A 59,912-nucleotide genomic window follows, 5' to 3' on the forward strand; every position below is an offset into this window, starting at 1 on the left:
TTCTTGTATGTTTACAAGAGTCTCACTCAATACTTGAAACTAATAAAGAAAATTATTGTGAATTATTAACGATTAAAACTACTTAAAGTTAAAAACAAGAATGAGATAAAAATTATTAATCTCTTTCTCAAATTTTTTTTCTTATGTGTGAATTTTAGTGAAATTTTTGACTGTTAATTTTTCCCCCCTCCCTATCAAAAAATTATGCGTCTGTGACACTCAAGGCTTTATCGTTTTTATTGTTCGTATATAATTAATGGTTGAAAATTATGTTCATTAGAATATTATTCTTGTATTTATTATCTAACATTTATATATTGAGATCTAATTCATTATGGATCGAAATCTAATTTAATGTTTTTTAAAATAAATGCTGAAGCAAAACATCATATAAAACACTTTAACAAAAGATTACAAGCTATATAATAAATAAAGAGTGAACTAATTGCACCATTGTGCTGTACCACTATTTCCTAATAAATTCGAGAACAGATATTCATAATCATTGTTAAAATAATGATACGACTCAATGCAACAGCTTCTGTAGTTTATTAAAATATCTAAGTTTATAATGTAAAAAATAATCTTCTACAAATAATAATCTTCTAAAAATTTTTATCTTATGTTAGATTGCTCAGGATAAATAATAATCTTTTAAAAAATTTTTATCTTATGTTAGATAGTTCAGGATAATTTTATGTCGGAAGTTTTTGAGAGAAACTTTAACGAAAGTCCACAATTTATTTTTATTTGACGTTTTTTGTTTTGTTTTTTTGCTCTTGATTTAAGAAGACATTAAATGGAATTATTTTATCAAAATAAAACAATTTTTGATAAAATAATTAAAAGAAATTATTATGAAAAAGAAATTATTCCAAATGCAACGGAACCGATCTAATAGTTTCCGGATAATCGAATTAAAATAATGGAATTTCAAAACTTTTCTTCTGGATTAATTCGACTAATTCTGCTAAACTTTTAAATTTCGTCTTTTAAAATTATAGTTTGAAATGATGTAAAAGGTAATCTACCTCATAATTCAAACTTTTAACACTTCTTATATTAAAATAAATAATGCCTTTGGATCAAAATTTTATAGCTGTATGATTTTTTTTTATTTTTATAAATAGTTCCATATGTATGATGAAATACCCAAAAGTAAGATTAAATATTAAAATATGAAAAAGAAATTATTCCAAATGCAACGGAACCGATCTAATAGTTTCCGGATAATCGAATTAAAATAATGGAATTTCAAAACTTTTCTTCTGGATTAATTCGACTAATTCTGCTAAACTTTTAAATTTCGTCTTTTAAAATTATAGTTTGAAATGATGTAAAAGGTAATCTACCTCATAATTCAAACTTTTAACACTTCTTATATTAAAATAAATAATGCCTTTGGATCAGAATTTTATAGCTGTATGATTTTTTTTTATTTTTATAAATAGTTCCATATGTATGATGAAATACCCAAAAGTAAGATTAAATATTAAGTGAACCAAAATTTTGACCAGTCTTCTGGCCAGAAACTGCCGTTCCCTATATTTTGATGGTCTAAAATCCAATGCCGTAATAGAAAAAGTGCTTCGATTCAGCTAAAGTAAGTTTTACGACTGCTTTATTAACTTAAAATCTTGTCTGCATAAGCCAAATAGTATATCTTAAGTTATGTCCTCTTGATCATTGCGTTTACGTCTTTGCACATTAAAATCCGGTCATAATATTCCTATCATATAAAAGTTATTAACACGTTGAACGCCACGCTAATTTTACATGGCTTGCCCGTCTGGCCGAACTGAAATTAACTACAAACTAAAATTGCAAATATTAGACAGGTTTTGCTAGTTTTAAAAGGTTGAGCATAGCATTTATAAAAAGCGGTGAATTATATAAGACAACGAATTGTTTAAAAATAGTGGTGGTTAAAATCTACTAAATTGAATTTATTAAGCTAAGAATCACAATAATTAAGTAAATTTTGAATAAATTTTCTGCAATTCCAAAAAAGAGTGTAAATTTTATAGTTCTATATCATGTTATACGCTGTCAGTGAGCTGTTTTTTGCGGCCTATGTGAAAGGTCAGTATCAGCAAGCGATGGCAGACGCAGCCTCAATGTAATTTCAGTGTCAGCCACCGGTGGTTGACGCGGCCTTAATGTAATTTCAGTGTCAGCCACCGGTGGTTGACGCGGCCTGAATGGAAAGCCCAGTGTCAGCCACCGATGGTTGACGCGGCACTCAACGTGTTAAGGGGTTCCTTTTTTATTTTGTGAAGTCCTAGTCCTAGTGTTTTGATTTTATTGGGCACCTGGGCCGCGAAGCGGCCCCTATCCCATTCATCTGGAATTTTATAACAGTTTTGGTTGAGCAATGAGGTGAGCAGGCAATGGAGTTGCTTTTATGAATGTTTCAAGCTCTTTGCTTGAATAACTAAAAAGGAATCAAAAATAAATTGAGCAGCTTGCTCTAAACTGTGTTTGTTTGATTTTGGAGTTGTTCAGAATTGTATCAGCATGAGTAAACGTTATTTTCAGAAAAGTTGATGAAATTATTTGTTTTGATAGTTATGATATGAGGCGTCGGAGGTGAAATGTGCAGCTATTGGCCTGTAGTTTTTATCTTTGATATAATTTTCAAATTTAAAGATTTCATTAAAATTTGCTGTTTTACATTCTATGGCTTTATCGAAAAAATCTGCATTTAGCTTGTATATATGCTGTGATAGAGTTGGTATTTTGAGATCTGCATGTATATTGGTATTCCGGATGAACCATCTTGCACAGGTTATTTTTCTAAGGATCTTGTTTTGGCATTGGTTTAATTTCTTCAGTAGATGTTGAGGTATCGTTGTCCAGGCAGGTGAGGCATAGGTAAGTATTGGGCGGATCATTGCTGTATATAGTAGCTTCTTTAGTTTAAGTGACATATTCTGATTATATATTAATGGTTGTATGGCTATTATTGCTGCATTTGCTTTATCTATTGTGCTTTTGATGTGATCATTCCAGGTGAGTTTGCTATTGATTATAAGGCCAAGATAATTTGCTTTTTTAACTATTGGTATTGGTATGTTGAACATTTTTGGTTGCAGTTGTGGAAGTATTTTAATTCTTCTTTTTTGTATAATTAATATTTGTGATTTTCCAGCATTTACTGCAGTTTTCCATTTTAAGCACCAGTCTTCTATTTCGTCTATATGGTCTTGTAGTTTTTGAAGAGCATGATTTGGGTTTCTGGATTTAATAATAATACCGGTATCGTCTGCGTAATAGGCTGTTATGCTGTTATAATCGGCTTTGTTTATAGGAAAATCATAAGTGTATAATATGTATAATATCGGTCCCAGAATGCTGCCCTGTGGTACTCCGGCTGTGATGTTTCTCTTTGTGGATTTTTTGAAATGTTCTATTAGAAAGATAGCAGGATAGGAGTTTGATTATGCCGGGTGGAAAATTCAGCTGTATGAGTTTATATATTGTACCAGTGTGCCATACTTTATCAAATGCTTTGGATATGTCAATCATCAGGAAGGCTATTGTTTCTTTATTTATGATTGCTCTGCCAGTATAGTCTATTATTCGGAGTAACTGTTTGGTGGTATCTAGTTTTTGTCGGAATCCATACTGTTCGTCGGGGAGGGCTGTAAAAAGTGGTTTTATTCTATTGTAGATGGTTTTTTCGTATATTTTTCCAAGTATGTTAAGTAGACTGATTGGGCGATAACTCTCAGGGCAGCTTGGGTTCTTATTTTTCTTGAGAAATAGAATGACTGATGCGTTTTTCCAGATTTGTGGGTAGTAATTATGAGCAAGACAGACATTAAAAATATGCGTGATTTTGCAGATGTAGTTGTTTGGTAATAGTTTTATCATCTTATTCTTTATCCCGTCCTCACCTGGAGCTTTATTGTTTTTCAGTTTTTGTATGATGCAGCTAACTTCTTGATTATTGGTTGAATTTATTGTTTCTGGGATGAGGTGTTCAGTTTGAAAATTATTAACTTCTTCTGTGATGATATTGTGATGATTTTGGTCAGAGTTGATATTTGGTGAAAATTGATTTTGAAGTGAATCTGCGAATATTTCGATTTTTTCTGATATTGTGTAAGCTGCGCCTGTTGGTTCATTTATTGGTCTGTCTATTTGAGGAGTTGTTTTCAGTTTCTTGGCCATTTTCCATATAGAGTTGTTGGTAGTGCAGAGGGAGGCGATTTTTGCCTGCCACAGTTATTTTTTATATTTTTTACTGTGTTTTTTAATCTGGTTATTGAGTTGTTTTATTGCGTCCCGGTGTGCTGGGTCGTAAGTTCTTTGGTACCATTTCCTGTGCGAGTTTCTTAATCTTATTATATTCTTTATTTCAGGTGGTAATCTGTAATGATGAGCAATATACTTGGTTTCTGTGGAAGCGTTTTTAAAAGCATCTGTTATTTCATTCTGGATTTGCTGTATATAGTTTTCTATTGCAGTTTCGTTTTCCAAGGATGGTAGGTCTGTTCCATTAATTGTAAGAGTATTTTGAAAATGGTTCCAGTCAGTTTTATAATTTGGTTTCTCAGATTGTTCTATGGTTTCCCCAACGAGCAGTTGAACTGGCAGATGATCTGATGACAAATGGTTATGAGCGCAGGCGAGCATTGGAACATGCATGTTTGTTATTGCGAAGTCTAGTATGTCCGGACTATGGTTAATCCGATTTGGAATGTAAGTTGGAGTTGTTGGTGCTACTTCTGTTAATTGATATTTGCTAATAAGATCTTTCAATTTTGAACCACTGTGATTGAAGTTGTTGCAGCCCCATACTGGATGTTTGGAATTAAAGTCACCTGTAACTATTGTATCTAGGGTGGCTGGAAATAGGAGGTTCATATCATTATCTGTTAATTTATTTTTTGGAGAATTATAAATTCCTGTGATTTTGATGTTCTTGTTTCTGTAGCTTAATAAAATAGAAATTTGCTCATATCCATTATCATTTTTTGAGTTATATTCTGTTGTTAATAAGTTGGTTTTTGCTAGAAGTGCTACGCCGCCCCCTCTGTACCTTCTATCACATCTGTAGACTGTATAGTTGGCTATTTTAAGATTTTGGGTTGCATTTAGATGAGTTTCTGTTATTATGAATATATCAGGATTGTGTTCTATTATAAAGTTTTTTAGTTCATGCTGTTTTTCGATTATACCATTAGCGTTCCAAAAATAAATATTGATGGTTGGTTTCAGTGTTGATCTTAGTATTCTGAATCTATTGCTTCTTGTTCCTCTGAGTAAACTGCTTTTTGGATTTTCTTGAACATGTTAAAGCTTTCGTTGCTTTGTAAAAAGTTCACAAAGAGCTTGAGCTCTGATAGTAGTGATTTTGCTTCCTTGATGATGGTTATGTCTGTTTGTAGATTATTGCTGGTATTTGGTTGATATGCTGATTTTACGATTTTTGCATAGCTGTTTGTGCTGCCAGGAGTAATTCTGTTGTTTTGATTGTTGAAGCTGTTGATCTTGAGAGTCGGATATTTTGGGCACTGTTTGTAGTTGGCCGGGTGTGGTCCACCACAGTTGGCACATGTTGCTGGAGTATCTTTGGTTTTCTGACAGAGATGAGTTAGGTGCTCCTGACCGCACTTCAAACATTTAGGTGTATGTCTGCAGCTGGCCTGGACGTGGTTATATTGTTGACATCTATGACACTGTGTGAGTCCTCGGCGCCCTTTGTAACTCGTTACTGAGACAACAAGATCCATGAATCGGGTTAGGTAGAAGATATCTTTATTTTGTTCCGTTTTGTCTAATGTGATAATATGTAGAGGTAATTTTGTCCTGCCTTGCTCAGTAAATTTTGTCATCTGCGTAACTTTTTTCGGAGTGAATCCATATAATATGAGGTTTTGTTTCACTTGTTCTTCTGTAATTTCTACCGGAATACTTTTAATGACAACTCTGATTGGCTTTTCTTCATTTAATTGGAAAGTATGGTATTTTATCTGTAAGTCATCTAGTATATCTATGGCACGACGTCTCATATCAATTTCGAAAAAATGTAATTTTAAATATTCTCCTGTGTGTTTACCTTCAAAACTGGTTATTTGCTGGTCTTGAAGCTTCTTCTTTAGGTTTAGCCATTGTACGCTGTTATCTTTTATTATTATCGGTGGAATCCTGGGTTTGCTTGCTCTCTGGTATTGAAAATCTGTTGTTTCTTCCATTGCTTCTTCAATGACGTCATTAGGCTGGTTCAGTTGGTTTCTCCTAGGTTCGGATGTAGCGGGCGGTTCCCCATGCTGGCATTCCTTAGAGGTGGTCGCTATTGATGTCTGCCGTATGGTGGCTCCATCTTGAGCTGCTGTGGTGTTGGCTTGTTGTTTTTGAATTGGAATAAAATTTTTTGCATTGGGAAATTTTTTGTTGGTGGGTTCATCTTCCTCCGAACTGGTTGATCTGGTTCTTTTTGTAACTGCTTGTTGTTTTCCTTCGTCACTGATTGTTTTTTGTTGGTTGTCATTCGTATTGGCTTTTGTTGATGATTTCTTTCGATTTTTGTTTTTCTTTACTGGAGTGGCTATGGATATCATGGGATTGCTTAGGATTATTATTTCTGACTCTGCATTCAGTTTGTTGATTTTTTGTAGATGTCTATTTTCTTTTTTTAATTCATCATTTTCAGCTTGGATCTTATCCATACTTTCCTGCAGTGTGGTCATCTTAGTTTCAAAAACTGTTTTGATGTCATTTATTTGCTGAGATAGAGTTTTGTTGAGTTCGGTTTGTTGTTGAAGTTGTTGCTTTAGTATATCCATAGTGTCCATTACCCAGCTGGGAACAGCACTTTCACTGATTTGAATTGTATTAGACATTATAGTGTTATTGTAAGTACAGAAATAATTATAAAGTTTATAAAATAAATTTATCTGCACTTACTTGGAATAAATGCAGCTACCGCTGCACGAAAATTATAACCTGTAAATAAAATTGTAGTTCGGCATACACTTTATGCTGACAAGAAAACAAAATTGTCTTAGTGCAACTCGCACTATGAAGCTCTGTTTGGTGCCGTGACCATAAAAGTTTCAGAATGCACAAATGTTTGCAAATAAACACAAATAATCAGCTTTTGTAGTCATAATTCACACTATTAATTTATTTCAAGTTTTCGTGAGACGCCCACTATAATTGATGACGTAAGCACTATTGAAACTGAAATTTGCAATCCAAATCGTAAACACAAATTGTAGAAGTTAGCGTGATACGCCCCAATGGTAGTAGTAAACAAATAAGTCTGTTTTCAAATAGGCATCACATTTTGTGGCACAAAACTTTGTCACTGCAATATCTGGACACAACAGTCGTTGTTGTAGATCAAATATAACTTTACCAATTCCCTAAGAAAGAAATCATCGGCTTTCCAGAATCTCGCATCAATACATCAAGACGATTATCTCGACTTCCTGATAGTCATATAGCACCCTATCTCGGATGAGCATGTAATGATCAGTCGGCCAAAAAACGTCCTCTCGAGCCTAACCGCTTTATTTTGTGAAGTGTACATTAATTATTATTTAATGCATATTATTCAATAAAAAAAACAGTATTAAAAAGTAGTTTATTATTTAACTGTTTTCCTTTTTAAGTTTACTTATTGAAAATTTGAGGGCATTGAAATTATTGATTTTAAAACCCACCAGAAAAAATTATGGTTGTTCCTTGGATTTGGTTTGGTGAACTTTGTTTAAAAAAAAAGTTTAAAAAGGAACGCATTTCGTTCTGTACTCATTTTCTAAAGAGGCATTTCAAGTTATGCTCACTTTCTTAAACATGCTGCTTGAGCTCTGTCAATTTTTTAATTACTGATTTTAAGCTTGAGCATTTTATTACTGTGTCTAGTTTCTAAAACACTCATTTGAGCAAAAGCCACATAAAAAACAAAGGTGAAAAAAATAAATAAAACAAATTTAAAAAAAAAACTTTCCCACAAGTTTCTACAAAAGATTTTTCTCATGTTCACAAGATTTTTTAAAAAATTCATTGTAGACATGCAATGAAGATAAAAATGTTCAAACTAATTTTTTTATGACACACATGCTATTCAGCACCATCTCCTCTGGTCTTTCAATATTGTTTTCCAATCTTAATTTTGATTCATTAACGGCTGTCCGGAGCAAGTTGGCATCTCTGTGTATATGTTCTCTCTGTGTATAAAGTTCAGTGAATTTAACTTGAGAGTCTTGAAAATAAGAATAGAACTCACTGGGTTTGAGATGACTCCCCGATGATCTCCCTTAGAAGACGTAGCACTTCTTCATTTTTGAGCAATTCCTGTAATTTTTCGATTAATGACACTAATCGGTGAGCAAGTTTAGGCGTCGAATTTGATGTTGCTCGAGGGCTCCTTCTGCTGGGGCGGGTCTCGCACCCAGTATAGTTGGCTGTGTGGTTTTGGCTGTGTGGTATAGTTAGCATTTTACACACCTTGCAGGTGCATTGCAGTGGCTTTGCGTATGTCCATAATTTTGACAGTTGTAACATTGTGTAGGTCTTCGACCTCCTCGAAATCGTTCGATTTTGATCGGGATCTGCTGTATTTGACAACCATGATAGTAACGCATATTAATATATCTGCTTAATTTTTGTAAGAATAGTGGTGATTAAAATCATTAAAAATTAAGTTTATAAAAGAAAAAATAGTATATATTTACTACCACTTTAAATATGAAAATAAAATCTTCCGGAAAATCCGGAAGAGTTGGCAGGTATGAATTATGTCCTAAATAATAAAGATTAATACCACAAAATTATAGAAATAACAAAAAAAGAAAAAAAAACATTTTATTACACACCCATAGCAGATAAAAATTTTACTTTAATTTCAAAGCTTTGCAGAATACGGGAATGCAGTGGGTGACAAAAAAATGTAAAAAGTGGTAGTAACTCAATTTATTTTTATTCGTAATTTCTTTTATCATTTAATTGTAACTACCACTATAACTTACAATTCAAATTAGTGATATTTCAAAAAAGAATGAGAGGAAAAAAGTAGAAAGAAAATAATAAAACGAAGTCTATGTTCAATTATTAATTATTTCATCAATAGTAAAGTAAGAAAAAAAACTGTAGAAGTTGCTAATCATAGACTCTCACAATAAAATTTTGAATCTTCAGTCGCCCGTAGGAATATCTTGCTTAACCTGTGGTAATGCTTGCTTACAATGAAATGTAAGTGTCAACAACTATCTTATAGTTTTTTTAATGAAAAGGCATGTTCCAAATACATACCTGCCAACTTTTACGCATTTGGCGTAAAATTTTATTTTGATATTTAAAGTGGTAGTAAATATATACTATATTTTCTTCTTTAAACTTAATTTTTAAATGATTTTGATCACCACTATTCTTAAAAAAATTAAGCATATATAGTAATATGCATTACTATCATGGTTGTCAGCTGATGTTTTTTCAAATACAACGTATTTTTTTGCTTGCAATTGAAATTTTTATTCTATTTTACTACCACTGGGAAAAATTATAATGGAAGGGATTAAAAGTTGGCAGGTATGCAAATAGGAAAATTTTCGTTTAAACATTTAACCTGGTAGCACTCTAGTGTTTAAAAAAATTGAAATTTTTTAATCATTTAGCGTTTATTTTGGTTTATTATTATAACAACGCGGATAGTTATAAATCAAATATTGATTTTAGCATTATTAAAATATTCTGGTAGATTCATAAGTTTTCTTATTCAAAAATTAATGCTAACAATCAAATTATCAATCTTTATCATATTGAAAAAGGATTATTTTCCGAACTTGGAACACTGGCGAGTAATCGGTTCAGTTAAATGACACAATGTAGTCATAGAATTAAATAACTTATAAATAAGCAGGATAGAAAATGTTGAACTCATTATTGACCGTTCATTTGGCATTTTGCTTTCTTTCAAAAATGCATTCTGAAGTCACTGCTCGAAGAACATGAGTAAAAAAAAGATTTAATAAAAATATCAATGGCGAGTTGTTCGAGAGTCACCCACGCCGCAAATGGCCTTCAGTTTCAGCTCGCCAAGGATAAATGAAAACACAATTTATCCTTTTTAGTCATATACAAATAGGCTATCCGCTTTGGAAGTCAGAGAGGTTTCATACACGTTTTAGTGTTCATCATCTGAAGAGGTAGGTTTTTAGAAATGCTTTGCTGTTATAACTTTAAGAAATAAAAAAGAACTTAATTGCAGCTTTCTATTTATTATAATTATTATATTACTTTAAAGATATGGTATGATTTTGCTTGTTTCAATTTCATGGATGCCACGGGCGACTAAAAATGTTAAAAGTGGCGAATTCTATCAAAAGAGATTAAAATTAGCAACTTTTTTTTTAGCATATATTTTTTAATTTATCATTGAAAGTAGATCGATGGAAACTACCAAACAAATGTCTTCACGAAGTGTGGCTTGCATCGCTTCAAGCTCATCATATGTACTTTTGACATTAATTATATTTGCTTAATATAAGGAGTATATTTAACACGTTCACGCCGGGTGTTGCGTATGAAAGCAGGACGGAAAAGAGAAAATACTGGTAGAAGAACTATTTCAATATTAGATAATATTCGGGAGGAGTTAATCTATTCTCAACAATAACAGTTTACTGTAAGGAGATTTATCACGGCGAAGAAGCAATTCAATATAAAAATTGCATCCGTTAAAAACAATTGGTAGTTATGGATTTTTATTATACCCGGAAAAAAAACTAAAAAATGAAATTTATTTGTTACCAGTTTTTACTCCGTTGCGCCGCCCGATGAGACAATCTAGCGTGACCCACCGGTGGGTCACCCCGGCGTGAACGTGTTAATAAGCTCATTGAATTATTAAAAAATATATTTATGGTAGCTGTGGTTATAATTAAATTATGAAGTATTGCAAAGTTTTGCCGGATATAGATCAGGATCATCTCTAAAAAAGAAGAGTTCCCGTCTATAACAAATTATAATAGTGCAAAGATTTGCAAGAGTTCTCAATCTTTAACTGAAAAATGAAAAGCTTTTAAAAAAAAGATTTCGCTTATAGATACGTTCATTTAAGTAACCAAAATGTTATGATGATTATAAACTTACTAAAAGAATTTTTTTACTGCTTTTGCTACTAGTATTTATTTATTATTTTTTAAAAATTTAATTTAAATATTAACTTATGCAATAAAAATAAACTGAAGTCTAAGCAGGGTATTATGAAGTGTGGTGTGAATGATATCTAGTTCTATTTGCAAATAAAGTAATTTTTTCATTAACTATACCCTGGATATAGGTTTTTCATTAGGTTTATTAACATTATGGAATTAGATTTGTAGTTGCATATTAAATCTCTACTCTCATAGAAAGTATTAGGAATTTTATTTCGGTGGGGGAAAATTGAAGTAATAAATTATTCATTTTCAAAAGATTTTTTTCCTTCCTTTTTTTTTAATCGAGTAGAAGTTGGTGGAATTATAACTTAAAAACATAATTGCATTAAAATAACCCTTTGACGCAGATGGGACACCGGTGACCCTCTTATATACTTTTTTTTCTGATGCTCTAATTACAATAATAATATTATGTAATACAATAATAATATTATATAATACAATAATAATATTATATAATACAATAATAATATTAAATATTAATAGTAAAAATGTATTTTGATATTTTTTAATCATAAAAAAAGTCTAATTGTTTTTAAAAAAAAAATCTGTTAGATTGTAGATTGTCGGTATTATATTTGTACGAAAATAGAAAAAAAAGTAGTTTGAAAATTTATATCAATAATTTATTTTGCAAATTAAAAGAAATTTCAATAATAAATAAGTGCAAGTTTGAAAAAAATTATTGTTTGGAAGATTTTACCTTTAACACGGAAAAAGGCACCGATTTTTCATGTTGTATTTCAGAACCATAAATTATTAAAATGCTGAATGTAATATTTTTCACTTATTTTGATCTAAATGAATACAAAATAAAGAAATAAAGTACGAAAAATATGTTTAACAGAAATTCTTCGTCGAAAGGATTAAGAGTTTAAAATCGATGATTAAAAAGTAAAATTTAAGATTTTTATTATTTAATTATTATAGGATTAGTGTTGTTGGTATTTAAATTCGTAGTAGATCGATGATTAAAAAATAAAATTAAGATTTTAATTATATAATTACTATACGATTAATGTTGTTGGTATTTAAATTCGTAGTTCGTGATACTGAAGAGGTTTTCTTGGGCTTTAGCTATTTATGGAGTAAAAACAAATGCTAGCTGCGTTCTTCTTTTTTTTAGGATATGAGTCATGCCTCTCGAGGTCATATGACCGAGTAAAACAACTTAGCGGATCATAAAGAAAATGTTCCACGTGTGTTACGACTAAACGTCTTTCTCGATTGCTTCACATTTAATAATTTTATCGTATAATGAATGCATAATGGTGCATACATCATAATACATGTTTCCAGTTTCCTCTTTCACTTAAATTTTCTCATAAAACAGCCATGTTTTATTTTTTCGTGAGATACGGGTTGACTGAGAAATTGATTTTTGAATCTTGTAATGTATATGTTTTCCTTATAGCAACAATAAATAATATTCGTTCAAACTATTAAGAAATACTATATCTATTAAAGCAGCAATTCCCAATTCAGCTACGCAATCCTAAACGACCAAACTTCTTTTGGCGGTGCGTTGACTTCAAAAAAAAAAAAGTTCATTAACAAGTGTTAATAAACTAACCGGAAATAAAACTATAAATTTAATAGGGAAAAAATTGTTATTGGGAAAAATGCCACTTGCCAATAACAGCAAGGTGAATTCTTGTTTTTCAGTTGCGCCATATATTGCCAAAAATACGTCTATAGCCAAACAGACGTCACAGTCCGTTTTCAGGGAGGACCCAACTTTTTTTTTCTTTGAATGGCAGGCACTGAACTTTATTCGTTTCGCCTTAGAAGATGCCAGAGTTGTTACTCATTTCGCGTTACCCAGTGCGAACCAAAGTCACGGAGGCGAGTAACATTGCCCACGCCACACTGCCACAAACCCGTTCATAGGGAGGGCCACATTCAGTCATCACACACAACGGAGGACAACACAAGAGAGAGACATCCATGCCCAGAGCGGGACTCGAACTCGCGGTCATTGGCTTCGCAGTCAGGAGCGCTAACCGCTCACCCACCTGGCTGGCCATACATCTATTCATTCATCAATAGAAACTTTCTATTAGAAAGTAATTTTGACCTGAACCGGAGAACAATCAATCCCCTACTCAGTACCCCCAGAGGTTTAATTTGTTATGGAAACACGGAGGGAGGATTTTGTGACTCCGTCAGATTTAACGTGTACCACTCACGACGGGCATTCTTCAGTTGGCGGGATTCGAACTCACGAACGCTAGCCCAATATTCAACCAACCAGATTATCCCGGCCCATAGAAGTATTTACAACATAAAAGTCATCAAACTTCTATCACCTTGGTATCAGCAACAAATGAAGAAATATTTCTTTTTTAATTTAAGCAGGGGTGATTTTAGAAGAAATAGATTTGATAACAGACACTGATTTGTTACAGAAGCATTGAAGACTTTGTGACCTGGCAGATTTAACGTGCACCAGTAACGATTTACTACACTTCTAGTCTTCGGGCAGCGGGCATCGAAGTCACGACTTCTTTCACATGGGCAGGGGTGAAAGCGAGACGGAAAAGAGGAAAGGCTGGTAGTAAAACCATTTCAGTTATAGCTAGTTTTGGGGAGGAGTTTACTTATTCTTTTTTTAAATTTTTCAACAATATCTACTTTATCTTGGAAAAGAAGCAGTTTTATATATATGCCAGAATTATAAAAGAAATCTTGATAGTTACAGATATTTCATTTTTTTCGAAAAAAATGCTGGAATGAAATGTTTTACGTACCAGGTTTTTCTCTTTTCCGTCTTGCTATATAAGGGCTTTCACCCATGCACATGGGCCCAACGATGAAATTTTTCTATTGTGTCATTTATAACAGTATTAAAATTTATATAGGACAGTTGAATTTTCAAATCTGCTTCGAATTTTAGTCTAGTAATTTTTGGTGTATGCATAAATCAAACAGAATTAAATAAGCTAAATGGCATAGTTTGAAAATGTTAAAAACGGTGAGAATGGTTATCAGTGATAAATAATATTTTATCCCCGAATTTGGTAACTTATTTTTGAATATTAAAGATAGATGAGAAATACTGTTACAATGGTTTGTAAATAAATATCCTTTTTTAAATTTATTCAATATAATGTTATCGGAAAAAAGTATTTTTTAAATATTTGCTATTTTTTTATTGACATTTTATTTAAATAATTTCAGGAAAAAAATGATAACCTAAATTGTAAATAAATAATCGCTTATTGGATCGATGCAAACCTAATAAAGGTTTCAAAAATCATTTTTGGTTTAAAGAAGAAAAGAAGAAGTCCGAATTCTCGGAACCTCTTTGGCCTTTCCACGGAACACTTTTTGGGAGCCTCTGTACTCTAGGTATTACGGACTTTTAAAATTTTATAAATAAATTATTCTACTTTTAACATTTGTTGAATGCATAGATGATAAAAAACCTTATTTTCCTGCTTACTTTACCGAAGGAGGAAAACATTTATTTCATTAATATTCAATTTCTAAATTAAATCATTGATCTTATATTACCGCTAACGGGAAATATAGCTCTTGTCAACTTGAAGAATAAAATTAGAGAACATCACAAAGATGCATTCAGGGTTACAGCAAGGGTGAAAGAACGAAACGGAAAAGAGATTGTTTAACCCATAGGTTCCCAAAGTGGTCCAAGTGGACCCCGAGGGGTCCATAGGAGACCACACGGGGGTCCACATAGACGTGAAAAGAAAACAGGGGTTCACAAGTTGTAAGTGGGGGTCCACGAAAAAGTTTCTGGTTTTCATAATAAAGAACAAAAATTTTGGCTTGGATTTACCTATCAACGTAGGCAGGTAGCATCATTCACTAGGTAGGTACTCAAAAATATTCGAGACTCAGTTCAAACACATAATTGAATATAACAATAGATAATAGTGCAAGTGTACACCACATGTCGAGACTTGCAAAGTGCTGCCCGTGCTCCCGCTTGCATTTAAATACCATACATGATGACTTCAGAAATAGATTTGAATATATTCTGACGATGGAAATACCACCATGGATCATAACCCCATTTGATGAAACGGAAGAGGCGAATGTGGTATTACAAGAGGAGCTACTTGAGCTCAGCACCAACTGAAGGTGAAATTTAAAAAAGGCTATCAAACATTTTGGCTGCAGGTAGAAATCCCCGAAAAATATCCTGGGCTGTGGGAAATTGCGAGACAATTTTTGATAGCGTTTCCCTCGTCATATCTTGTCGAAAGAAGTTTTAGTGCCGTTACCAACCTGTTAACAAAAAAAAAGGATCAGATTGTACATCACAGAACGGGGAGATTTGAGATTACTTCTTATAAAACTGAAGCCAAATATTGATAATTTGCTGTCAATTCATCAAGTACATCCGTCTCATTAAAAGTATGACTATTTTTTATTGCTGATTTACATTTCAGAGTTCATTGTTGATTTTTTGTCAATTGTTGATTGTTTGTAATAATAAATGTTTATAATTTTGTATAACCACAAGTATTATTTTAATAATTAGGACACAAGAAAATGTGCTACTTTTTTTTTCTTCGTAACTCCCCCAATTTAGGGTGATATTTTTTAGGAGTTTTGGGAATACAGTAGAAATGTAGCAGCAGGGGGTCTACCGAAAATAGTAAAACTTTGAAAGTGGTCCACGAGAAAAAAAAGTTTGGGAACCTCTGGTTTAACCATTTCAACAATGTTCCCGAGGGTCTTATAAATTTTAAAACGTGGTAGCGAAAATAAAACAAATGTCGATATTTAGTTTCTGTGTAACCACCACTAAAAATTGTTTTCCAAAGTATATGAAAATTCAAGTTTCAAAGCCACTTAACGATAAAATGGTATATTAAAATAAAAATATATCTTCTAGAACCTTCATTTACTACCATTACTAAAATTTTTCAAGGACTTGATTTCAGTTATACTGCCCTGCAAAAAAATAAGTAATAAAATAAAATCAACGTGAGCGACAAAAAACCAAAACAATATATCGTCAACTAAATATTTTTTTTCATAACTTTTTCTGGTTTCTAAATTAAAATATTGGCAAACGGGAACGGAATTATGTTATTATTTTTTAAAATCTGGTGGCTAAACTTAAAATTTTTAATTTGCATTAGCTGCTTTAAAATCTTTTGATATTATTAATTTAAAAACTTTCATTTATATTTTTTTCCTAAGTCCTTTTTTATTTAATTTCTAACATTGACTTGCATTTTGAGAATTTTTTTTCCAGCTTCTGCCAATTTTTTCTTCAATTTTATCTTTTCTAATTACTTTCCATCAGGCTTTGAAGTCTTTTGGCCTTAGATTTTCTCTTAATGTTCTTTGACGTAGACAAGTTATGTAATCTTTAGAATAATTTATGTAATTTTTTCCGATATTTCACACACCTAATGATTTGAACTCTTTTTTTCCTACCAGAAAAAAAAAATCTTTTCTAAATTTCTTATATCCACATGTAATAAAAAAATATCCCGGTGGCCGGAATAGCCTGGTAGGGGGCTGGATTTACGTTCGTGTGAACGGGAGATTGAATCCAGCAGGTCAATGACTTCCTGTGTAGTGAATGGAGAATGGTGCACGCTAAATCTGTTGGGTCACAAAGTCCTCCATATTTCCATAACAAATTATACCTCAGGTGGTATTGAATCGGAGATTGATCGTTCTCTGGTTCAGGTCAAAATTACGATTTGTAGATGAATAAATGGATGTATGAATGGGTCCGCCCTATAAACGGGTGTTTCAGAAATCGAATTCTTGGCCATAGATGGTGCAACTGGAAAACAGGAAAAATAGCACCTCTTGCGTTAATGGCTTACGACAACAATCCAGGTAAACAATAATCAACGTTATGTATTTATACCCGTAAATTTGCACGGTCGTTAACCCCTTGGGGACGGGTGATTCAGAAAAGCATTCGCACAAAATCAGAATCAAGTTGTATTTAAATAAAAAACGGTAACTTAAATGTAGTCGTTTCTAATTTTACATACTTACTTTGCTTTTACTTTAATTATTGTTAGTTTAATCATATATATAATCAATGTTAATTCAAAGTATAACTAAATAGTTTTATTTTGAACAAAGTAATGGTGCATTAAATAAATCAAAAAATTATAACTCCGCCTACAAATAAACTGTTAAAGAACTACTTTGGTTACCAGTTTTATCTTTTTACCCTGATTGATACGGATTTATGCTGTCACTTATTTGTGACAGTCGGCGCGAAAGGGTTAAAGAAATTTAAAAACTGGTTGTGAAACAATAGTTAAAGAAGAAATTATTTTCTAAAAATTAAACTACTTAAACATTTAAGAACTAAACTTATTAACAAATCGATCATATCGAAATATTTTTTTAAAATTATGAATTGATTTGTCGTGGTAGATTAAACTTGAAGATTTAATGCGTCAAAACGCTATACTGTTGCTACCACTAAGAAATTTTTTCTGAACCCTTAATGATCGGTTAATTTTCAAGAACACGGTCATAAAAGTGCCGATTTTTTTTTATCCCTGAAAATTATGTATATTTATTTTTAATTTTTGATTGGTTTTTAGCTTGAAATTTTAAAAAATTAAATTTTTAGGAAGCGCCAACATTTAGGGTAGGTTTACTATGACTTAATGTTGGTTTTCCAGCAAGCAGGAAAAATTTAAAAAAATATGTGTTTCAAGCATTAAAATTTTTTCTATTAAACTTACGTATAATATAAATAAAGATTAGTAATTTTTTCTTGTGTGATAAACTTCAAAGCATGAGATACAGAGGCCAACGTCACAATCTGCACAGTAGTACCGAGTTTCCTTCCTACACCTCTTATTGTTTTCATCTCTTCTGATAATACCCTTAAAAATATCTTGGTACTGGTGTGTAAAATGAGAAATAAAATATTTTCCGGACAAAAGAAATAAATCAGTTTTTTTTCTTTTTGGCGCGTTACTACTGAACACTCCAGCCCGGAAATATCACGGGATCGAGAAGGAAGGGGTTAACGGCTACAAGTTGGTAGCTATGCTTATTATTAACCTTTACTATACAATGTGTATTAATACTTTCTGAGAAAATTTACGAAAATTCAATTCTGCTTCCAATTTCATCTGGTGACGTCTTTTTCCGTCTTCTTCTACCTTTGTACTTAGAGTAGTATTTCGTAGGTCTTTTGCATAATCTTCTTTTACTTTCTTACTTATAGTAGTATCTAGTATTTCTTTTACATAATCTTCTTCTACCTTTGTACATATAGTAGTATCTAGTACGTCTTTTACATCATCTTCTTCAACTGTTTCATTCCTTGCAACTAACGCTTCAGTTGTAAAGTTGTTAATTCTGCGGATTCTGTCGAAACCTATCCTAGTTTCAATCCCTCCAAATCTGATTTTCTCGCTTTTGTTTTAGGAAGTCATAATAACTAAATGTTTTAATCTTAGTATATTATTGTGAAATACAGGGGTTGGACAAAATAAAGGAAACACTTTTATACTAACTCTATATAAGCAATCTTTTTTTAGAAACAAATGCAGAGATGTCAACTTGCTCCTCTTTGTAAACAAATATTTTCCAGTGGCAAACGAAATTTAAGTTATTTTTAGTTGAATATTTTTCATTTTAAGTATTATATAAAATGTAACTTTATTGCTGTCATCTCGTGACATTGAGATCGAAAAACCACATTGCCCTTCAGAAACTCCAAGAAAAGCTGAAGGAAATGGAAACCCTGTTTCTAAACTGGAAGTTTAAAGTAAACAGGAAAAAATCGGGACTACTAATTTTTCAACATAAGAGAAAAACCACCCACCCAAAAAATTAAATTGTTTTCTCTAACGAAACTATCCCCATTGTCAAAAGCTCAAAATATCTTGTTCTGGTCAGAAACAGTAAATTTAATTGGAAAGATCAAGTCAAAACAGTTATCAACAGCGCAGTTATTACGGTTATAACAGTTATTACATATCCTTCTTCAGATCTCTAAATAGACAGGGTTAGTCCTACGTCATCAACGACGTCACTAGCTCTCCTCGTTCCAAACAAAGTTTTGAACGGAGCAAACAATATGGCTTTTCTCATGTAGTTAAAAGTGGGTCAACTAAATCTTTGAATATATTAATATAGAGTCGAATTTAACTACTGACATGGCAAGGAAAAGTGTTGCATATATTAATATTACGTTAATCTCTTTTTATGATATTAATTGGAATAGCTTATTAATTGCAAATAATTATGAAAACTTTTTGTATATATGATTGAGAGAATTTGTATTTAATGTTTACCATATAAATTGTATTTATAATCTGGAAATCGGAAATTTGTGAATTTTATTATTTGGAAAAAGTTATTTCTAATTTATGTTTAATTTTTCTTAAAATATGTATATTAAACTGCTGTTTGTAGAAAATGCAACACCATGAAAGAATCATCAGAATCAAATGAAATTTAATGCAGAAACGACTTGTACTGATACAAATAAATGATGAAATTTTCAAAACAAAAGAAACAAATTAAGCGTCCGAAATCAGTATTTGGTGCAGCCACCACGCGCTGCAATAAGTGCTGCTATACGACGTGGCATGGAGTCAAACAGATGTTGAATATCTGCTTGAGGAAGAGAATTCCATATCGCTTGTATGCGCAACCAAAGTTCGTCTTTGGAAACTGCAGGACGCGGATCACGAGTGAGACGCCGACCAACCATATCCCACACGTGCTCAATAGGCGACATATCCGGCGAATAAGCAGGCCAAGGAAGAAGTTGCATGCGTTGTGCTGAACAGAAGTCTCTAACAGTCCGCGCAACATGTGGGCGTGCATTATCCTGCTGAAAGATAGCTCCAGGGATGCCTTGAAGGAAAGGAACGACTTCGGGCTGTAGCACTTCACGGACGTATCTGTTGCTATTGAGATTACCCTCAATTCGTATCAAATTGGATCGTCCATGATACGAAATCGCACCCCAGACCATAACTCCGGGTGTTCGACCACTATGTCGTTCAATAATACACTCAGGAAGGCAGCGTTGACCGGCATAACGTCTAACACGAACACGGCCATCATGGGTCCACAAATTGAAGCGTGATTCATCTGAAAAGACAACTTGGTGCCAATCAGCTCGCCAGTCTCTGTGCTCAAGAGCCCACTGCCGACGCAGCCGTCGATGATCCGCCGTGAGGGGAATCCTGTATAATGGCACCCTTGCACGCAATCCACGGCGCAGCAGACGACGACGAATTGACGAAGCCGACAATTGTACACCTGTAGCAGTAGACCAATGTGCTGCCAGCTGCCTGGAGGAAGCTGTGCGATCATTCACCGCCATGCGGAGCAGGTGTCGATCATCGCGCTCTGACGTCACCTTCTGTCGTCCAGTGCCTGTTTTTCGAGTTGTTCGGTGCTCGTCGGTCCACTGCTTCCAAACTCGCATCACTGTGGAACTGTTCCGCTGCATACGAGCTGCTATTGCGCGATAGGAAAATCCTCCTTCTCGAAGGCCGATTATCCTCCCTCGTTCAAACTCCGTAAGTTGCTTGAATTTCTTATTCTTCCGTCGTGGAGGCATACTCAGGTCTCACTAAACGTTTGCCACTAACAAATAATCATAGACTATTTTCAACGTCCCGCTACAGCACTTTATTTATACGCTTTCAGCATCAATTCAGAGGGCGCTGCGCGCGCCACGCACGCGCGATGGCTCTGAAACTTTATTAATTTGCATAATATCCTATAATTGACATTTGCTGCGAATTTCATTTGATTCTGATGATTCCTTCATGGTGTTGCATTTTCTACAAACAGCAGTTTATATTAAATCAATTTTTTTTATAATATTGAGACAACTTATTAATTGTAAATAATTATGAGAATTCTAAAACAAATTAAAAAGTTATGTAAGAAGCATGAATAAAGTCAGATAAATTAGTGAAAATTATAAAGCATTTTAGATACAAGTTTTTAAAATAGCTCAAATTAATTGGCAAATTTACTAAAATGATAGGAAGTAAAAAAAAAAAAAAAAATTATATAAACAAAAGAGTTGACAGGTCTTAAAACATATTTACAACCAAATTATGAAATAAATATGGATGACTTGAATGTTACGTTCACTGCAACAAATAGAATATTACTATGAAGGTAATTTAAAAAATTTTGATTTAGACTGTCAAATGCAAATTTTATTCTATGAAAAGTGATAACAGTAACATTTGCCAAAATAAAAGCTGTATAACTAAATATGCATACATAAATTAAAGAATTAAGTTTCTAAATTAAAAAATTTCTTAAAAATTTTAATTATATTTATTTGAAATGCATGCGAAATAAATATTATTAAATAAGTAAAATTTAAACATCTATGTGAATACATAGATTAATAAATATGAATGTTAAATAAAAGTTTATGTATGGGATAAGTATGTTTTAAAGAATTCTAAAAAAATTCATGTTGCACTTTCTTATCGAACAAAATAGGAATCTGAGATTTTAAGATAAATTCATATATAACACCTAAAAAAAAATTGTTCCTCTCACATTTTAAAATGAAAATTAGAAATTTAAAATTCTAAAATAATTTAGCTATTCTATATATTAAAATTCTGGAAACTAAACATAATATTGACCCTTTTAACATACCACTACACTGTACTATGATAACACTACACATTAATATAGCACTACACTACTAACGTTAAGAAATAATCTAATATTATTATTAGATAATAGATACCTTATTATCTAATAATAAGGTAACTTAATTTTGTCAAATAATTAATGCATAAAACTATAGTTAAAAACTAATTAATGATGATGTTGACAAATATAAACAAGATAAAATCTCAAGTCAAAATAAATCTGAGTTTAAACTATAACTCTGCGCAGATTTAAAATTAAATAAGTTAGTTACATAATTTATTCCTATTTAGTAGTTAAAAACTAAAGCTTATGAGAATTAGCATCAATAATCAGAAAATCTTAAGCAAACAAAGTTTACAATTACTACAAATTTTATCATCAGACATAATTAAATAAACAGACATATTAGTATTGATATAATTATATATTATAGATTAAATTATATTAAAAAGATAGATTAAAAATTAATAACAAAACGTTTTAAAACAATGCATGCCTATCCATAACTAAAGAAAAAAATTAGATGTAGGTCAAGAATATGTAACAAATTCTAAATAAAATAAGACATTATTTTAAACATGAAACAAGAGTTAAAAATATTGACGCTTAGATTTTTATACATCAAAATTAAAGATAACTTGACCATTTTGAAACTTTTTTTTATAGCATTTAATGCGCTTAACTCGTAAAATCTACTGATACTCCGTATAAAGAAAACTACTTAAATTAGGAATAAGTCCCTTAGAAGCGCTATATAAATTTATTTATTTCAATAATAAACTAAAAATCTTGCCGTCTTAAATTCACATAGGAAATGCCATTGAAATGGTTCGTTCGAAAAATTGTTTGGAACACGTTTGGAAGGAGGCGGGGTTTGACGTCATAAAATACGTCATCACTGTCCCTGTCTATTAGAACTTAGACTTAAACGCTTATTCTACATCTCAATGATCTGTCTTATCCTAACTTACGCATCTCCAGCTTGGTGTAACATTTCCACATAACTGCAAGAGAAACTCAAAAGATGCAAGAATAAAATACTCCGAAAAAAAATACAAGCAAGATGGTTTATCCGAAATAAGAACATACATTGCGATCTCAACATAGATTTTTTTTAGATTATCATATTGCAAAGCTAAATTGCAATTTTTTTTTAAAAAAAAATATCATAAATTGTACCACAGCAGGATTTAATGAAATTTTTACTTTTGAAAACATGAGAGAAGACATAAATCTCAGGTCAATAGCAGCTTATTTTTGTAGCAACGCATCTTTATCTAAAGCACAAAATATTTAATTTCCTTTTCACTCCAATTTCTTTTCCAATTACCAAAAAGAGCCACCTTGAAGATAAAATTTCAAGATGGATGGGAAAAGGGTTGCTAACGGCCTCAGGTGCCCAGATATATTTTGATGATCATGATCATGATGCAGTCCTCTCGTGCGTGGTGACACTTATGAAAAGTACGCGTAATTATCCTTATTCTACAAGTTTTACTATTTAATTCTCTACCTATTTCATTATAACGTTTGCAAAAAGCGGAGCAGTTGGCATGCCTGCATATGTTTTGGAAGATTTTACACGGCAAATCTGTTGGCATAATTTAAAAGATCATGTTTGAAGCTTTTAAAAATGGTGTCCTCCTTATCCGTGTAAACTTAGTATCGTTTTTCAATGTCACTGTAATTAACTTCTTCTAGTTTACATAGACTTAGTATAGAAGTATTTGCATTATTTTGTTAACAACCTGTATTAACGATACTTAAAGGTTAGGTTTGCTTCGAGTATTGTTTCAAAGCTAGAATTAATCATTTTAAAGGACAACTGACCCCTTAAAATGTGTAACTCCTACGTTTTGAAAGTAAATAGCATAGTTGTTTTACATTAATAAATAATTTTAGAATTATTTTCTTAAGCTCTGTTTTCAATTTTTTTTAGGACTCGCACAATGCAACTAAGCGCTTCTGAACTTGCCAACAATATATCCTCGTTCTACATTGCCATTGCAGTTGTTGTTCTAAGTTTTTTGTATTATCGCTACAAAACGAAAGGAATACCTCCTGGACCAACAGGAGTTCCTTACCTCGGTTTGTGGCCGATTCTGAGACATGACATATGCCATCTGCAACTTCAGGAATATGGAAAAAAGTATGGAGATATCTTCAGCTTCACCTACACAGGACGCTTGCTCATTCATTTAGGAACAACTAAAGCAGTCAAGGAAGCTCACATAACTAAATCCGATTGTTTCTATGAAAGGCCGGATACTTTTAACCTTATTCACTACTTTTTAGAAGGAGGTTTGTCTATTGTATATGTATCTGTACAAAATATTTATCTATGCAAATTTTTACATTAACCATTTGATAAACTTTATTGGCCATTTACCATTATGCATTTCACTTTAAAGCTTCATTTAAAAATGAATATGCAAATCCTTTCTCAACCCAGGTACTTAAATTCTACAACGAGAAAAAGTGGGGATCATCAGAAAAAAAAAATTATTTTTTTCTTACAAGAGTAAAATTAGTTGTTAAATTACTGTTCTATTGCTGGATGCTGGATATTGGGGTTATCTCAGCGTTTGGTGCGAAGCGCCACTAACCGATTCATCGAATCTGTTTTGTCGTATTCTAGGAGGTCCTAAATATCATTGAAGTTGTAGTATGTTGCAACAACAAATCAAGTTCTTAAAGAAGTAAATCTTTAGTTTTGAAGTGAAAATCATCTTTGGAATGGGGAGATCCCCTTGAGTAGAGTTGTATGATAAAGTTAATAGTACATATTTTGATAGTATGCAGTCTGAGCATAAAAAGGCGGTAATTGGGTTGAAATTCGAATTATCACGGATTATATCAATATCGAACAACTTATTGAAATCTGAGTTAAGTTACTGTTAAATTTTGGGTTATTATTATACTTATGTTATGTTAGTATATTATTAACCTGGTATACCTCAGTATACTTGGATTAGTATATACTTATATTATTATATTAACTTATATTAGTACACCATCTGGATTTACTTGTAATTCACTTATATTAGTCACTTATTTTCTATTCAGTATGCTATCTTCTTTAAAAAGATTCAGCACTACAGATGACTCATCTCAACACACGGGTCAAAGTAGGTCATCGAAGTCAAACATCACTGTCTGCGATCAGTGAGAGAGAAAGGACGATCAATTTGATCAGATTTTGAAGAGACCGAGAGTGTATGGTATCGCGAACTGTTGTATCGTATAGTGTGAGTGTGGGTCGCGTGCTAGCAAAACGGATAAACTATTATCTTCGTAGAGGCTCAAAATTGTGATGGTGTCTTCTCGGATCAACCTCAGAGATGTATCCCAGACCAATAGCTCATTGAGCAGCTCTAGTGCAAGAAAATTAAGTACTTCTTTTAATACCTAAAAAAAAGAGTCGTGGTGAGTCAGGAGATAGAAAATTCGCCTCCACTGAGATGAACCGGGGTTCGATTCCCAGCGATGGCTGGTCGATACGAATTCCTCACTCGGTTCGCACCAACCACAATGCTGACGTAAAATATCCTCAGTGGTAAATGGATCATGGATTAGAGTCCCCTTGCCGTCAGGCTAACCGTGGGAGATTTTCGTCATTTTCCGTCTCAATGTAGCGCAAATCCGGGGGTTAGTTGTCTCAAAAAGTCCTTCACGAAGGCAAAATTTATTCTAATACTTGATCCTGAAGTTCCCTTGTCTTCTGGATTAAGTTCGAAATTACAAGGCTACGGAGTTGAACATTAGAAGTTGTAAACCCAAAGTTGGATCGACTGTTCGACAACGTTTAGAAAACAAAATGAAATACTTAAAAAGACTCGTTGAATTTTGCCAATGCTTATTTTTTCATTTACAATTAGTTTGTTGAGCTTGGCTTAATTATTATCTTACAAAATTTCGGTTTTCTGCACTACTGTCCCGTTTTTTGTTACTATTTCTAATTGTAACTGTCAATTTCCAGGTGTTCCCAGTCTGAAAGGAGAAAAATGGAAGACAGTGAGAAAGTTCTTCGTTCAACAATTCCGAGAGCGTGGGATGACAACTATCAAGGAGAGTTTCTCTGGTCCAATCTATGACACAGTTCGAGAAACCATTGACGATCTCAGGAAAGCGAATGGTCAACCAGTTGACATCGCAGGAATACTTCTGACGAAATGCAACAAAATAATGCGCCAAACACTCTTTGGTAATGACGGCATGACTGAGCAAGAGCTCACAGATTTTTGCAATGCATATTTCGCAAACTTAATGAGCCAAACCAGCGTAAACCTTCTTCTTGTTGGATACTTCGCTAAGTATGTATTTTCATTAAATTAAATGATTTATTGTAACATAGTTGATAGCTTAAGAGTTTATTTTTATACTTAAATGTAGTAATAAAGTTGATTTTTTTAAAATTAATTCTTAAAGTTATATGGGGTCCCGCAGTGGACTGATCGTTAAGACACGGTTCCCATCAGATCACCGAAGTCAAGCATCACTGGCTGCGGTCAGTGTGCGGGTGGGTGACCACTTGGATCAGTCTGCGTAGGGACCGAGGGTGTGCGGTATGGGTCCTCGTTAAACTGTGCTACCGTAAAGTGCTCGACTTCGCGTGCAGGTCGTCGGGCTACCGAAGCGGAGGTGCCATCCCCTCTGCAGAGGATCAAAATTGTGATGGCATGTCCTCGGATCATCCTCAGGGATCTTTCCCAGACCGTCGCCAATAGCCCATTGTGCAGCTCTAGTGTGACGTAAATGAACAACAACAACAACAACTAAAGTTATACATGGGGGAGATTTCCGTATCCTGGTCTGTGGCAGAATAATCGCCAAGTCTTCGAAACTTCCGGGCAGCGGTCCGCGAGAAACTAAAAGAAAAAACATCACAGAAAGGGACCAACTCGAAAGGTGTAAACTCGTAACCCCCGCTGATCAAACATCTACATGTTTATTTATTATTATTTTTTTAAATAGCAAGTTAAAAATCTATTTGGCGATTGTAGTTGACGCAACAGATCACGCTACGGAAATATCCCTGTCATATGTTTTATTTAATTTCCCGTGGGGGCAGAAAATTTGAAGTTAATTATTAAACAAGAAAATCTCTCGGAATTGTGGTTATCGTATGCTTATTCACCTATCTACTAAATTACAAAGCCCCTGCTGGGTAAGGGGTATCTATTTCTTCATCATAAATGTGGGGAATATAAAAGGATAAGCAAGGAATAATGCAAAAGCAAATCTATTTAGATAAAGAGTCAAAGCAATTCATTAACCTCTTCAAACCTAACGTATTTTGACTAAGCATTGCCTAAAGTTTGTTTTAAACTGGTCACTAAAATTTAAAAATTATGCATGCTTTGAAGTGTTTATATCTGTTAAAAATATTTTCATATTGTTTATAGTGGTGTGAAAACTTAGAAACTGATTTTTATAAAACTAAGGTAGAAGTTAACTTTGAGCAGTCTTGAGAAAAGTTTGTCAACATTCTTTAATTTTTCGAAATTCTAGCTACCCTGTATTTGATGAGTTTGAAGAGTTTAAAACTGAAGTGGAAATAATTTATCCATTCGTAAAAAAAGGGAATGATTTAATTTATTTTTATATTTTCTGAAATTCAAAATAACTGATAAAAATCGAGCACTTAAAGATATAAATATATTGCAATTTATGTAAATATATTACAAATATATCTTGGGCAATTTTTATCCCACCATCACTGAAAGATAGACACTTTAACTACTACGGTTCCCCGTAGTTTCAGAAAATATTTTTTCCAGTGGTCGTTAGTGTAATATCAGATTAGCAAGGGTATGTCAGCTATTAAATCAGATAATATAAAATTAGAATTAAAAGAATTTTATCCACCACTAAACACAAATAATTTAAACAGATATACATATAAGGCCATATAGACGACTGCTTTTTTGGGGCCTCCCTGGCCGAGCGGTATCACCCGTCAAACGCAGTGTGAAGCGTGGAGGTGGCGGGTTCGAATCCCGTCGTAACCCTGGATGTATTCTTCGTGATCTTCTTCAAAAATTATGCAACCACAATGAGTATCAAAATAAAATCTTCCTGATTTATAATTACCAGAAAAAAGTAGCATAAACAAAGTTAGTATTTCATCCAGTCGTCGTCGTCGTTGTTCATTTACGTCGCACTAGAGCTGCACAATGGGCTATTGGCGACGGTCTGGGAAACATCCCTGAGGATGATCCGAAGACATGCCATCACAATTTTGATCCTCTGTAGAGGGGATGGCACCCCCGCTTCGGTAGCCCGACAACTTGCACGCGAAGTCGAGCACTTTACGGTAGCACAGTTTAACGAGGACCAATACCGCACACCCTCGGTCCCTACGCAGACTGATCCAAGTGGTCACCCACCCGCACACTGACCGCAGCCAGTGATGCTTGACTTCGGTGATCTGATGGGAACCGTGTCTTAACGATCAGTCCACTGCGGGACAGTATTTCATCCAGAGTAAAAACTTTAAGGTCCACATAAAAACTAACATATAAAAAAATAATAAAAACAATTTAAAATTGTGCAATTACAGTTACACAAAGAACAATTATGCAAGATGCTTGCATGAGATTCATTTTTTCAAATTCATTTCTCAAAATTTTTTCAATTGATTCATTTTTTCAATTCTAGTTTTAATGGATTAAACTAGTTTTTGACATGAAGTTCGGCGGGTCTGTTTAACTTGATTTCAACACCATTGATACAAAATGCTTCCCATTTGCATTAACTCTTAGTGCTAAGCCACTCCATAAGTTCTCTATTGGGTTGAAATCTGGTGACTTAGCTGGCCATTTCAAAGTTTCAACAATGTTTACATAAAACCAATTTTTTAAATTTTACTTGAATGAGTAGTTGCCTACTATATCCAATTTTCTCTGCCAAAAAATTCTGCTTTAGTAAAGGTTGACTTTTGGTAAAGACATTTGAAGGACATTTTGGTAAGCTCGGAAATTCATTTCCCCCGAAACGACAGCAACTGTAAGCAGGACATCTCCTGATCATTACAGAGCCTACGCCTGATGGGCACTTACGAAATATTTCGTTTTCTTTTCCAAAATCATGCCAATAGTACTTGCATCTATTATTTGCATCAATGGGTTTTCGAAAAAAAGGAATGGAACATTGTCGATTAAGCGATTAATTATATTGATCATAGATTATTATTGAACTTTTGGATTGGTAGCAGTAGCTGGAGATTTACTAAATTATTTTAATGTTCTTACATAATTATTTTAATATTATTATAATATTCAAAAAATGGGAAATAAATCTCCAAGTGTTAGTAAAATAAATCAGAATTTAATTTGAAGTTAACAAGTAGAAGACGACGTTAAAATATAAATTTTAACTGTCATGTTCATTTTTTTTACTATAGGTATTTTCTTTTCCCATTTCATATGAATGTAAAGGAAGCTAAAAAAGTTCATATGACCATGATTGACATGTTAACAACGGTAATTAACAGGCGCAAAGCAACTTACGATGAAAATAATATACGTGATTGCATTGATGCTTTCTACTATGAAAAAAAGCAAAGAGAATTAAAGAAAGATCCCACAGCTGAATATTTTACAGGTAGGTATTTTTTACTCCTTAGTCACCAAAACATTTTCTACTTTGAAATAAATAAATATAAAGCAAGTACGATGCTTGCAAATTATAATTAAATAAGCAGCTTTAAACTCTTTCTGACTTGGGAATGGATACGTAAGTGTCGATGTACAAATTACCAACATTCAGTTAAATGCTTAATTATTTTGTAGAATGCATTTTGTTTTTAGACAAAACATAAAATTACTATATTCTAGCGTAATCCCTGTATCGAAGTTCCTAGATTTTGCATTTCTCATTCTATAGAATGTCTCAGCAGTAAAACATTAATTGTTTCATACTTTACCGATTAGTCATTAGTTAATCAGTCGAATACATAGGCAAGCATGCCAACTTACTTCGCTTCTTTTTTTTTCAAAGTTACAAAATTTAAACTATTTTTATATTAGCATTTTTCATTTTAACCAGTGAGGACGAATGCAACCTAAACTCAGCTGAACAAATTAATAGCATGTTTAAATAAAATACTAAATAACGAACGCTATAAATGATACTATGCACCATGACCTCAAATACAATACAATAGATAAACAAAAGCCATACAATAGATAAACAAACAGCCAAATTAAACATAAAATTTTACTAAAAAGCAACCTCTTGCTGGGAGCCAACTTCAACGAAAGCTTCGTATTTGAAAACCTAATAGACCTAGAAGACAACCTAGATAACCTAGAAGACAAGGTCATTAGGCCGATTGCTGTGACGTAACAATTAAAGGTACATAACCTCATCTTCATTATAGAAGCTGCATTATCGCTCAAGATGAACTTTTTAAAATTATTTATGACTCTATAGTTTAATCGCCACGTCCTATATAACTACATAGTCATAACTGAATGTTCATCTGACATCAAGGATGCTCCTTTTAATCCATTTGCATTCCTACCACTTCATCGAATTATCACATTAAAGTTCAAAATGAATGGGTAAAGAGAGCAGCAAGCCACCTCAGGCACACAGATATTTTTTTATTTAGTTCAGTATTTTATCCTTTTAAGTAATTTTTTCACCACTACACATCGAAAATTCTAAGTATCATATGAAATGCAACTTTATTACAAATATATTGTGGTAAAACTTTTAAAGAGTTGGCTGTTGTTGTTGTTACTTTACGTCGCACTAGAGCTGCACAATGGGCTATTGGCGACGGTCTGGGAAACATCCCGGAGGATGATCCGAAGACATGCCATCACAATTTTGATCCTCTGCGGAAGGGATGGCACCCCCGCTTCGGTAGCCCGACGACCTGCGCGCGAAATTAAAGAGTTGGCGTAATCATCCTTATTCTGCAAGTTTTGAGCCGCGATGGCTCAGGGGATAGAGCCTTTCTATGAGGTGAACCGGGTCCGAATCCCAGCGATGGCTGGTCGATACGAATTCCGCATCCGGCTTGCACTGACGTGAAATATCCTTGGTGGTAGACGGATCATGGGTAAGAGTCCCCTTGCCGTCAGGCTAACCGTGGGAGGTTCTCGTGGTCTTCTTCTCCATGTAACGCATAGTTCCATCAAAAATTCCTCCCCGATGGCAAGTTTTTCCCGATACTTGATCCAAGAGTTCCCTTGTCTTTTGGATTGAGTTCAAAATTACAAAGCTACGTGGTTGAACATTAGTATTCGTAAACTCAAAAATTGGGTCAGCTGTTCAACGACGGTTATAAAAATAGTATTAAAAAAATCTGCAAGTTTTACTATTTAATTCGCTACCAATTTATTAAAACTTTTGCTGAAAGCGAAGTAGTTCGGATCTCTGCAAGGTGAAAAAAATTAATTATTCCATACATCATACTTTCCGATTGATTTTTAACAAAATAAAAAATTTTTTTTCTATGCTTTGCCTGAGGGTTGTATAAAATGTATGTAAGCTTTTTATTAGTCATTTAATGAAATTAATTTGAATGTTGAAAATATTAAACCGTTTCGTACTTTGGCGTTCTAAAGAATCCCTTGGAAATTTGTTAAACATTAATCATTTCATATTTAGCCTGTCGATTCTAGGTATACAATTAGAATGTCGAATATCATACATTTAAAGCAACTCATACAATGTATGTTTAATCATATTTAGCCAGTCGATTCTAGGTATACACTATAGGCCGAATATCATACATTTCTAGCAACTCAAACAATGTATGTTTAAATTTGCAAACTTATTAAACGATGTTATTTTCAGATAAGGCTCTGTTGAAATCTTTGATTCAAATTGTGGGTGATGGAGTGCTGGCTCTGGCGATATTTCTTAGCAATTTTATTCAAGCTGCTGTTGTAAATCCGGAAGAGCAAGAAAAAGTCTATCAGGAGCTCTTAGAAGTGGTGGGTCCAGATAGAAATCCCGAACTAGATGACAAGAGCAAACTAACTTATACTAATGCCTACATCTCAGAGGTCTTCAGAACATCGGGAGTATTCACCGTCTTGGCAAGCATGGAGTGTAGTAGTAAGTATTGTTTGTAAAGTTAATTTTTGAAAAATCGGTATTGATCCTATCTATAAATTAATGAAAACTACGTTATTTGCTTATATAAATAAAAACAAAGAAACTGGATTGGTAAGATATTACTTGATTTAAAATTTTATTCACTTACAAAATAACTATTTGGAAATAACAGTCGACTTTTTTCAAGCACGTCCTCTTCGACGTCAAATATAAAATTTTCAAACTGTGAAGTTTGAAAATAAGAAAATTTTGCAGTTGTAACTCCTTTCTTCCATTTTACGCACACAAAAAAATAAGTCTAGTAAGTTTTGAAAAATGCGTCCATTATCAAAATCTATAAATTAAATCAGAATCTGTTATAATTTTTTTTTTTTTTTTAAAATAAAAAAAGGCAATCTATTTCGAAATGTCGAGTGATCGATCATGTTATTTATTTCCTCGATTTTGTGAAATAGTCATCATAACTTGACTGTCTTTAGAGCCAGAAATAGCAAGTTTCGACTGCAACTCCAGCAGAAGTTCATTTGGAACATTAAGCGGCTGAGCACGGCGCTTCATGGAACATAATAAATTATTTGCTGCGAAGAATCCCCACAACGCTCCAATTTGCAGATCCCAGCCTGTCGCAACTCGTGCTGGTTGAATAATGCTATTTTTATAATCATTTTTTAATAAATTCTCGTCTCACCTTCATTTTTTGAACATACTATTTACCAAGAATTCATATTTCATAGCATTTACTAATGTCAAAATTTTTAACTTTACTCATTTTATTCAATGATGCGGTTCATTTACGTCGCACTAGAACTGCGCAATGGGCTATTGGCGACGGTCTGGGAAACATCCCTGAGGATGATCCGAAGACATGCCATCGCAATTTTGATCCTCTGCAGAGGGGACGGCACAACAGTTTCAGTAGCCCAACGACCACGCGAAGTCGAGCACTTTACGGTAGAACAGTTTAACGAAGACCAATATTTATTCAATGAACGACAAAAAAAAAAGCTTTCTATCTCACTTTACCATGGGAACTTAAGATTGAATACATAAGCGATTATTAAGATCTTGAAAAATCTAATGCTGTTTACTTTGTAGAGGAAACAACACTTGGTGGTTACAGAATTCCAAAAGGAGCCATTACTGTTTATAACTTCTGGTCAGCACACATGAACCCTGATGATTATGATGAACCTGAGATATTCAAACCGTCCAGATTTATTGCCAAGGATGGGCAAAAGAAACCAGATCTTCTGTCACTATTTGGAATAGGTGAGATTTAATCACCCACCCAAGATGGGTAAAAATCTCCAATGGTACAGATTATAAACTTGACGCTATTCAAAGCTTAATATCTCAGCATAATAAGTAATTTCTTTTTAATACAAACATGATGGGTAAAAATCTTCAGTTATAGATTACAAGTTTAATTCTAATCAAAGCAGTAAAGTTCAATAACTTATTATAATTTAGCATCTTTTTCCTTGTTTATTTTTGCTTTACTCCTGGTGCAAGTCGTGCACCCTCATACGTTAGTGTTGGCATAATGTTCAGGTATCGAGATTAAGTTCAGTTTGCAAATTATCATTCAGATTGAAATTTTGAAGGTTGGTAAATTGTTAACAAGGTAAGAAGTGTTTTATAACGGTTCTTTTTTTTCAAATGACAATTCTTACGTCTTTAAACACAAATAATAAATCAGATAACAAATACAAGAAATAATACTCAAGAGTGTCTCAAAACACAATGATCACGTTGAGAGCCAAATGGTTTCAAAATACACCAAAAACAGTTACCTGGAAGTATAGGCAGTCAAGAGCTTGCAGCGCTTCCTACTGTAGAAAACATGATCCATAGCGAAACTTAAAAAAATTATGCTGTTTCCATTCTAATTGTTGCTTAAAGGAAATACAAATGTTTAAAATCTTATCGAATTTATAACATTTAATATGCATAACAACATTTTGTTTGTCAAAGGCGTTTTCTAAATGTAAATTTTTTTAAACATTTGTTGCGATGTGCCATTGTGGAAACTCAGAAGTTAACTAACACATTTTGTGATTTAAGATTGATAATCCCACATTTCATTTTTATGTTTAATTCAAGAATTCACTTACAAGAAGATATTTTCCCCCAATCAGTGCACACTAAAACATCCATATTTTCAAATTTCCCCCCTTTAATATGAGGGTTGACTGGTGACAATTAATTCATTTAATTGCATCGATATGGTGTCCAGTGAGAAGATATTTTCAAATTCCTTGACTTTTCCCTGTAAGTCTGCAAATAATATTTAATATTGAATTTCATTAAATAAAAGAAAACTTTATCAATTAAAATATATAATCAATCAGAGAAAGATAAAAAATACTAACGAACAGATTACTATTATAAAATAAACACTATGTATTTGAAAATTATGTATGTATTTATTCTAGACCTTAAAAAGGGCAGGGTGCTAGAAACTGCAAAAGGCATTATATCACCCTAAAAAGAACCCCTATCACAAAAAGTATTGCATTTCACAAAAATCTGCATAGCTTTTAAAAAACCGAAAATATGCTAAGTTTTTAATCTTATCATTAAAAAAAAAAATCTTATTTTCAAAGGGATAGTTGAACTTACAAATAATTTTGCAGTTAAATTAGCACATTCTATAAACTGTTTTAAAATGGGCAATTTGAAATGTAAGTAATAATAACGTTTTTAAAATATCGGGATTTCAAAAAAGATAATATAATGGCTGAAAAATGATAAGTAACCATAATAACTGCCGAAAAAGGGATCATAATTTAATATGGATTTGAATTGTAATTGTCGCGAATTGAGCGCGTAAAAAATTAATAACTAAAGCACGAATGCCCTTTTTTACAAGTGCATGGCAACTAAATAACAATAAGGAAGTAAATGAAAGAAAAATCCTAAGGAGAGAAAACAAAGTTTAAGTTATCACAAAGAACATAATACATTATTATAAGTATTTACACACAAACAATATAAATGTATGAGCAATGCACTTGCACTGGAGATTACTATTTCATTGAATTGATTTTTCTTTCTTTTATAGGCAAGCGAGCTTGCATGGGAGAAGGTTTTGCTATGTTACAAGTGTTTCTTTTTATAACAACTGTGTTGAAGAATTTCCGTTTGACAAAACCTGAAACAAAAGTGAAAGAACAATCTGAATTGTTCTTCCTTTTTGAGAAAATGGAAGTATGTGCTCATCCGAGGAATTAACTTTTCTAGGGAAATTTTTATAAAGGTAGTTTGCAGACTAATTTTTATCAAACCATTACTAACAATGTAGACAGTGTGAGGTTTATCATAGATGCATAAAAGTGTTCAATAAAATATCAATTCAAATGTATATTGAATGTTTGCCATTTTAAGCACAATAGAACATAATTCCTATCACTTTGTTGCTATTATGACTATGTTGCCATGACGACTGTAGGAAAATGATGAAAGATATACCTAAATTTCTATTTATTCCAAAATAAAATTTAAATACTTCTAGATCAAAGATTAATGAATTTAATTAGCGCTCAGTAGCTGTGCCACAGCTTATAAACTTAAACTTGTCAAAAAAAAAAAATGAATTAAAATGCATAGATCAAGGATTAAAATTTTTTTTAACTGAGAATTGAGCTAACTGGGGATTATACTTTGATAACTGGGGATTATACTTTGTGCTACAAAAATCTATTTGTAAATTTAATTTAAAAAACTATATTAACCTGAATAGCTTTTGTTTTAACAATTGGATTTGTAAGTATTTTAATCTAATGGTTCAAAAGATTAATTAATACACTGTTAAGTAATGAAATCAGACACAGAAATGTTTTTTCTTCGAGTATAAACAAACATTTTTTGTCGGATTAGAAATTTTGGCCATTTATGGAATAGCCACAATCAAGAAAATATAGTTTAGTCTGGAAATCAATTGCAACTTGGATTACTTAATGCTAATTTCAATGTTCACATTTTTGGTCATAATTTAAAATCAAAGGCTGTAAACTTATTAAAAACCAGGCAGTTATTATTAGTCAAATTTTTTTTAACTGCAAGACGTATATTTATAACTTTATTAACAGTTTTAAAAAGAATTAACGATATTGGTATAATAGTTTAAGTTATAAAACGTCAAAAATATAAGTTTTAATTTCTTGAGAACTATTCAACCAATTTCGCTTAAATTTTGTCATTTTGAATAAGCAGTTTAAGGTTACCAGGGGAGATTGCGAGCCCAACTCAAAAATCATGAAAATTTCTTAAATAAAATCATTAATGACACATTTAAAAAAATTAATGTCTTTATAAATGTAAAGCATTGATATTTTCACAACATGATATTCTAAATAAATTATATGCAGTATAATTTAAATTAATTATTTTGTACAAGTTTACTTATATCTCTAATCACATTTATTATTCTACCAGAAAAAATATTTACAAATGAAAGAGATGCCAAGCATAAATTTTAGTTCTAATGTCTTTAAATAAAATATACAAGAATTTTTATACATAAATGTGATCCATGATTTCTCGAAACTTCTGGACTCAGGATTTCCGGATCGCGGTTAGCGAAAAATCCTGACTTTTTCCTGGGTGATGTAAAAATGAGTATGTTTTAGAATTCAAATTTTTACTGTTATTAAATAATAAAAATTTATTCCTTCCATAAAACTACCTTTCACTAAATGAATTTCATAAGTGTAAGAATTATTTGAATTATTACTAGTTTTAGAGATACCACAAAAAGCACAATAAGTGGAATTAACATTAAGGAACTCAAACTTTCAACTGTTCTCCTGACTAAACAAATAAGTACTATACTTTAAAATTTTTCTTAAACAGAACAAACAAGGAGAGGAACTATAACATAATATTGCACAATAGAGTTATCATAAACAAGTAGAGAAAAGTAAAATGACAGTGTTCAAGACAATAAAAAACCTTTTAATGCTACTAAGAGTTAACTATAATTCTGAAAGGTCTCAAGTGCTTTAGAAAGCAGACAAAAACGTACTATAAAAATGGTAATTAAATCTTGCATGTAATTCCTTGCCAAAAGTAGCCAAGTCCTATTGAAATAGTACTGTTGCAAGGGGAAAAAATTACTATCCTGTAACGATATAGTAAAACTCCATGCATATTTGTACACTTATTTCCCATGCATGTTAGCACTGATGAGGGAAATGTCCTTGCACTTGAATCACCTGGCAAATGATTGGTTTAGCATTGTATAAAACCAAACTTCTTGAACTTATCATTCAACCATCCAAGTTACTTGAATACAAATACTTAACTAAATAAAATTATTTTAAGAAAAAATATACAGAATAAAAAAAAATTAATCTAAATTCTGCACAGCGGAAATAAATATACATTTTGAAAACTAAATTTAATTTTAGCTTATTTTTGGAATTTTAAATTTTGATTTTTATTAAAATTAAAAACTTTTCCTTTGAAAAAAAAAAACCATCCAATAAATTGAAGATAAAAGAACGATATTCACTGATAATTACATTATACTTCTGGGATTTACGTAGTGATAGGTCAAACTCGTACAAAAATATAGATATAGTGCAAGGGGTACAAGCCTTGAGTCACCAAGCCTACACAAAAAGATACTAAAGAAGTTACTCAAAAAATCTAAATATATATGCCAACAATATTACCCCACATTGTTTAAAATAATGCCTCACGCTGAACCGTAACATCGTCCAAAGTTATTGTCAACTTTAAATAATGTGCTTAGTCAAACCAATTTACCAGACATATTTCTAGTTCATCTTACTCTTTCTTTAATGATAAACTGGTACAAACTAAAGAGAGTTAATGACCTTCCAAGATTTCAGAAAACAATCAAACTTACAAAGCCAATACGGTAATTGATCTAGGGTTGTGGCTAATAAAGATTCAAGTACAACAGGGAAGAACTGTACAGCATTATTTTTCTTTATTCAAAACCTAGTAGAAAAAATTTATTCATAATAAGGCAAACTCCCCAAATGTTTTAAACAAGTTCTTTAAAGTCAGTATTTTTCACTAATTTTTGTCACATTTTATTTTTATTGATGAATTAACTTTTTATAGCTGTATATTATTTCTAATATGAATTTTTTGTAAAAAATATATAATCCCAGCAAAAGGAAAATGCAAAAAGTGACAAATAAATAGGACTTGTTAATATCCGCCACAGACTCATTTGGTTTGAGAAAAAAAATGGCCTCTAAATTATTATTATAGTCCTGAATATATTATTTTAGACCTGAAAATAATTATTTATAATAAATTTTCAGGTCTACCATAATACTTTTACAAATACAATAAATTTTGTTTTAACAGAAATCATAACTGCGATATTGAAGTTAGTTTAAATGACTATGGGACTACATTAATTAATGAGAAAAGCAGATTTAAAAGATATTTATTTACTATATGTATATGTAGTTTATAACTCTGTGGCAGCTAAGAAAATGTACAACAATCATAGAACAACAAACAGTTATAAAAAAGAACTGTTATGCAGGCAGACAAAAACTTTATGAATAAATATATTTTATATTTTAGCAACACATTTTAACATTTTAATGGACAACATTCTTTCACACAAATAAATAGGTAATTGCTTATGTTTCAGAATAGCATGCAATCATAAAAAAAAAGGATAAAGTTGTAAGATCTTTTTTCATCATTTTATGGAATGTTCACAAATATCAGTGAGATTTTTTTAGATAGCTAAATAAATTAGCACAGCTGTATAAATAAACAATTCCTTTTTTGTAAAGTTCATAAAAATATTATTAACAGCAACAATTTCATAAACGCCAAATAAAACTTATGTCTCCATGAAGAATTATATTTCCAAAGAAAAAAAAAATAGAAAATACACTGTCCCGCCAAAAAGAATACACAACTTCTTGAATCATAGGACTTTTTACAGTAGAATGTCATTTTTTCTTCGTAAAAAAATTCTCACGTGTTTCTAATTTTACCAGGAACATAATTTCTGTCAATTGTTGGATCTTGTAGAAACATATGAAGGCAGCGTTCATTTTGAGCCAAAGGATGACCAGCAACTCTGAAGATGAACAAAAAATTGGGTTTAATTCACTTGAAACTAAATTTTAATTAATAGTTAACAACTATAGAGTAAAACACACATAAAATATGCTAACTCAGCCTACAAGAAATTTTTATGGATTTTCAGAATTTTTTTTTTTTGATTAAAAAAATAAAAATACTAAATTTTTTCTCTCCAAAATAAGAAAGTTAAAAAAAGAAATATGCTATTTTATGTGCTAATAAAAAAAAATACTAAATTTAAAAAGAAAATGTGGAGGCATTTAAAACAAATGATTAAAAATTTACAAAGATTTAAAAAAAAGCCTATCAATAAATCGATTTTTTAACATATGAATAGTTTTTTTTTTTTTATCATGTATAGTTTTGCATTTTCAGAAAGTAATGTGAATGCGGAGATGTAAACTGTCAAGACAACATTTTATGAATTTCTTATATTTGTCATAACACACACAGATTGGTAAAACAAAATTATTTTTGTAATAAACTACGACTATTTTGCTAAAAATGTAGTTAACAATTACTTATTTTTAAAATCCTGTGATAATTTAGTTTTGAAATGAAGTAATTACTTTCAGGAGAATAATTTTGAAGCATTCAATTCATGTTCGCGAATAACTTTTTTTCTAAAAGAAAAAAAAAAAGCTAAATATTGAAAGAAAAATTCGAATTTTTTTTAAATAAATAATCTTATTTTTGTTATAACTCTTTCTTTAAACCTTCAACTTTTCATGACACAGAATATTTCAAGAAATGCTAGAAAATTATCAAAATCTACGATTTTAAAATTTGATGAAAAAAGAAATTAAGCTGAATACATTGGGGACTTTCTCAGTGTGTCCACAGATGGATTTGCATGAAATAGATAAGAAAAATTAGTTGCATTTGAACTTTGTTTCTTTACAAAACTGATGCTAATGTAATAAGAACCGCATCAAACTAGTGTTTTAACATTTTGAGTTTCACGGTTTTCAATCACTCCTACTATCTTTGCTAGCATTGCTTTGAATCCATGAATTTTATACTCATTATTTACTCTATTTAAAATTTTTTAAATGAATTAAATACTTATTTTTTAATTTCTCATTAATTAAAATAAAATTTAGCTCATTAACAATTCATTTTTGCAAAATTTTTAAGTCAATATTTTTTCAAAATGCTATTTTTTATGTATAACTGAAATACCCATTCCATGTTCACTAATGTTTGGCACAATATTGATTATTCAACTATAATTGACTACGAATGCAACAATATTTATATTTATTTGTCAAACATTAATATAGAATGCATACTTGTTAATGAAGCCTTCTAAGCCTTTTCTTCTATCTTCAATAAATTCTTCATCATATATTCCATCATCTCCTCTTAAGGGAAGTTGTCTTTTCCATGCTTTACCAGGGAGAGGAGGGACAACAATCTAGGAAAATTTTTAAAAAATTAGATAAGCTAGCTGTTTACTGCAGTAAAAACATTAATTTCTTTTAAAATTATTTTAATATAAGGATAAATCAAGAGTAAAAGGTTGTCTGCCGCAATCTGAACAAGAGAGTAAAATCATTTCGTATCGGGAAGAATTGAAATTACTCACCTAATTAATCAATGCGAAATGACAGGCATTCAAGCCTGGTGACTAGAAAGGTTCTCATGATAGCTGGAGAGTGGCAAATCTTTAAGATTTAAGTTTTGCTAACTAATAAGTTAGGTAACTAATTTTAACACTTTTTCTTACAAAAAAGTACTAAAAATAGTGACACACAAAACGGGTATAGTTTAGAGCAGAAGATTTTTAACAGAAATTAAAATTTAGTAGTTTGATTATAATCTAAGTACAGCTTTACGTAAGCATATGCTCAACTGATTTCTCCATAGGAATAAAAAAAGAATGGCACTTCTTTTGTAAAAAGAGCACTTGAAGTTTTGAAAGGGCCTTCCCTTAACATTGTATATATTTATCAAAACTTTTAATATTATGTAATAACTAAATTTTATCCTCAACAATTTTTAAATCTCATACTATTTTATGTATATGCTTCAAAAAGTAATTTTCTCTCATTTTCAAAATAGAAAAATTTGAAGTTCATAAAAACAATTATGCTAAACAACGAACAAATAACTAAGGCATGCTAAAAGGTAATCTCTGTGCATAAAACTAAACTAACAAAAAATTATTAACTGATAAACTGAAATCTTTTTTTTTTCTTCCATAATTTAAATGGGAAATTATGTGAAAATAAACATTTAAAGGGGCTTTTTTTAAATATATATATATATATATATATATATATATATATATATATATATATATATATATATATATACACACACACACACATTTATTTAGAAAAATCACTTACAAATTTGTTTATATCTCCCACCAAAATAAATAAATACTTATAAAAATCTAACCAGTTTGGATTAATTCTAACAAAGTAAATGTTTGTACAGAGTTGCCACTGATATCTGCAAAAAAAAATTTCCAAGTGTTTTCCCTGCACCTATTATACACAATATATTAGAGTAAACACACATGCACTGCACTCTTATGAACTATATTAGAATAAAGATGTTAGTTTCAGTTGCTGGAAAAACTTGGAGAAAGAAGAAACAGCTCAACATAAAACAAATAATGCTATAATAAATTAAATATAATATAGCTGAACTATCATCTTTAAATATCCTATAAATTGCACTTTGATTGAAAGGTCTGTGTTTATTAGAAGACAAGAATAAGAAAAAAAAATCTGTTTTTTTCTCAATTTGTAAGGAAAAATTCAAAATTCTTTGTTATTATAGCTTATTTTTAAATTCCCTGTATTTTTCCTGGTTCTCCCTGTGGAGTGGCAACCCTGTTGTAATAGTTATCAGAATTAAATGCAAAAACAGATAATTTTATCAATGTGTAATTATTATTTAAACAGAGAATAATTTTTTTCGAAATGGAATATGAATGAAAGTACAGTGTTTTTAAGGGATGGCAGCTTATTTTTACTAATAAGGGCAAAGATGGTGCATTTATGGGGATCAAAGGGCAAGCAGGGTCAAGCTGCCCTTCAAAAGAACACTGCATATAATTAAAGAGTTGTGATGATACCTTACTGTTTAAAACACAGAGTTCTCATTTTAAAGAGATTGAGATTCTTCCTCTTCATGGCAATTTAAAGCAAACACTGATCAACGCTGCATTGCTACCATTCATGCCATAGGTCTAAAGGTTATGCAGCTTTAACCCCCATGAACCCCTGCTCAACAACTGGCTGTTACAGGATGTTTTAATATTTTTAAAACTTAAATAAACAGGTAGATGCGCAAATATTTGAAGATTATAATTCTTTTTTTCTTTAACTCTTATTATGAAAATTCTTATTGTTAGTGTTTTCATTCCTACCAATACTACACCTTCTACATTTCTTTCTTTCTACCTACTACAGAGCAATTATTTTCATGAAAGAAAAAAAAATTTCATTTTATATTGTAACTAATTCTAACCATTAATTCTTTAATTATTCAAATCTTCAACTATGAATAAAAAAACATATTTTTACATTTATTTCTTTTATTTCAAACATATTATCAAAACTTGAGTGAAATTATCTTAACACCTTCCTTCTCACTCCCGTGAAAATGATGGGGCGAGATTTCGCCGCTATTTCTCGCTCCAGTGATATTGACGGGCTGGAGTGTCAAGTAGTAATGCGCCAATAATAATAAAACTAATTCATATCGTTTGCCTGGAAAACATCTTATTTCTCATTCTACACACCTGATGGCAGTACCAGGATATTTTTAAGGTAATTGTAGATAGTTAGTTTATTTTAAACTAGTTACAGCACTAATGAAATACGTAATACAAAAAAATTGGCACTTTATGACAGTCTTCTTGAAAATTAACCGATTGTTAAATAAATAAATACAGAACCTTACAATATAGTTTTATTAAAAGTATAAATTCTTAGAATATGTTTAAGTATTATGATAATACAGGATTTTTGCAAATGTAGCATTTTTATCATGTTTTAAAAGGAAACAATACATTTTTACTCTTTAGTCTAAGTATTTTATTGGATCATCATTTATAAAAAACAACCTTCCAATACAAAAAAATGATAAAAATCACATCTCAATTTCCTAAAATTCTATTGCTTCTATAATTCATATAATATTCACAAACGAAAAAGAAACAAAATATTCTGTACCACAAACAAACAAATTTTCAAGAAAAGGTACAAAATTGAGTTCTACACCTACAAGAAAGTTTTTGTTAATAATTAATAATAGAACACATTTAGGTTTCTAAATTAGTATATGAATTCATAAACCTTTTGACATTTTGCTAGAGCTGTCTTTTTGATTGACTTTCCTTGCTGAAAAACTTCTTAACTTTGTTTAAACAAGTATAAAAACTAATAGGGTCTAGACAGCCTATTACACGAATGTTAAGTTATACGGTGCTAAACTTTTTTGGTTGTCAGTTAAAAGTAGTTGAAAATGTCTGATCTCTGTCAATAATCAGTATTAATTTAAAAATGAAGCACCGAGTTACAAAGCTAAGCTGATCCAACTACAGATTTTGGGCAGTAGTAAAATAGTTTTAAAACTATACACTATTTTTTTTTTCGCAATCAAAAATGTTTAAGAAACAAAACAATAGTTTTTATATTTTTAAAGAGTTAAAATTATTACAAAATAATTAATATACCTATATAAAGTAAGTTTGCTTTTTAAAAGACTTTTCGATAATTACTTTGCAAAACAGCATAAATATATAGTGGCATTTAAATCCTGTTGACTTCAAATTGAAATAATTTTGATATCGTTGAATGTGTTAGGAAACTAACATATGATAACTGTTAACTTACACAGTCATTAAGGAAATGTTCTGTTTGAGATGGCAACATCAATGTTTTAACAAATCTGTTTTTTTTTTAAGTTAAAAAAATTTCTACCAACCATAATAAATAAAAATTTCAAATATAATCTATTAATATCGGTGCTAAGCTCTCAAGTCTTGGCAAAATAGCTTAATTCTCCGAAAATAATTTCCATTTTATTATTTTACAATTACCTTGTAACAACTATTTCAATGGCAACACAAGTTGGCAGCTATAGTTGCCCAAATGCATAATTAATAAATAACACATAATGAATTGTGATACAGTGTAAGAAAAAATAGGACAAACATAATTTACATGCAACTTGTGTACAACATTTATTAGATTAGTTAATTTGGCATAATATAAGAAGCAAATACATTGAAATATATAAACATAAAAATGTTTTAAATGTGAGTAGTATACAGGGTGTTTCTAAGCTCATGGACAAAAATTTAAGGGTAATAGAAAACATCTAAAAGAATTTTTTTTTCACTATAGGATAGAGAGCAAACAGTGAGTCACAACAAAGTATCTGTTACTGTCACATTATAGAACGAAACATCAAATGGATAGATACTAAATTAATTTTCTGACAGCTTCAGAGTTGCCAACTTGCTCCGGACAGCAAATAAATATTTTCGAGTTGTAGTTTATTAATTCTTGGTTTAATGTGTGATTCTTGGTTTAATAAATTCAATTTATTAGGTTTTTACTACTACTACTTCTAAATAAATCGAAGGTTTATACAATTCGCCACTTTGTTGCAGTAGTTATGTTACACAGTTCAAAAAGTATGCAAAATTAGCCAAAAATCTGCAAATTTCGGTTTGTATTAATTTAGTTATTTTTTTTAAAAAAAATTGTTATGGCACGACCGAAGCAGTTGGCATCTCTGCAGCTTGTGTGGCAAAATTATAAAAACTCCTCAGAAAAGAGATTGCTTGTGATAATGCATTACACATGCATTTAATTTACATTATATTTTTAACAGTTTCTGCAATTTTGCCACATATGCTGTAAAAGAAATAAATAAATTAATACCTCCTCGCGCTTGGTGTGTCATTCTTTCAAGTAACAGTAACTGATACCTCCTAATGGTTCATCGCTTGCTCTCCCCCCATGTAAATTACATGTTTAGATATTTCCAATCACCCTTTAAATTTTTGTAGTCTCAAAACACCCTATACATTTTGTTAGGAGAAAAAAGAAAAGAAAATCTCAAGATAACGTTTTTAAAAGTTTATTGAAATTCTAAGTCAATATAACTTCTAATATATTTTGCCCACAACATGTTATTTATGTTTAGAATTAAAGAACCAGATCATTTAAATTTTTTAAATGCCAATGGTTTTAAATGGCTCTGATTAGAAAGTTTTTTTCTAAAAAAAATTTCAACATAAATTTATGGTCAGCGTAAATACAGGTCACACTAGAAGAATAATCAACATAAATTCACATTACCTTGCTATCTCTTTCAAGTTCATTTCTCAACCATTCAAAGTCACTGTATCTTCTACGTACACTTGAATCCTTTAGTTTAAATACAGGCAAGTTTGTCTAAAAAACATTTACAGTCTTATTACTAATAAGGAAAAATAGTTTAAAAGAAATAATACAATGTAATGAGACTGTCATTCAACACTGTAAAAATTTATCAAAATGCGCAATATTACTTAATAACCGAATTTGACCTTCAAAAATATTTAAATTATACTTTTAACAATTTATGTGTACAGTTCAAAAAATAATTCTCTCATTATCAGAATAATAGAAAAATTTGTAGTTTATAAAAATAATTAAAGGCAGACCAATAGATAATCTCAGGGCATAAATTTGTTTCAAAAAATTTAAACAAAAACATTATGAATTGATAAACTTGTAGGGTTTTTATACATTTTAAACTAAAAATTATGAGAAAAACACATTTAAAGATGCATTTAAAAAAAAAAAAATAGTTATTTAAAATTTATTATTAATATCACCCTCCCTCTGAAAAAAAAAACAGGCATATAAAAATTTAAGGAGTTAAGAATAATCCTAACAAAGCAAATATTTGAATCAGTAATCAGAATTAAACCTATAAACAGATAATTTTAAGTGTGTAATTATTTAAACATTGAATTTTTTAAAAAAAAGGAGTATGAATAAAAAGGCAATTTTTCTTTTAAGGCATGAGCGGCTAATTTTTACAAAAATGACATTTATAGAGATCAAAGGGTCAGTAGGCCGGACTGCACTTCCAAAAACGTTTAGTGAGAAACTGATACAATAAAGATTATTATTAATATGCTCATTAGGTTAAAATTATATTTATTAAAAAATGCAAGATTTAAAAAAAGGCCATCAAAAAAACTTGTACACAACAATACTAAAAAATATAAAACTAAGTATGTATTGATCTTGATTGTAACAGTTCGTATAGAGGCCTAAAGCTAAACTCAAAGGGGGTAGTGAGATACATGAAAATTTGATACAAATTTCTAGGGGCTCGGCATTGCTGAGGTTCTAGTTAAAATTCCTTGCAAAAAAATTATTTTTTTTAAAGAATTCCTTAATATCTATATAAAAGCTACTACTTTGAATAAAGGATGTTAAAGAAATTCGATAAAATATGAAAATAAGACCTGTAAAATCTGTATCTAATAGAACACCTAAACTCCAAGCACTCCACCAAAGATGCACTAGTTACCTCGCAAATTCAAACTAATTGTTTATAATAGATAACTTTGACACTTAAAAAAACATGCTCTAGTTTGTGCAACAATAGGGTTGGCATTTAGTTCAAAGAAACGTCTTTTTTCCAGGACACAAAGAAAAACTGCTCAAAATGGAAAAAAACTAAAAAATCAAATGTTTAGAAGCATTACAAAAATAACTTAAATTTAAATTTATTAAACTAGTACCATATAGTTAAGAGATTTTCCCGACTACTTTTTAAATATATACTATTTTTAAAATCTATATATAAGTCTGTTTGAGTATTCATACTTTTGAGTATTTTGTTTAAAAATTAGTAGTATGATATTTGTAGTTATGAAAATCAATGTTTATTTGTAATTGCATGCATGTTGAGCATGAGATATGGTAATTAGTAGGAATATTAATAGAATTTGATATAACCAAAGTGTATAAATAGCATAAATGTTATTTTAACAGTTCTTTTTAAATGAATAAAATAAGTTTTAACTCATTTACATAAAATATAGTGAAATTACAGTTATCTGAGTTTCTTAAGATATTAAATTTATAATTAATAGTCAAAAAATAAATATCATTTCAACTAGATCACATTTATAAACTGTTTAGAAAATTGATATATTTTATATCTCTTTGAAAAAAGCTTATTTTAAAGCATTTTATGCTTTAAAAATAGTTAAAAATCTGTTTTTCATCTTTGACAAGACAAATGTCAAAACTTTTGATAACGCACAGCAGATAGGTTCAAAGGTTTTTGTCATAGAGAGCAACATTGCCTTTGCGACATTCCAACTTAGAATATTGAATAGCTTGATACACTGCTGTTAACAACTATTTTAGTCCACCATTGGTAGAAATAAATTCTAACAACAAATTTGTTTCTTTTGTACACTCAAAATATTTTTCCAGGAAACAAAAATACCAGCTAAAAAGTAATCCAGTTCTTAAAATAAATCCAGAATGATATATATTAGTTCTGGGTATACCAGTATTGTTTTTTCTGACAACATAATTCATGAAACTAAAAAACTTTACTACAGCTTTTAAATCATAAATATTCTAATAGGAATCTAATAAAGTTAAGAGAACTACTTTAGAGTTCAAATAATGTTTCTTGCGTACCATTGCCCAAAAGTTACCGAAAACGGGAGATTTTTTTGGCATTAAATCTTTTAATGCATTCAAGTTAGGTACATATCTCTAAACAAAGATAGAAATAGAGAATTCTTCAGAAACAATTTTACTAATGCTACACACAAAGCTACTCTTATAAATCTTGTAATTAGAACTATATACACATTTCATGTTTAAAAAGCAACCACCTGCATACAACAGAAATCATTCATCATTATTTCATAAAAAAGGTCTGCTTTAAAAATATGACTTTTTAACCCTATTGGATAAGTGGCACGCCTTGGATATGGAAGGGAAAAAATACATCTTAATCGTACAAATACTATTAAATATTTAATTCTACAAAATAAGAATTTCCCGATGAGAAAAACTGATAAATAAAACTCCAAAGACCCACAGAAGGGTGTCAAACCATAGCAATGTTGACATATGATAACTAATAATTTTAAACACGCAACAAAACTCAGACATTAAACATCAAAACAAAGAAGGAACTATTTTAATTCTACTCAAACTATATACTCATGATGACACTAACTTTCAGAGTTTAAAATTGTACACCAAAATTACTGTTGCAGTAAGAGCATAAACAAAGCAAACATCGAGAAAGCAGACTTAACACTGTTTGTCACAACATCGTCATTAGCAAATAAAGAAATAAGACAAATAAAAGAAACGTGAATGGATTGGGTATAGTTTAAATTACTTTACTTACTCTTAATCGTACTTCATAATCAGTATAACGTTTGCGGGCTACTCCATGAGTAATTGGATTAAGCACATCAATTTCTAGAAAATTAGCAGGCGCTGCATAAGCATCATCTAAAGTTTGTTTCTTCGGTTGTAGTCTACGAGTAGCATCTTGAGGAGGCCCTTCTTCCATCATTTTTTAATTTGTAAGGCAAATAAAACGAGTACAAATATCGTGAGTAATAATCACTATTATTTTTCAGGAAAATTTAAGAGACAGAAATCTGATTGGGGGCGGTGGAATCATGCCTGTTGCCAACAACGAGCATAAAATATAAGAGTTAAAAGAGAAACTAAACGATTCTAAAACATGTGACGTCATGCGGCTTATTTTTTTTTTCTAATTAAAAGAAATTATATTTGATAATTTGATAAAAATATTAAATTGTAAATGTTATTATTTTCAAGATTAGACGAAAGCCTGATGCAACATTGACTCTAAATTGGTTTAATGGAGTTTAAAATAAAATTGTACTGCATGAAAGGATAACAAAAAGTAAAAAACTTAACTAATTAAATACGTTTTTGAAATTTGAAAAATTTCACTTACATTTAATCGTATTTCGTAATCTGTATATCGTTTTCGAGCAAATCCATGACAAAGAGGATTTACCACTTCGATTTCCAAAAAATTAGTCGGTGCTGCATATGCATCGACTATATTTTGCTTTGGCGGTTGAAGTCTAAGAGTAGTCGGTTTCTCTTCTTCCATCATTTTCTTTTTATTTTTACTACAAATGTCAGTAGAATTATAAATTATAATTCAAGTATAGCCACGACTGTTTTTCTATGAAAAATCAAAAGAACCGTTATCTAAAGGGGAGGCACGCGCAACTACGTTGCCAATTAAAATAAAAAAAAGAAAAGAAAATGTATAAGATAGGAAATAATTCTAAATCATGTGATTAGTGATAAGTAAAAAAATCCGTTGAGCGATTGTTGGCTTGTGTGTTTTAGATATAATGAGTTGTAAGACAATCTTTGAGTATAATATGTGTAGAGTTCAGAACTTCCTAGAACTTTTTTTTCCTGAAACTTTTTTCAGTAGCGTACCAGCGGGTGTGGCGGTCCACGCCAGGCAAAATCACTTATATTAACAACCTTTGCAATAGATGTCTGCATTTTTTTTAAATATTGAAGTATATAGTTAGTAGCGCCAACAATGTTATGAATTATCTCTTTTTTTTATCATAATGTTTTATACTGATAAAATATATTTTTTTTTAATTTATCAAATAATTAAAGAGAGCACCAAAATTTTTAAAAGAATTTTTTCTGTGGAAATTTTCAATAAGATGCCCTTTTTATTTTGTTGAAAACTTGAAATGATTTTAAAGTGAGATTTTCTATTAATAAGAAATTGGGAAATAAATAATTATAAATATGGCTATACTAATAGAAATAATTATAAATTTTATAGCCAGTAAAAGCTTCAAGTTACAGTGCCCAATTCAAGGGGCCGCATATTCTACACTCTAACCATTTTTTCGTAATTTTTTTTTAAAATTAGTACAGTTTACGAAATATTTAAGGCTCGAAAATTTATGCCGTTCTTTAAATAATTTTTTTTTTTAAAAATTGTCATTAATTCAATTGTTTTGCTTATAGAAAACGCTCTTTTAACTAATAATATAAATTTTTTAATAATTATTTAATAACTATTTAAATTAAAGATTATTTGATAACAATAAAAAATTAAATAGGGTTACAGAAAATTTTTTTAGCACTAAAAATATTTTATACGCTACATTTTTTTATTATTTGAACATAATATTGCAAATAATTTATTTTCGTAGATTATTAAAAGTGTGGTGAGGAAAGCATTATGCTTTGGAATAATTTGTGCAGATAATTTCATATTGATCAGATTTATTGTATTATTGTGTTAAATAACTTAATTTGTTTTTATAAAATTTGATGCCCAATTTTACTTTCGGAGAAGTTGTAAATTCTTGTGTGATTTGTAAAACATAAGATTGCCTTTCTAAAACAATGGACCATGTAATCAAAATCGATGAATGGTGTTGAAGTTTAAAATTTAATTAAAAAATATTCCTAGCTATTGGCTGAAATAGTTGAGAGGAATACTATTTAAAAGATAAAGATTCTGCAAAGCCTTTCTAAGATTTCTGCAAAAGAAAAAAAAAATACTGCCTGTAGTTTCCTTTTTTTTTTGTTGTTTTTTTTGTTTTTTTTTGTTTTTGTTTTGGAGATCACTTCATAATGGCCGCATTCAATACAATGATGCTAAAATAGGATCCACATGAACGATTGAAAATAAATATTCAATAAAAAAAAAAAAAAGCAGAAACAAAATAAAGATAATTTTTAAAAGGCTAGTGAGAAACAAACGATGAAAAACATCGAAGAAGAAAAAAAAAAAGTTTGATTATTCCTGAAGAAACTTGAAAGAGATTTGAATAATTGTTGTTTTCACCGGTGATCAAACAGGTTTTGATGTTTTAATAAGTCATTATCTAGTTATTTTTTTTGTGGGTTATACTAGGCGTCTACCGACTGGGTATCGATCGAGAAATTAAGAAAAAAAGAACAAAAAAAAAAAAAAAAAACTCTCTTAGTGGTTCTTTTAATTACCACTCCTTTATATAAAAACTAATTCCTCTTTCAAAATTTTGGTTTCGTTGGAGATATTGTGTATATAAAGTTAATTAGATCAAAAATCTTCAAAAATTGTCAAATTTGTCTTAAAGATCACGAAACTCTCGTCACCGATTAATTTTGGCAGCACAGTTCTACGACACGTGTGCTTGCCCAGTATTATTTTAAAACTTCAGAAATTTTCATTTTACCTGCCTTTTATAAGCTCAAAAAACTTCTTTTCAATGCATTAAAAAAAAGTGAAAAATTTATCTGGTTGATATATTTATCGTTTAATTTCGTCATTATCACTTTCATGTAAGTCATGTTTTAAAATTTGTATTGTTTAATGTTTTTTCACTAATCCTAATTAATTAAAATTCGAACGCAATTAATGAAACAAAATTTAAGTACTGTTATTTTATTAAAATTTAACAGCAGTTTTTTTTAAAAACAATTTGAAATATTTAATTTATTTTTGACAAAGTTAAATAATTTTCATAAGCTCTCTTTAATTCTGTTACAAGTTTTGGCACTTTGGTTTCGTAAGTTTTGGTATCATCACGTATACCATTTTCACCAACATCACGATCACGCCAGAGTAATCTGGATATCCTTCAAATGTATTTTAATATAGTAATTGATTGTAAAAAATTGACAAAATACAAGTATAACTTATTGCAAAAAAATGAGAAGTCCCTTTTAAAAACTATAGCAAAAACCACTATGAAATATTTATAACAAAAAGCCCATGAAGTAAAAATTAAGGATTTATTGAAGTTAAGATTAAACAATGTGTACAAATTTGAAAAATAATGTTGATTTCTCTTGTGCTTCGCGCAAAAAAGTTTGCGCTAGTTAAATGATAGTCCAATTTTACTTACAAAACATAGTCAGTGCCTGCCATTGGAAAAAAAAACTTACAAAACAGCTTTCTAAATGGAATTTGAAACATTGAAATATTATAAACTAGTGGGCTGCGGACCCTACTCCCTAACGCTCGCCAACCCCCAAAAATTACTACGCAATCTTATATGGTTTGCTTCGCAAACCAAACTCGTTTCGCTCGCTACTAACTTAGGTACATTGCAAATGCACAAAATTCTAAGAATTCAAAACAATCATTCAAATCCATATAACAACTTTTTTTTTAAAATTACATCTTTTTAGTAAATACTAAGTCATTAAAATAAATTTGAATTCAAATAATTGACATGTAATTCGTTAAACCTATTAGAAATGTGCTATAGTATAAAATCTTAAAGCGTAACAGCACGACTGAGACTCATTTTTCAATGAATAACTAATAACAATAATAAAACAAATAAATTCGTGATATAAATAAAAAAGCGTCAAGTAAATTCGCAATATATAAATTCGTGAAAAAAAAAGCGCTTTTGACAAAATACCAAAATAGAGATCTATCGACAAAGACTACTCACTTCTGCCTGACATTTGGTGAGAATGCTCTCTCTGGTTATTTCAGTTTCCGTTTTTAAAAGTGCTATATGTTGAGCCATCTCAACTAGATTTGGCATGTTACATTTTTAGCGGCAATCATTGGTCGATTTTTTAGCGTTGCCATTCGGGGAGTTGTAATGAGGCTTTTTTTTGTCGCCGTGTAAGAGAAATATATAGATATTTTTTAATTATGCATACATTAAAAAACATGAAGCAAAACAGCGCATATTAGAAGAGGCTCTATTGTAATAACGAACACTTTCCAGTAAATATCATTATTTTACTACGCTTAATATGTGTAGGGTGGAATTGACAACTTTCAGACAAGATAGATCTCCCAAATATTTACTGAAGCTCTGTATCTGATGTAATGACTGACTAGAGTGCTCAAAGTTCAACTGCAATTCTGTGCCTAATGACAAATTAGGTTTCAATCTATTCCTGACCACTGCGAGCAAATATTATCGCCGACCGACTTGTTATGAGAATTTTAAAACTAAACTGGCTCTTTACACTAGATGCCTACACAAATTTCAATAATTTTTTGACTGTAGAATTTATTGCAATTTTACTATCAAACAGAATCGACAATCGAAATTTCAATCTCTTTATCAGTGGAGAAAGTGTTTCAGCTTTTTTCCTTTTGATAATGCAAGCTTCAGTTGTTCATGAAAGCAAAATTTAGATCCAAATAGAACTTATCATCGATCAAAATTTTGACTACTTTTTTACTTTAACTAACAAACACAATACTAGAAAGAAAAAAAACAACAATAAAATGAAATAAAAATTGTAATTACCAAGTTTTTGAATTGGGGTAAAAAAAAAAAAACTCTTTTAATTTTTCTAAATCTAAACTAAACGTTACATAGGATGAATAATAAACTTCCATTACCACCGAAAATCACCCTCATTCTCATTCTTTGTAGGTGATCCCTCTCACCATTAATATTATTTACTGAGGTACAAAATGGCTTGGATCCGCCCTTGATAGTTGGAAAAAATAAAGAGAAGTTGGAAGGCAGTCATTATCAGCCGAAGTTGAAGAAAAAGGGAGAAAAAAAAACATTCAAGTTTATCAAGTAATCCAAAAGGTTTTGATGTTTCAGTCTTGCCTTCCTCAATAGGGGCTCGCTTGATTTCGAAAGCGTTTTTTGCTTGTATACTAGCTAGTTATCCCAAATAGTTATTTGAATTCATTTTTGACAAGGTTTTTTTGATGTAACATACTCTGTACCGATAATAATAAAAGGAATAATCTATTTGCATGCCTATCTCTCTTATAACTGCGAAACTGTCTGTGCAATATCAAGGAGCTATTTCTGCACGCGATTACAGAAATCATTTAACAATTTCAATTAGTCGGTACTGAGTCATGGTGGCTCAGGGGATAAAGCGCTCTCCTCCCAATGAGGTTGCCCGGGTTAGAATCCCAGCGATGGCTGGTCGATACGAATTCCGTAACCGGTTTACATCGACCACAGTTTTGACGTAAAAATATCCTTAGTGGATCATGGGGTTAGAATCCCCTTACCGTAAGACAAGCCGCTGGAGGTCTTCCTCTCCATATAACGCAAATGCGGGTTTGTTCCATCAAAAAGTTCGCCATGAAGGCAAATTTCTTCCAATACTTGATCCAAGAGTTCCCTTGTCTTCTGGATAGGATTCAAAATTACAAGGATACGTAGATGAACATTGGTAGTTGTAAACTCAACATTGGGTCGGCTGTTCAACGACGGTTACAAAATAAAATAAAATTAGACTGTACGGAAGTGTACGTTTGCTAAATGAATTTTTCACATAGGTTTGGAATCAGGCATTGATGTTATAACAAATGAATATGCAAACGCATCTTATTTTATTGAACAGCTAATATCAGTCTTTTCTTTTCCTTATACTTGCTACTTCTCTTAAACGAAAATTTAGTTTATTTTACTATATCCAATAATTATTTTTTTTAAACTCATTAGACGGACTAGGTCAAAAACACTGAACGTGTGAGGACGTTACCAAATTAATAGTTTGAAAACTATCTTGAACAACAAGATTACTTAGTTTATGCTTACGCTTTACAAGAATACTAATATTAAGGGTCATCCACAAAGTAGTACTTAAGATTGTCGTCACAAATTAGGGTCATCCCATTTATAAATCACAAATTAGGGTCATCACAAAATAAAACTGGATGATAATCACATATGAGGGAGGCAGCATTAAAAAATACACAAATCCTGTTAAATTGCTAGATAAACTTGAATTTGTATCTGATAATCGCCTTTTACTTCCAGTAAACAAATAAATTTGATGTTTTTAATCTCTTCTTCTCCACTTTTCACCAGATTTTCAAAAAGCTTTTTTTTCCTGCTTAGATATCCGTTGTTACTTTTTACTGTTTGAATGTTTTAAGTCATTTTGACGTGGATTCAAAAATTATACGTAGAGAGCGGTATTAACCCTTTATAAGACCGAGGGTAATATATGTCCCATCAACTTCATTATCAATAAGAAGCTATTTTCTGACCTCTAATTAGAGTGGTAATTTTCGGATAACTTCAGAAAATAAGGATAAAAAAAATTACCAACGAAGGGCTTTGTTTGAATAAATGAGAGATGCAGTAAAGGTTAGGATGTGGTCAAGAAGAGAGGTCAACACTGAGGAGCTATTTTCTCTTGTGCGTTATGCATTCGTTTATTTGATTTAATTTATAGTTATTGAGACAGAATTTATAAATTCGTTTCTTTAAGATGAAGTTTATGGCAAGAGCCGTGGTTTCTCAGGGGATACAGCATTCCCCTCCCAATGATGTAACCCGCGTTCGAATCCCAGAGATGGCTGATCGATACGAATTTCGCTCCCGACTCGCATCGAGTACAGTGCTGACGTTAAATAACATGAGTGGTAGACGGATTATGGGTGTTAATAGTCCCTTTGTCGTCAAGTTAACCATGGAAGGTTTTCGTGGTTTTCCTCTTCATGTAACGCAAATGCGGCTTAGTTGTGTCAAAGAGTCCGCCACAAAAGCAAAAATTTTCCAATACTAGATCCAGGCTTTTTTCCTTCTGGATTGGGTACAAAATTACAAAGTAGTCGTGATTATACATTGGTAGTCGTAAGCGCAAAATTGGGTCAGCTGTTCAACGGCGTTTATATATATGTTACCGGCAAAGTTTGAAATCCAGCATTCTATAGAGTATCTAGGTTTTGTATATAATGCTTAAAACTAGCCAGCAATGTATGAAACGATTTATATTTCACGCATTTCCTAGGCACTCTATAGAATGTTAAAGGAGAAACAGGCATAATATAAAATGCATCTCCGATTCGTTTCGAATGTCACGTTTTATTTTTTATATTAAAATTTTTTATGTTATATAAACGAACTTATTTTTTATATGAACATTTTGTTCCCCTCAGGCATAAATTATGTTTTGTACAACTTTCATTCTTCATTACGCATTTTGAATAATTTATTTTTAATGGCCTCATTATTTTTACAGAAGAACTTATTTATTTTCGAGAAATGAACATCATTTGTATAATAACCTTCTCAGGACGCTTATTTCATACTTTGTCTAAATAGCATTTGTCATTCTATAAAATACCTAGGTATTATATACAATGCCTAGACATTCTAGAATGCCGGCGTTTCATACTTTGCCGGTAACATATATATATATCACTCACCTTTACACGAAAAAAAATGGCCAGAATTATCAAATTAGTTTTATGTAATAATCTAATAATAATTTTTTATTCAATTAATGACAACGCTCACTTTCCACAAAAGACTAGAACCTCTTTTAAAAAAATGTGACGTACTGAACCATGTGACATAGAAACGAACGTTTCTAGTAAGTCATCCATGCTAATTTTGAAGTTGCTCAAACTCTTCGTTGTTGAGGCCATAAGTTATGGAAAGAGAAAAGAAGTGAACATAATGCCTTATAAGGCAGAGGAAGGAATAAAAAGAAAAAAAAGGGTCACACGCGGTCACACGATAAAACTCTCAAGAAGTTGCTTGAAAGTGAGGAAAGAAATTCGCGATTTTGACTTTTCAGAGAATTCTTCTCTTCACTTTCTTGAATGGACTCTTGAAATCTCTAATCTTTAGAATGAGTAAGCAGAGTCATTCGTTTTCTATTTTAAGAGGAGCGACAAAAGCGTTTAATCTGATTTATGTCATGATAAAAAAAGAGTTATTTTTTTAAAATTCTTTTTACAGAATAATGATAAATAAAAAAATTATGCAGTACATTTTTATGCTTTTTGTGGAGGTTTTTACACAATGGTAGCAAAATTCAGCTTTTATTTACATACTTCATTCTTTGTTAATTAAATGTAATTTATAATTGGTTTCGATAGCTACGACACATAAATATACTTCAAATCTGTATAAAAAAACAAAAAAAAGGCAACGCCTTCACTTACTTATCTCTAATTCGCATACTTCTTGTGAAGTTAGAGAGCTAATATTTGGTACACGTGTTCTTCATAAGATTAAAAAAAGTTTCACAGAAAAAAAAAATTTCATTTTGATATTTTTTAGCTATCGGAGCCAATGTTAAATAACACGTTTTTATCAAGTCTCAAACTTGGATCATGCGTTTTCTATAATGTTAATGAAAAAACTAAAAAAGTTTCATGTCGGTGTTTTTTTATTTTATATTTTATAACCGTCATTGAACAGTCGATCCAATTTTTGCATATGCGTTACATGGATAGGAAAACCACGAAAACCTCCCACGATAATCCTGATGGCAAGGGGACTCTAACTCTTGATCCGTTTACCACTGAGAATATTTTCCGTCAGCTTTGCGGTCGGTGCGAGCCGGATGCAGAATTCGTATTGACCAGATATCGCAGTGATTGGAACCCGGATCATCTGACGAGTGCTATATCCTCAGAGCCACCACAGCTCTGGCCATAGACTTTATAAAGAAACGAATTTATAAGTTTTGTGTTTATAACTATAAATTAAATCTACGGGAAAAGAATAAATAAACGAATGCATAGCGTACAAGAGAGAATAGCTTCCCAGTGTTAACCTCTCTTCTTGACCCCAAGTTCTCTTATCAAGTTCTGAGTGCTGTCAAAATTTAAAGCAATTTTGCTTCCCTTTGAAGAAATCGTGCTGTTTTTTCACTATTCCTGAAAAGTTTATCCTTTGAAAATATTGCCCCGTAAATTTTAAATGACAAACTGAGTCAAGGAAGGTTTTGAGTGATATTTCATCTGTGAATTTGAGTTAATTATCCTTGAAAGTTTACGTTGACAGTAGGATATAAAGAATACTCGTGCGCCTCGTCTTCATTTCTTTTATCGAGACTCTAATTGACGAAATCTATAAATTCCTAATCCTTAATTGTCTGTTGCCAAATGCAATTAGTACTTTCTTTTCTTCCGGAAACACTCAAATATATTTTCCCTTAGAGAATTCAGCCACTGAAATTTGTGAAATTTAAAGACTCAAAAGAAATTAATGCTGAGTTATTAAACATTATGACAAAAATAAGATGTTTCCGAAAAAAATTTAACACTGAAAATAGGCTACTTAATACCTTCTTACACTAGTTCTTTATACGCTTATTTAATTGCTTATTATTAATTATAAATTAATTAAAAGTTATAAATTGTAAATAGAATTAATTATGATTTTTTTAAAAAAGATTTTCCTTTTTTGAATAAAATTATTTTAATTATTTTTTTTTATAAAAAAAATAATACTTTCCTTCTATCTACAACTAAAATAATCAATGGCGAATTAAATAATCAATAATTAAAATTGTTGTTAGAAAGTTTTTGAGTCATGTGGCAAAAAGAAAAAATAAATAAATAAAATAATAATAAAAAGAAAAAAGAATAATAAAACACGCTGGTGTCAATTTAGGATGTTTGCTATATTTTCAGCAGTTTTTTGCCTCGCTATGATGGATATTGAAATTGAAAAAATTACTTTATTAATGGATTTACTAACAATTAAAGATAAAGAATTAAACCGACAGCATTAAAATAAAAAATAAAAATTATCGTTCAACAGATTTAAAATGATTAATTATTCTGAAAAAATATTGCATAAATTGGAAAACCGTAAAAAAGCAGAAAAAGAAAAGAAAAAGGTTTAAAAAAAAAAGAAGCACTTTGCGACCTTATCTGAGGTCCTTCGAAATCAGTCAGTAAATAGAGAAAAAAAAGTGTCCCCAGTGATGATTTCTAGACATTCCATTTTCCCCTCTGTTATCTTGAGCCTCTCTTAGAAAAAACTATTATAAATCCTCCTCAGAAGCTCGATTTTTATTCCGAAATTGAAAGAAATATATCTACATTCCTCTTGATTTCTTTTATTTTCTTTCACTTTTAAAATACGACTCTTATTTATAGCGGCTATAAATATATATTTATAATCGAGAAGTGAAAAATATGAAGAAAATGATTTATTAATTTTTTTTTTTTTTAGTTTCTTCAATTTTTTTTATAAATGAAAACTTCAATTGAATTGTGGTCTAACACTCATGTTCAGAAATTTCTTTTTTGTTTTAAAACTAGTACTCCCCCAGCTTATTTCTATTGCCTAACAGAAAGCACAAAATATTAAACTAGATAAGAAAAATGCGTATCTTTTTTGCATCAAAATATGTATTAAAACTTATTTAAATTAAGAGCCAAGAACTTACACAATCCTTTCACGAGCAGAAAAAGTCAGTTCAAAGAAACCTAGAATAAGCCATAAAATTTCTAATGATGAAATTAGAAATTTGCAAATATATTAAAAATACGAAGAAAGTTGAAAGAATGTTAAAAAAATTATGCATTAAATATAAGCCATAAATAGGGCTTATATCTAACGCCCAATCATTTAAAACCTTTCCCACAAAGAAAGCGTGCAGGTTGTCGGGCTACCGAAGCGGGAATGCCATCCCCTCTGCAGAGGATCAAAATTGTGATGGCATGTCTTCGGATCATCCTCAGGGATGTTTCCCAGACCGTCGCCAATAGCCCATTGTGCAGCTCTAGCGATGTAAATGAACTACAACAACAACATCCCACAAAGAAAGTAATAATATTGATCTAATCTCAGAAAATGTGATGATGTGTCTTTAGTAGCTTGGGAAATTGATCAGTCCCACGTTACTAAGACTAATATTTAAATATATTGTTCGGAAATATATAGAAACCTTCTTTCCAAGGTCAATCGCGCTCTTCTCTATCTATCCACCAGCATGTAATGTTCTAATTTTTGGGCCAAATTCTATTATTTCTCCGTGTTCTTGAAACTTTTTCATTAAGCACCGCCATACTACGAATTTACAATGTTAATGCTTTCAAAGCGTAACATATATATAACCTCCAAGCAAGACCACCTCTGTGTAGCAACCTCCTCTATTTGCGACCACTTTAGGCAGGCACAGAATTTTTTCCATCTACTTTTGTTCGACTTTT

General features: G+C 31.1%; 2 protein-coding genes across 3 annotated transcripts; one reads left to right on the forward strand and one right to left on the reverse strand.

The window, feature by feature from the left end:
- The first annotated feature begins 10,003 nt into the window (after positions 1-10,003).
- Positions 10,004-35,238, forward strand: LOC107456582 (cytochrome P450 2J1). The gene is made up of 7 exons (XM_087163574.1): positions 10,004-10,160; positions 23,737-24,098; positions 25,777-26,110; positions 29,203-29,402; positions 31,611-31,874; positions 32,970-33,143; positions 34,939-35,238. Exons 1-7 carry the CDS (start codon positions 10,060-10,062, stop codon positions 35,106-35,108), a joined length of 1,605 nt encoding a protein of 534 aa, XP_087019700.1. The 5' UTR covers positions 10,004-10,059; the 3' UTR covers positions 35,109-35,238.
- Positions 35,239-38,288: 3,050 nt separating this feature from the next.
- On the reverse strand, positions 38,289-49,270 carry Snx3 (sorting nexin 3). Of its 2 annotated transcripts, none has more exons than XM_016074491.4 (4): positions 48,966-49,270; positions 45,296-45,391; positions 40,256-40,380; positions 38,289-38,958 (listed from the first exon to the last, which is right to left on the reverse strand). In XM_016074491.4, exons 1-4 carry the CDS (start codon positions 49,128-49,130, stop codon positions 38,853-38,855), a joined length of 492 nt encoding a protein of 163 aa, XP_015929977.1. In that variant the 5' UTR covers positions 49,131-49,270; the 3' UTR covers positions 38,289-38,852. The 2 variants fall into 2 exon arrangements, with proteins under 2 accessions (XP_015929977.1, XP_015929976.1); XM_016074490.4 differs by lacking the exon at positions 48,966-49,270 and adding an exon at positions 48,381-48,677.
- Positions 49,271-59,912: the final 10,642 nt, after the last annotated feature.

The sequence above is a fragment of the Parasteatoda tepidariorum genome, chromosome 5, assembly GCF_982258835.1.
Source record: "Parasteatoda tepidariorum strain Cologne lab strain chromosome 5, Ptep-v5.0, whole genome shotgun sequence".
In the NCBI taxonomy this organism is placed as follows: domain Eukaryota; kingdom Metazoa; phylum Arthropoda; class Arachnida; order Araneae; family Theridiidae; genus Parasteatoda; species Parasteatoda tepidariorum.

Coding starts and splice junctions, on each gene's coding strand:
- Snx3 (XM_016074490.4), bottom strand. CDS start 48,551: ATGATGGAAGAAGGGCCTCCTCAAGATGCTACTCGTAGACTACAACCG. Junction 40,381..45,295: donor AACTTGAAAGAGATAGCAAG/GTAATGTGAATT, acceptor AAATTTTCCTAG/ATTGTTGTCCCTCCTCTCCC. Junction 38,959..40,255: donor TTAGAAGGCTTCATTAACAA/GTATGCATTCTA, acceptor GTTCATCTTCAG/AGTTGCTGGTCATCCTTTGG.
- LOC107456582 (XM_087163574.1), top strand. CDS start 10,060: ATGAAAACACAATTTATCCTTTTTAGTCATATACAAATAGGCTATCCG. Junction 10,161..23,736: donor AGTGTTCATCATCTGAAGAG/GTAGGTTTTTAG, acceptor AATTTTTTTTAG/GACTCGCACAATGCAACTAA. Junction 33,144..34,938: donor TCTGTCACTATTTGGAATAG/GTGAGATTTAAT, acceptor TTTCTTTTATAG/GCAAGCGAGCTTGCATGGGA.